The 71,582-nt window shown below is 37.9% G+C and overlaps 6 protein-coding genes across 8 annotated transcripts; 3 read left to right on the forward strand and 3 right to left on the reverse strand.

Annotated features, from left to right (window-relative positions):
- Positions 1–13,534: 13,534 nt before the first annotated feature.
- On the forward strand, positions 13,535–15,093 carry LOC110865341. Its single transcript, XM_035974553.1, has one exon. It carries the CDS (start codon positions 13,738–13,740, stop codon positions 14,944–14,946), a length of 1,209 nt encoding a protein of 402 aa, XP_035830446.1. The 5' UTR covers positions 13,535–13,737; the 3' UTR covers positions 14,947–15,093.
- Positions 15,094–17,365: 2,272 nt separating this feature from the next.
- LOC110865340 lies at positions 17,366–18,952 on the forward strand. The gene is made up of 2 exons (XM_022114581.2): positions 17,366–17,513; positions 17,867–18,952. Exons 1-2 carry the CDS (start codon positions 17,480–17,482, stop codon positions 18,691–18,693), a joined length of 861 nt encoding a protein of 286 aa, XP_021970273.1. The 5' UTR covers positions 17,366–17,479; the 3' UTR covers positions 18,694–18,952.
- Positions 18,953–20,173: 1,221 nt separating this feature from the next.
- Positions 20,174–23,559, reverse strand: LOC110865339 (peptide chain release factor PrfB3, chloroplastic). The gene is made up of 6 exons (XM_022114580.2): positions 23,320–23,559; positions 22,421–22,638; positions 21,465–21,665; positions 21,163–21,375; positions 20,681–20,858; positions 20,174–20,593 (listed from the first exon to the last, which is right to left on the reverse strand). The coding sequence occupies exons 1-6, from the start codon at positions 23,471–23,473 to the stop codon at positions 20,304–20,306; spliced, it is 1,254 nt and encodes a 417-aa protein (XP_021970272.1). The 5' UTR covers positions 23,474–23,559; the 3' UTR covers positions 20,174–20,303.
- A 3,886-nt stretch (positions 23,560–27,445) lies between these two features.
- Positions 27,446–28,220, forward strand: LOC110944675 (probable CCR4-associated factor 1 homolog 10). Its single transcript, XM_035974119.1, has 3 exons — positions 27,446–27,582; positions 27,739–27,844; positions 27,918–28,220. The coding sequence occupies exons 1-3, from the start codon at positions 27,446–27,448 to the stop codon at positions 28,218–28,220; spliced, it is 546 nt and encodes a 181-aa protein (XP_035830012.1).
- Positions 28,221–33,240: 5,020 nt separating this feature from the next.
- LOC110865337 lies at positions 33,241–40,485 on the reverse strand. 2 transcript variants are annotated; one of them, XM_022114578.2, is made up of 14 exons: positions 40,339–40,485; positions 40,166–40,267; positions 39,016–39,078; positions 38,067–38,128; positions 37,403–37,500; positions 37,284–37,335; positions 36,468–36,560; positions 36,207–36,317; positions 34,775–34,994; positions 34,348–34,697; positions 34,157–34,266; positions 34,009–34,067; positions 33,742–33,929; positions 33,241–33,638 (listed from the first exon to the last, which is right to left on the reverse strand). In XM_022114578.2, exons 1-14 carry the CDS (start codon positions 40,388–40,390, stop codon positions 33,450–33,452), a joined length of 1,749 nt encoding a protein of 582 aa, XP_021970270.1. In that variant the 5' UTR covers positions 40,391–40,485; the 3' UTR covers positions 33,241–33,449. The 2 variants fall into 2 exon arrangements, with proteins under 2 accessions (XP_021970270.1, XP_021970271.1); XM_022114579.2 differs by lacking the exon at positions 40,166–40,267 and having other exon boundaries at positions 40,339–40,439.
- A 1,228-nt stretch (positions 40,486–41,713) lies between these two features.
- Positions 41,714–46,183, reverse strand: LOC110865336 (triacylglycerol lipase SDP1). Of its 2 annotated transcripts, XM_022114577.2 has the most exons (4): positions 45,887–46,140; positions 44,193–45,800; positions 43,620–43,763; positions 41,714–42,821 (listed from the first exon to the last, which is right to left on the reverse strand). In XM_022114577.2, exons 2-4 carry the CDS (start codon positions 45,621–45,623, stop codon positions 41,922–41,924), a joined length of 2,475 nt encoding a protein of 824 aa, XP_021970269.1. In that variant the 5' UTR covers positions 45,624–45,800; positions 45,887–46,140; the 3' UTR covers positions 41,714–41,921. The 2 variants fall into 2 exon arrangements, with proteins under 2 accessions (XP_021970269.1, XP_021970268.1); XM_022114576.2 differs by having other exon boundaries at positions 44,193–46,183.
- Positions 46,184–71,582: the final 25,399 nt, after the last annotated feature.

A 71,582-nucleotide genomic window follows, 5' to 3' on the forward strand; every position in this document is an offset into this window, starting at 1 on the left:
GTTAAAATCATGCTTAATTCTAGTAAAATCCATGGACACCATTGTAGGTGATTAGTGGGTTATGTAGAACTTGATAAACACTAGGAAAATTGGGGTTGTTCTAGTGTAATTTGACGTGTGAGGTTATTTCAGAATTATAGAGGCTAATATTGATGTTAAATAGTTTAATTGATGAAACCTTGGGCTATATGACAAGTTATGAACTTGTTAATAAATCATGTAAAATTATGCCCTTAAAGTGTTTGTATAAATGCCTCAAAGAAGTCTTAAAACTGAAATTTAAAGTTAAAACGCATAATTACAACGTTTCGGCAAATTATGCGACATATGATTTAAAAAGAGTTCTAAACATGTTATGATTGAACTCTATAGGAAAGGACACCGGAGCGTCGAGTGGATAAGCTGGTGGCGACTTGCTTTGAAGGGCGTACTTTGAAAGATTGAGCTGGGTATGTGCAGCAACAGTTTAAGCAACTTGCTGTCAAAAAAGGGGCTAGGTGTAGCGTCTAGCCCCCTGATTCCGAAAATTGTTTAATTTTTGTTGTTTTGACCCATGGGACTTGTTTATACCCATTCTAACATTATCAAAACTAACATTTGATGTGGTTTTGACCTTAGGTGATATTGGGGACATTTCGGATGGTGATCAAGCATGTTTGAAGAACCGAACATGAACTTTTGAAGCTTCCGCGATTACTTAAATATGTTTAAAACAATGTCTATGTAGTTAACACTTAAATACTTGTGTTGGGGTTGTTAAACTAGTAGTACTTATCTAGAATGTTAACTTGGTCAAAATTTCCTTATGTTTGATATAAAAATCAAGGTTTTGGTTTACTAAGGCTTTGTTTATAATAAAATATTATGAAAATGAGTAGATTGTTACATATATCACCCCAACAAACAGCCCTTACCCTCTGCATGTCATCCTTGATAATCCTAATTTGCCTCCTAGTTTCAACTACATGTGTCTTGATCAGTTTTTTGGCTTCTTCTTTGGTTCCAAACACTTGCCCAAAATACAAAGTGTTTTTTCCTTCACCATCCTTTCTCATGGCCTTTAAAGCCCTTTTCCTAAAGATTGTATCATTATCATCAGACTCTGAACCACTATGGAACTTTTCATTGTCTATAGCATCTTCTCCTAACTCATCACCATTAGTGTCAACCATATGATCAATAACACTATCATCAACATAGTCAGTAAAAAACTTGTAATTCCTCATATCAGTTTCAACATCATTTATGTTGTTTCCATCATCTGCTATGAAATCACTATCATCATCCTCACTGTTATTCAAATCCCCCTCATGCTCACTTTCATTCACATCCCCCTCATGCTCACTTTCATTCACATCCCCCTCATCCTCACTTTCATTCACATCCCCCTCATGCTCACTTTCATTTACATCCCCCTCATGCTCACTTTCATTCACAGACACATCATTCAACTTATGTTGCACACTTTCACTTTCATTCACAGCCACATCATTCAACTTATGTTGTACACTATCACTTTGATTCACAGGATTCTCACCAAAGAATGGGTCAAACTCAAGATCATCCATTGTAATATCAATTTCATATTGCACACTACTTTGTCATACTTCATGTTCAACACTAATATGCCCTGTTTCTAGTTGAACACTACTCTGTCCTACATCATTTTCAACACTACCATTCCATCCTAACAATAACCTATTCTTACTAGCATTGATGTTTTCCATCGTCATGATCTCCTCATCAGTTATTTCTTGCACCCTAAACTTGGTTGGGGAGCAGAAATAAGTATGCACAGTTGTTATAGCATACTCACAATACACATTCATCACCCTAGACTGAGGAATAACTTTGATAAAATCTTAAACATCTGCATCACTTCCTAAAGCCCTTAGCCCAAAATCAAGATTCTCACCAGGAACACAAAAGTGATAATACCTTTCAATATCGCTTGGAAGGCCAAACTTGTCCACGATACAATCCAGTTCATGCACAGAGAACTTATCTTCATCTAACAAGTCAATAAAATTGCACTCTCCTTCAACATAAGCCCTATCGGGAAATCGGGTGAATCTGCCACTGTGATGAAGCTTAATGGTGAACAGACTTGGGAACCCCACTGCATTATGCAATGATCGATTAGTATTATGCAATGATCGATTAGTATTATTCATAATTTCAATAAACGAAACTCAAAACCCTAAAAATTACTGTAGAAGGCATCGATATCAGATTGGGATAAGTGTTGTCGGATCATAAATTGTCTTCCATTGGTGTCTGAATTAGGGTTTATCGTCGAAGTTTGATTGCAGAAATTAGGAGGATGATTGAGATCAATGAGTGAAATTAAAAGGATAATTATGCGTTGTGAAGAATATAAAGGGACACAGCTACAATCAAACTTCAAATGACAATTATACCCTTGCATTAAATAAACCTAACTAAGTAAATTAACTCAGTTTGGTGGAAAGGACATAAAGTGATACAAAACATGTGTTTTTTGGACATAAATTGAAACTAAAAATTTTAAAAGGGCACGTTTCAAAATTCAATGCAAACATAAAGGACAAAAAGTGAAATTTTCTCTAAATTAAATGCCTTAAAGATATTATTACGTAATCTATTATTAACTTTATATTCAATAGGCACTTAGAATAATAATTGAAAGTATTAACTAATGAAGTATTAATATACCAAAACTCAAGTGTATTGATCTTACCTTTGAGCCTTTCTTCTAATCAATTTATAATAATCTAACTAAAACATACTAGTCGAACACAACATGATTGTATGAAATTAGTTCATCTTTATCAATTTCTCTTGTTTGTGTTCTTTTATGTAATGTTAATAAGGGTTTGGGTTTTTTGTTGAAAGAAGGCTTGCAGCATGATGGAAATTTACTTCAAACACCTTGGATTTGCTAAGTTGTTGATTTTCAAATATGAGAATTTGATTGAATTGATGTTATTTATACATTGTTATAGTATATTCATGTGCTCTTCAATACCACCATAAATTATCACTTCTAATGTAACGCTCCGCGTTTCCATAACTTTCCTAATTTAGAAATCGAGACTTAAAAATCTATATATAGGAGTTTGCCCCTTTCAAAAATTATAATCCGTTATATCGTTGGAAATCTTTATTCTTAAATCAAATTCGTTATATAATTTTTTTTATCTATGCATGGTTTAATTAATTAAACTAATTGATTTTACAATTTAAAAGTTTATTTTTTTATAATAATATAGTTAGTCTCGTTAAACTTTAAGGTTAGAAAAGATATAAACTAACCTAGTAGGTTAATTGTAAAGTTAGATCCTTTATATAAAAAAAAAACTCATGACATAAGTTGGTTTATTTAAAGTCAACGGACCATTGGGGTAAAAACCTAGTATTTAACTTGAGCTAACCCTAAGTTGATATGTTCAGCCGCTCCCCACATAATTCTCTCCTGTTGATTGTGTTGTCTGCAAATACACTTCACTCACACAAAAATGGAGATCAGAGCTCCATCAAATCCACACACCCTCAACCATTTAACCCATCTTTCTCTGTCATTTTGTCGGTCACCGGAGCCGACCCTCGGAGGCACTCAGCGGCGAGCAGCATGAAGAAGAGACAGAGAGAGATCAGAGCATGGAGAAAGAGAAAGACGGCGGAACTGTCGTTTTCCGGCGAACCGCATCTGCGGTGGTCTCTTGGCGACTCATCTCACGGCGGCTCGACTCACGACGGCGTCGCACAGCACGGGCGGCAGCAGCAGCGACGGTGACTGATGGTGACGGTGGTGTTTCTCCGACGAGATTCCCGGTAAACACTTCCCCTTTCTCTTCATTTCTTACAAAACTGAAGATTGGTAGTGATTTGGTTGTTGCTATCGATGACCAGTTCATGTTCGGGTCCGAGAATATATCGGGTCGGGTCCAGTCGTAGGTTTGGGCGGATAAGTTCGGTTTTGTTTCAGTTAGCTCGGGTTCACGCCAAACCTTAGCAGATTTGAATTTGGTTTGCTTCGGCTCGTGTTCAGTTCGGGTCAGGTTCAGTCAACAATAGTCAACAGTCCAGCGGGTTCGGGTTGGTCAACCACGGTCAACATCACCACTCGGTAGCGATTCTTTTTACTCATTTTCGTTTCGATCAATGTCTTTTGTTTGTTTCGTTTATCTTTGGTAAACTACGAAACACACATTAATTTTGCACAATAAAAGATATTGTTAATGCCAACATTTTCGTTTCAAATAATATATATATTTGTGATTATTCACGACAAAAATACGACACATATTACTTATATTGCTATTGAATGGATTGAGTTTTTGACAAACATAAAGACAACTTGGTTGTCAGGATCGTCCAAAAACAGAGGAAACTCTGCCCGTTTTTCGTAAAATTCCGTAAAACAATATGTGTTTATTTATAAAACAAAAGTTATCGAAGTTCAAGTATTTTATAAAATAATTGTAAATGTATTTTTATTTTGCCAATAATTCCCCAATATTTCCGGTAAACGTAATTTATAATCTTTGCATAAACTATATAAAGTATATGTATAGGTATATGTTTATATGCATATATATCTGCGAGTTATACTCTATATTCCCCTTCATGTCCGTCGTCATATTTCCGTTTACTCATACACCTTCGTTGCCCATCTAGGGTGACCTCGTTGTTCTATCCTCCTAATTTCATACCCTCGTCAACTTGGATAATCGGAAGACTTAGCAATTATGTGAGTATACTCGTATTTCCCCCTTTTTACTTTTACCACTTTTGGGGTGTAACATGTTTACTTATCAAAAACTTACACATGAACATTTTGCTTAAACACATGAACATTCCTATAACATGCTTGTATACGTGATGGCTTGATACTTTAAACTTGGGTGATTCTTATGTGTTGAACTTATCATTAACTTCGTACGAGCCTAACCGTGACATATGTAGCGCTATAGGATTGACGACCCGCCCGTAGACTTGAGGTTATGTCATGAGCATGTTGCGTCTCTTTTGGTTTGATATGTTAGACACATGCCATATTTAAATGTTTATCTTGAATCACATGCTTGCTATGAGGAATTGTTTAAAACTTATCTTTTGTTATGTACGTACCAAACTTGTATACTCGCCTTTGCTTTTGCATTGAATTGTATTTTAAACATGTTACTGGTTGATGATGACGATGCTATGAAAAGAAGTAGCGTTGATGCCTAGATACACATATAGACGTTTAGGTTTAATATGTCGTATCAATTTTGCTTATGTTATCATGTATTTCTTTTGAAGTTGTTGTTACTTGAGTTTATGTAATGTTGACAATTGAAAGTTATGAAATGAAATGGGAATTATTTATTTATCGTCACAAATAGTGTTATGAGGTCTCGAGCAATCTTCACACTTCGTCTCATCCCGATGTTTCCGCCATTGGTTGGGGTGTAAAATCCAACAACCTTCAACCCCCTCAAAAACCACTAATGGTTGCCTACAAAAACCTTCAAGTCCAACACCATCAAATCATGGCACTTTTGGGTGCCTTTGTCATCCAACGATGTTAGCCTAAGAAAAAGCTTGCACCAATACCTACATAGGGATGGAAGGTATAGAGTAATCTTTGAATGCATTGATGTTTGAAACTTGAAAGTAGGAGTGGAGGAGACATGAAGAAGAACATGACCGAGGAAGTGTTTGGGTTGACGATTATGGTCACAAGAACAAGTGACAATCGGATGAGAAGGTCGAATATGTAGTCTGCTAGATGTAGGAGGGGAGACTGTAACGCTCCGCGTTTCCATAACTTTCCTAATTTAGAAATCGAGACTTAAAAATCTATATATAGGAGTTTGCCCCTTTCAAAAATTATAATCCGTTATATCGTTGGAAATCTTTATTCTTAAATCTAATTCGTTATATAATTTTTTTTATCTATGCATGGTTTAATTAATTAAACTAATTGATTTTACAATTTAAAAGTTTATTTTTTTTATAATAATATAGTTAGTCTCGTTAAACTTTAAAGTTAGAAAAGATATAAACTAACCTAGTAGGTTAGTTGTAAAGTTAGATCCTTTATATAAAAAAAAACTCATGACATAAGTTGGTTTATTTAAAGTCAAGGGACCATTAGGGTAAAAACCTAGTATTTAACTTGAGCTAACCCTAAGTTGATATGTTCAGCCACTCCCCACATAATTCTCTCCTGTTGATTGTGTTGTCTGCAAATACACTTCACTCACACAAAAATGGAGATCAGAGTTCCATCAAATCCACACACCCTCAACCATTTAACCCATCTTTCTCTGTCATTTTGTCGGTCACCGGAGCCGACCCTCGGAGGCACTCAGCGGCGAGCAGCGTGAAGAAGAGACAGAGAGAGATCAGAGCATGGAGAAAGAGAAAGACGGCGGAACTGTCGTTTTCCGGCGAACCGCATCTGCGGTGGTCTCTCGGCGACTCATCTCACGGCGGCTCGACTCACGACGGCGTCGCACAGCACGGGCGGCAGCAGCAGCGACGGTGACTGATGGTGACGGTGGTGTTTCTCCGACGAGATTCCCGGTAAACACTTCCCCTTTCTCTTCATTTCTTACAAAACTGAAGATTGGTAGTGATTTGGTTGTTGCTATCGATGACCAGTTCATGTTCGGGTCCGAGAATATATCGGGTCGGGTCCAGTCGTAGGTTTGGGCGGATAAGTTCGGTTTTGTTTCAGTTAGCTCGGGTTCACGCCAAACCTTAGCAGATTTGAATTTGGTTTGCTTCGGTTCGTGTTCAGTTCGGGTCAGGTTCAGTCAACAATAGTCAACAGTCCAGCGGGTTCGGGTTGGTCAACCACGGTCAACATCACCACTCGGTAGCGATTCTTTTTACTCATTTTCGTTTCGATCAATGTCTTTTGTTTGTTTCGTTTATCTTTGGTAAACTATGAAACACACATTAATTTTGCACAATAAAAGATATTGTTAATGCCAACATTTTCGTTTCAAATAATATATATATTTGTGATTATTCACGACAAAAATACGACACATATTACTTATATTGCTATTGAATGGATTGAGTTTTTGACAAACATAAAGACAACTTGGTTGTCAGGATCGTCCAAAAACAGAGGAAACTCTGCCCGTTTTTCGTAAAATTCCGTAAAACAATATGTGTTTATTTATAAAACAAAAGTTATCGAAGTTCAAGTATTTTATAAAATAATTGTAAATGTATTTTTATTTTGCCAATAATTCCCCAATATTTCCGGTAAACGTAATTTATAATCTTTGCATAAACTATATAAAGTATATGTATAGGTATATGTTTATATGCATATATATCTGCGAGTTATACTCTATATTCCCCTTCATATCCGCCGTCATATTTCCGTTTACTCATACACCTTCGTTGCCCATCTAGGGTGACCTCGTTGTTCTATCCTCCTAATTTCATACCCTCGTCAACTTGGATAATCGGAAGACTTAGCAATTATGTGAGTATACTCGTATTTCCCCCTTTTTACTTTTACCACTTTTGGGGTGTAACATGTTTACTTATCAAAAACTTACACATGAACATTTTGCTTAAACACATGAACATTCCTATAACATGCTTGTATACGTGATGGCTTGATACTTTAAACTTGGGTGATTCTTATGTGTTGAACTTATCATTAACTTCGTACGAGCCTAACCGTGACATATGTAGCGCTATAGGATTGACGACCCGCCCGTAGACTTGAGGTTATGTCATGAGCATGTTGCGTCTCTTTTGGTTTGATATGTTAGACACATGCCATATTTAAATGTTTATCTTGAATCACATGCTTGCTATGAGGAATTGTTTAAAACTTATCTTTTGTTATGTACGTACCAAACTTGTATACTCGCCTTTGCTTTTGCATTGAATTGTATTTTAAACATGTTACAGGTTGATGATGACGATGCTATGAAAAGAAGTAGCGTTGATGCCTAGATACACATATAGACGTTTAGGTTTAATATGTCGTATCAATTTTGCTTATGTTATCATGTATTTCTTTTGAAGTTGTTGTTACTTGAGTTTATGTAATGTTGACAATTGAAAGTTATGAAATGAAATGGGAATTATTTAATTATCGTCACAAATAGTGTTATGAGGTCTCGAGCAATCTTCACACTTCGTCTCATCCCGATGTTTCCGCCATTGGTTGGGGTGTGAAATCCAACAACCTTCAACCCCCTCAAAAACCACTAATGGTTGCCTACAAAAACCTTCAAGTCCAACACCATCAAACCATGGCACTTTTGGGTGCCTTTGTCATCCAACGATGTTAGCCTAAGAAAAAGCTTGCACCAATACCTACATAGGGATGGAAGGTATAGAGTAATCTTTGAATGCATTGATGTTTGAAACTTGAAAGTAGGAGTGGAGGAGACATGAAGAAGAACATGACCGAGGAAGTGTTTGGGTTGACGATTATGGTCACAAGAACAAGTGACAATCGGATGAGAAGGTCGAATATGTAGTCTGCTAGATGTAGGAGGTGAGGTTGGGGTTAGTGGTGGTGAAGTGTGTGGCCCTGGAAGTGTTTGGGTTGACGATTATGGTCAACATGACCGAGGAAGTGTTTGGGTTGACGATTATGGTCAACACGTGTCTATCCCTTTTGCCTTTGACACATTTGGTTCCCTGGCCTGAAGGCGGTGGAATTCCTGAACAAGGTCCAGCAGGTCATGCATTGTAATTTCTCGACCCCTAAATCTCATAGTTTTGTCTTTAATAGGATGGGTTTTGTTATCCAAAAGGGGGTTGCAGCTTAATTTGGTGTCGTTTACCCGCCACTTTATTGTAATTGGTGGTTTTGGTTGGACTTTTAACCACTATTTTAAGTTGCTAGTTTAATAAAGAGTTAAATTCTTGGTTGGTCCCTGTGGTTTGTAAATATTGTAGACTTAGTTCCAGTGGTTTAATAATTACACACTTGGTCCCCGTGGTTGTAATTTTTGCACTCATGTGGTCCTTATCACTAACCTCTGTTAAGTTATCCAGTTAAGTTTGTATTGAATTACTAAAGCACCCTTACTTATTAAGAAAAACAATAAATAGAAAATAGTTTAATTAAAACAAATATGTCTGTGGGTCCCACCCCCACTTCTTCTTCCCTAAATCACCAACATCACTACTACCCACCTATCTCTCTCTCTCTCTCTCTCTCTCTCTCTCTCTCTCTCTACCCAAGTTTCTTTTTCTTTTCTCAAACAAACACCACCACAACTGAACACCCACCACCACCACCACCACACTTCCACCATCGAACACCCACTACCACCACTACAAGCACCACACTTTCTCTCTCCCTGCCCAGGCCTCTCTCTCTCTCTCTCTCTCTCTCTCTCTTCGTAATACAATCCGATTTAGGTTTTAGTTTAAGTTGTGGTTTAGGTTTTAGTTTAAGTTCCAGCTAGCCGGAAGGAATGCGTGGTAGATCGGCGGGGGGATGTTTCAGGTCGGAGGGAGAGGTTAGGGGTGTGCAGTAGAAGTTGGAGGGAGGTGGTTTGTGGTGGTTAGGGGTGTACGGTGGTTGGATGATTCGATGATGATGGGGGTTAGGGATGTACATTGGTTGGTTGCAGATCGGAGGGAAGTGGTTGGTGGTGGTTTAGGGGTGTAAGGTGGTTGGTTGCATGTCAGATGGAGAGATTAGGGGTGTACGATGGTTGGTTGCGGTGGAGATTGATGGTGGTTCATGGTGGTGTGTCGGTATTTGAACAACAGTGGTAATGGTGGTGGTTGTCGCTGTTGGTGGTGGGTAGGTGATGGTGGTGGAAGAAGATGAATTTTTTTAGTAAAGTTAGGTTGCAAGTTTTAAAAAAGGGATAGAGTTAAATGTCATTTTAATCCCTGTGGTTTGGGCCATTTTGCCAGTTTAGTCCAAAGGTTTCATTTTTCTCCTGTGGGTCCAAAAAAGTTTCACCGATGCCATTTTAGTCCACTAGGTTAAATTCATCCATTTTTCTGTTAACGAGAAGGGCAATTCGGTCATTTTATATGTAATTCTGTTAACTAGAAGGACAATTCGGCCATACAAAATGGTTAAATTGCCCTTCTCGTTAACAGAAAAAATGGATGAACTTAACCCAGTGGACTAAAATGGCAGCGTTGAAACCTTTTTAGACCCACAGGAGAAAAATGAAACCTTTGGACTAAACTAACAAAATGACACAAAACACAGGGACTAAAATGGCATTTAACTCAAAGGGATAAGATGGGTGGTGGTGGTATGGTTTTCTTAGAGAGAGAGAGATGTGAAGAAGATGGACCATGTGTGTTATATTTTTATTTTTTTAATGTTCAAGGGTAAAATAGGCATTTTACATATACTTAACTGAGAAATCTAACCTAGGTTAATGATAACTGATAAGGACCATACGAGTGTAAAAATTACAATCACTAGGACCAAGTGTGTAGTTATTAAACCACTTAGATAAAGTCTGCAATATTTACAAACCATAGGAACCAACCAAGCATTTAACTCTTTAATAAATAACCATAGATTACTAGTAAAAAAATTGTAAGGAAATGAAAGTAAAAACAATTGGAAGTGAATAAAAAAATATAAAAGATTTTACCATTTACCATTTAACCACTAAAATTACCTATATATTAAAAACACAATGGAATGAATAGTAATAAAAATAGAATTGAATGAATGGTATCAGGTACCGGTATCAAATTTACCAAACCGGGTGTATTTTCGGTACCGGTTCGGTACCGGTATTCATCGGTTTTTACCCTCAAATACTATACTGGTGTCGTACCAGTACCGTACCAGGTATATTCGGTACCGGTACCCACTTTTTCATGACATTTTTATGAGTAAAATGTCCGGTTAGTCCCTGTGGTTTGGTAAAATTTCACCCTTAGTCCCCAACTTTTGGAAATTACACCCGTGCTCCCTGTGGTTTGACAGCTTGTTACTCGGATAGTCCCTAGAGTGGATGTCCGTTAGTTTTATCGTTAAGTCCACTTGAAATGACTAAAATGCCCTTACTTAAGAAAAAAATAATCTTTTTGTTTATTTGTGGGGCCCACATACCACCAGCTCATCCTTAACCTCCACCCATCAGCTTCTACCACCATTAACAACGGTGCTCCCATCAGATAAAAATAGAGAGAGAGAAATCACGAGAGAGAGAGAGAGAAATTACGAGAGAGAGGAGCCGGTGAACTTCAGATCAACGACCCCACTCCGGCATGTGCATCGCCTTGACGCGTTCAACTGCTAAAGTGAGGAAAGGGATTCCATCGGAGATGTCAGACTCATATCTGGTCGGGTCAGGGTTTCGTTGTTTGGTTGTGATTAGAGATAACAATTATGGTTAATGTTCCAGCGATGGGGAGATATTGGTGATATTGTAGGTTGACAACTACGGCAGTGACCATCTGAAATTAGGTTTTTGTGGTAGGGGTCGACACCACCTTCCACCACCACCGTTACAACCACCTCCTATCACAACTACCATCGTTTACCACATCCCATTATCACCGTCATCCACCTCTCCTTCCCTACCTTCACACATACCTCCACTACCGTACAGAAGAGATAAGTGGGGTGGAACCTAAACAATGCGGATTCATTGTCTTATCTTGATGTGTGTCATCGTTAACCACCAGGTACCACCACCGCTTTGTTTATAGCCCCAAATCGATTTGATTTTTAAAATTAGGGTTTCATTGGTTTGATTTTATGGAAGGAAACAAGGATTCTTTGTCGGTTTGATGGTGGTTGGTATTGTGGCGTTGGGGATGGTGACAGCTGGTGGTTGCATTGGTTATGGGGGTGGAGGCAGGTGGTGATGGCAGTGTGTGATGGAGGTGGTGGTGATGTGGGATAAGGGATGCACAACTATTGGGTTTTATGTACAGACAAGAAATTTTTCAAAGGCTTTATTCGTTATGTGTGTATAGGGGTAATTTTGTCATTTAACATAGATTTAACGGAGAAAACTAACGGACATCTATTTCAGGGACTATCCGAGTAACAAACTGTCAAACCACAGGGAGCACGGGTGTAATTTCCAAAACTTGGGGACTAATGGTGAAATTTTACCAAACCACAGGGACTATCCGTGCATTTTACTCCATTTTTATTTATGTTTTGATATTCGATATTCGATATCTGCTTGTCGTTACTGACACGCGTTTTGCAGTCATTGGGTCCCCGCCGCAACGCGCGGATGGAAAATCTACTAGTTAATTTAAAAAAAACCCAACAATTGTAAAATTACACATTTTTTTCTCTTCATTTCAACTCGACATATAATTTTTTTTGTAAACTTCCGTTTTGCTCCCTGTGGTTTAGTCACTTTAACGGTTTTGCCCCAAACCTTTAAAAATAGTCATTTTCTTCCAATAGTTTGCTATGGTTTTTCCATTTTGCTCCCCGCCTCTAACTCCATCCAAATTTTCTGTTATCTGAAAGGGCATTTTGGTAACTTCAAGTATATAACTAAGGGTATTTTAGTAACACTACAAATAAAAGATTATATTATATATAATATATACAACAAAACTTCTTCTCTCTCTTTGCCCTCTCTCTTCTCTCTACACTTTCTCTGCATATAACAAAACCCTGCTCGCCTCACCTCTAATTTCCAACAAATCTTTCACACCCTCAACCTCTTTCAATCACCACCTCACCCGACATCACTACCACCATTCACCACCACCCCAATCACCATCAACCACCACCTACCTTACAAACCACCAATACCTTGAACCATACTGGAACAATGACCCAGACCCTTCCCTGTCTGAACCCTAATTTCATGTATAGCGGCAACAGATCTGTACAACCCATTCATCCTTCTCTAATTGCAGATATGAACAAAAAACCTTCACCAAAAATCCCTCACAAAAAACGAGATTGGTGGTACTGAGGTGAAGGGCATCATAGTCAAATACCTGATTTGCAGCGGCGACCTGATTTGCAGCGGCGTCAAACACCTGATTTGCAGCGGTGGCCAGATCTGAACGACGGTGTTAGATGTAAAGAGACAGAGACGTTGATGGTGGCGGCGGCAGATTATATTGGGGGCGACGGATTATGGTGGTGGTAAGTGTGTGTGCGTGTATGTGTGTGTGTGAGAGAGAGACAGAGAGAGAGAGAGAGAGAGAGAGAGAGTTGTGGTGGTGGTGGATTATGGTGGCGGTAATGGTGGTGCTAATGGTTGTTGTGGGTGATGTTTGAAGGTGAGAGCTGATGATGATAAATTGGGTGATATTTAATATGTGTCTGTACATATATGAATAAATAGCAATGATTTTATCTTTTTATTTTTATTAGTTAACTCTTTTAGGAATTAGTAATAGGTAATTAAATACTCATATATAAAGTTACTGAATTACCTTTACTTTCAACCAAATTTTTTAACTTAGTTAGAGCCTTAGAGCAAACGAAGACAAAATCAAAATATCATGGAGTAAAATGACTATTTTTAAAGATTTAGAACAAAAACATTAAAGTGACCAAATCACAAAATGCAAAACGAAAGTTAAAATTTTTTTTTTCCGTATCGAAGAAAGAAATGACTTTCATCTGGTTTGTTGGTTCTCAAAAACACTCGAAAGCATTTTAGGGTTTTCTTTGCAAGATCAAGGGTTTTTGGATTCAAATTTCATATCTGAAATCCCTATGTATGAACTGCTGCTACGTCACAAATCAATCATCATCCCAGGTATATTTCCATATCCCTCATCCTCAATTCCCTACCAATGTTGTTTAATTTCATCTTTAGAACAATTTCAACCCCTGCAAGACCTAATATCCATCAACAGCTCTGTTGTCATGGCTTCCTATCATCATCATCTTCCCACCAATCGTCCCCTTTTACCACCAAATCTTCAAATCAACACTCATTCACAGTCATGTACCTCATAACTTCATGTGGGGTTTCTCCAGAATCCGCAATTTCAGCCTCCAAACATCTTAATTTATCAAAATCCCCAAATTTTGCAGACTCTGTTCTTGCCTTTTTAAAGAAGCATGGTTTCACCAAATCCCAAGTTTCAAAGGTAATCTGTAGGCACCCCAGAATCTTATTATGTGATCCTGAAAAGACCCTTTTGCCCAAATTTCAAATTTTGAAATCTATAGGTCTTTCAAGAACTGATCTTAATGCAATTGTGACTGCTACACCACAAGCTATTATGCGCTCAAAGTTTAAAGATACAGCCCCGCCTTGTGTTGATTACTTGAGAACTGTTTTAGGGTCACGTGATTTAGTTATTAGTGCCATTAAGCGTTTCCCGCTAGCGTTAACGTATGATTTACAAGTGTATGCTGCGGAAAATATTCAAATGCTGTTAGAAGTAGGGGTTTCTTATTCAACAATACAAGCTGTGTTGGCACGACAGCCCCGAACTTTCTTTACATCCGCGGATACGTTTAGAAAAGTTGTTAAGGATGTGATGGAGATGGGGTGTAACCCTAAGAAAGTTAGGTTTCTTATGGCGATTCATGCTCTCCGGTCTATGAGCAAATCGACGTGGGGTAAGAAACTGGCGATTTATAAGAAGTGGGGTTGGTCTAAAGATGAGATTTTTATCGCTTTTGAGCGATATCCGGGGTTAATGATGTCTTCAGAGGATAAAATTGTGCGAATGTTGGATTTTCTTGTGAATACGATGGGTTGGGAAATGAGTTATATTGTTCAGCGGCCAATAGTCATTTGTTTTAGTTTAGAGAAGAGGGTTATTCCTAGGTGTTTGGTTTATCAGTATGTAGCGGAGAAAGGGTTGATCAAGGAAAATGAGGATTTTTGCTTTACCAAGTGGTTGATGTACTCGGAAACGAAGTTTCTCAATTGGGCTATGAAGAGGTATGAAGACGAAGCCCCTGAAATATTGAAACTGTATCGGAAGCATTTGAATGAGGCAAATGGTTCGAGTACTTCCATTCTTCGAAAAAGAGATGTAATTTGAGTTTTGAAATGAATTAACAAAAGTTTCTGTAATCCACATTGTCATTGGCTTTTGTAACACTGTCTTTATGAAGTTACTGGTTTATTTCAAGTGATTCATAGATTCAACAAAGCCCTTTTGGGAATTTTTTATCTTCTTAGTTTCATAGATCTTTTAAGCACTCAATTTGCTGCTGGTATTTGATTTTATAGGGCTTCTAAGATCTCAGGATTGCTGCTGCATACATTAGTACATTATTATTTTCAAGGCAATCTTGTGTTAGCATAATACAGTTAACTATTTCTGTAGTGGGTTCATCTTTTAGTCCTTCAGCTAGATTACTTAATTAGCTTGTATATTTATTTGCATTTCTTTGTTTTCATTGTATCCATTTTTCAGTATAATAGAACCCTATTGTTTTTCCTATCTACATGTTTATGGATTAACATCTAGTACATATTGGATAGTTATTGAACTCCAGATGTTTTTGATAAACAATTCTATAATATATATCATTTTTAGTAGGGTGCTAAAAGTGTCATGTTTGCGGGTTGACATGTTGAACCTGAAAATTTTGCATGAGACCGAACACTATACATTTATGCACAAGTTTATACAAATGACTTATTTAAACAATATTTTACTTTCTTTTATTTTTCGTTTATTCATATTTTAGAATTACAAATTTAAAACAAAAAATACTAATGTATATCAAACCAGTTAACTTGATTTCTCTTTTTAAGTAATAAATTTTGACATAAAGTATCTTGGTATTCAGAATTAATGTCACAAAATACGTTAGTTAAGTGTTATGGCTAATACCATACGTAGTGGGCAGTTTTGTGGGCGTTTTTGCCCTCTTCCACGCCCCAAAACGCCGGCAAGGCCGCCCCCATGGGCGTGTTTTGTGGTTTTTGGTTCCAAGGCGTTTTAAAAGCACGCCCAAGCCCCATTTGATGGGTCAATCACATCTAACCCTTTTCTTTTTTAGCCAATCAGTTTTTTTTCATGGTTTTTTTTTTTATTTTTTTTAATTCTTTACACCCCTTTTAACATAATGCCCATATCCCCACTGTACCCATTTTAGAAAAACACCCAATTGCTGATTGGGCTGCCACATGACGCAAAACGCCCACGGGTGGGGCATTATTCACCCCAACGACTACGCATGGTCTAATGCCCTTGTCCAACTCAGCCCAAAAGAGCGTGAAAGACAACCCCCATGGCCCATGGGGTGTGAATAGCGTGAGTGCGGCCTCGAGTGTTGGTCTGGGAGTGTTGAAGTGTATAAAACAACCTTTGAACGCATAGTAGTCTCTCATATCGACCACTATTGAGGTTTGAAAGTAGGGGTGGATGAGACATGACCGGGGAAATGTTTGGGTTGACAAGTATGGTCACAAGAACGAGTGACAATCAGATGAGAAGGTCGGATACGGGATATGTAGTCTGTTAGATGTAGGAGGTGAGGTTGGGGTTGGTGGTGATGAAGAGTGTGGGCGTGGAGATGGTGTCATATAAAAAGAAGAAGGTGGAAGAGGGAGGGGATGTGGTGGTAGAACTAGTAGTGAGAGGGAGTAGCAAAAGTAATCTCAGTAGTAGCTACTATAGAAATAGCAAGAAGAGAGAAATAACATAAAGGATGATCAATAGTAGTAGTAACAGTAGTAGAGGATTTAAGAGCATTAGTGGGACGCGGAATGTAGAAGATAGTCTCATGACGAAAAATGTAGGTGCGGAGTGTATGAGGATCTAAAGGATACATTTGTGATGATTAGGGTCATATCCAAGAAATATAAAGATATAGAATTGGGTGGGAATCTATCTCGTCGGATATTCCTAAGAAATGAATAACAAAGGCACTGAAAGCCGAAAGGGTGCGTAGTTTGGTAGAAGAAAATAGGTTTTCAACTGAGTTCTTAAACTGACGAAACAACTTAAGGGCTTTGGACAAGTGAGTCAACATATACATTTGTTAATAAATGTGACAATTTAATGATAATTGAAATATTGAGTTAAATGCTTGGTTGGTCCTTGTGGTTTGCGAAAATTGCAGACTTGATCCTAATGGTTCACTAATTACAGAGTTGGTCCTAATAGTTGTAATTTTTGCACTTAGGTGGTCCTTATCACTAACCTATATTAAGTTTTTCAGTTAAGTTTATGTAAAATGACCAGATTACCCATAAACAATAAAAAATTAAAAGAGATGGCCCACAAAGATTTAAATATTGTTCTTATATAACTATTTTTTTAATAAATAAGAGTATTTTGGTCATTCAATATAGACTTAACTGAGAAATCTAACTCAGGTTAGTGACAGGGACCACCCGACTCGAATACAAAAATTACAATTATTAGGACCAACTCTTTGATTAGTGAACCATTACGACCAAGTCTGCAATTTTCGCAAAGTGTACCAACCAGGCATTTAACTCTGAAATATTCTACCCGTGAGGTCACATACGTCATTGAAGATAGTCTTGGAATCGCTCGAAAGCATTAGGGTTTTCTTTGCAAGATCAAGGGTTTTAGGATTCAAAGTTCATATCTCATGCTGCTACATCACAAATCAATCATCATCCCTGGTAAATTTCCATCTCCCCCATCCTACAAATGTTGTTTAATTTCATCTTTAGAACAACTGCAAAATCTTCCTACAAATTGCCCCAATTTACAACCAAAACTTCAAATCCACACTCATTTACAGTCACATACCTCATAACTTCATGTGGGGTCTCCCCAGAATCCGCAATTTCAGCCTCCAAACGTCTTGATTTATCAAAATCCCCAAATTTTGCAGACTCTGTTCTTGCCTTTTTAAACAACCAAGGTTTCACCATTTCTCAAGTTTCAAAGGTAATCTGTAGGTACCCCAGAATCTTATTATGTGATCCTGAAAAGACCCTTTTGCCCAATTTTCAAATTTTGGAAAATATAGGTCTTTCAAGAACTGATCTCAATGCCATTGTGACTGCTAGACCAAAAGCTATATTGCACACAAAGGTTCAAGATACAGCCTTACCTAGTGTTGATTACTTGAGAACTGTTTTAGGGTCAGATGATCTAGTTATTACTGCTATTAAGCGGTTCCCACTAGCGTTAACGTATGATTTACAAGTCTATGCTGCGGAAAATGTTCGAATGTTGTTGGAAGTAGGGGCTCCTGATGCAACTATACGAGCTTTTCTGGCACGACAGCCCCGAACTTTCTTTACATCTGCGGATAGGTTTAGAAAAGTTGTTAGGGATGTGATGGAGATGGGGTTTGACCCTTCGAAATATAGGTTTCTTTGGGCGATTCATGCTATTCGGGCTATGAGCAAGTTGACATGGGATAAGAAACTGGAGATTTATAAGAAGTGGGGTTGGTCAAAAGATGAGATTTTTATCGCGTTTGAGCGGTGTCCGGGGTGTATGATGGCTTCGACGGATAAAATTGCACGAATGTTGGATTTTCTTGTGAATACGATGGGTTGGGAAAGCAGTTTTATTGTTCAATGGCCGATAGTCATTAGTTTTAGCTTAGAGAAGAGGGTTATTCCTAGGTGTTTGGTTTATCAGTATGTAGCGGAGAAAGGGTTGGTTGAGGAACAAGAGGATTTTTGCTTTACAAAGTGGTTGATGTACTCGGAAAAGAAGTTTCTTAAATGGGTTGTGAAGAGGTATGAAGACGAAGCCCCTGAAATATTGAAACTGTATCGAAAGCATTTGAATGAGGCAAATGGGTCGACCACTTCCATTCTTCGAAAAAGAGATGTAATTTGACTCTTGGGATGATCGTTTTTTGACCAGTTTTGATAAGAGTTAACAGATTCTTATTTGGTTTTATTAAGCCATGTCTTTCATGTTTATTCATAGATTCAACAAAACCCTTTTGAGGATTTATAATTTCTGTTAGGAGTGCTAAACCAGTCGTGTCATGTCAAACATGAAATTTTTGCATGAAACCGAACATCACCCATGTACTTGTCGGTCGACACATACAGCTTGTCTAACGAATTCATACAGTTCGATTTATTTTTTATTTTGAATAGCTTCATTTGAAACAATGCATAACTTCAAATAACCAAGGGGCTATATCGAACTTTTATCACATTTCAGGGGTGTTTGGGATTGCTTTCAACTTTTCTTCTTTTTGAAAAAAGTCGCAAACTTTAACCTTTCTTTTTCTTCTTTTCAAACCATAAAAACTCCTTCTCAAGTGCATATCCAAACACTACAAAAATTACTTATTTACTTTTAAGAAGTTAATAAGTTAAAAGGAGCTCAAAATAAGCAATCCCAAACACCCACTCAACCATCAGAAGTTGACTGAAGTCCACTTGTGCCGAAGCTACACATGACCGGAGTTGACGCATCAGAATCAATCCACCCTTTCGTTCCTAGAGATCTTATTCTACCGGATTACGTACCAATTATACTCTCAATCTACCATTCTTGGTGTTTACGGCTGCGCTTCACTTCTAGTCGTCTCCTTCGTTTGGATCCTCGCCGGGCGGTAATCAATTCAATTACGATAGTTTTGCTCTAAATCTCTAGTGTAATTGTTATTACACTGCTTAATTTGTCCAAAGAAAATCATACACGTGGACCAAGGGGGCGTAATTTTAGTCTGATAAGAGAACTAATAAAGTCATGACACGTGGACCCAAAAATCAAATTTATGTTGGATTTGCCCAAAACCGACCCGGTTAATGTACTGTTCACCAGAAGAGGATTTAACATCAACATTCTTGGAGTTAAAATATTATTATTATACTTGACAAGTTAACATAATAATAATTTTAATATCATGCTTTATATATATAGCAATTTAACACTAACAGTTATGTATACTTTCCTACCATTAACAAAATAACCTTTTGCAACTTGCAAGACACTTAACAATTGTAGCCAGTAGGAACTCATTAAGACTTAAAACACTAACATTTAACAATTAAGACTTAAAACACTAATAGCAGCAATAAGAAGAAAGACGAATGGTAGAACTAAGATGAAAGGTACTGATATTGGCAAAATCGATGATATATCGATCCAATATCGCCGATAATATCAGTATTGATATTCTGACCGATATTATGCACCCATATCTCACCAGGAGACCGATAACCGATATATCAGCCATATATCGGCGATATTAACTGCACATAAAAGAAGAAATCTTATAGCCATTAACAATTTTATCTCACAATTTATGTAAGGTACCGTGAACTGTGTAATTCATGGTTATCGAATGCCACATCGATTCAAAGAAACATACTAGTTGAAGATATCATGGGTCGATCAAAATTTCACAAATGAAAACCCTCACAAAGTACATATCAATATCTTCAAAAATCAGAGGGTCATCATATATGCATGCACACACACAACTTTTATCCCAACTCGGACACATGTCTATTGTTTATATGAGCGCTAATAAACGGGTCAAGATTCCCACTTAAAACGAAATTCGGGTCAGCCAGCTGAATCCCAGTTTTTACATCTTGAACAAGCTTGTATGGACGAAACACATACCTTCTCGTTTCTTGGTGCCAATGGTCAATAACACAGTCCTTTTTTATATCGGTAATACTGGAGACTCCTTGATCATTTAATATTACTAGCAGCTTCGCCTTCAACCGATTAAGCGCTTTCATTTTGTTTGAAAATTGGTTCCTCTCCCCTACACCATTTTTAACACAAGACATGTTGGTTAATGGCTACATGTTAAACATAAACGAACAAAACAGGTTCCGAAGATATGAACTACCTGATGAGTGAACCGTCAAGCCGGTTGGAGAGTGTTGGATTTGAACTATTGACCCTCTTCGACCTCGACCATTTTCACATAACGGGACGTAGTTGATCTTCAAGTCTTTCTCATCAACGTTTAACTCCGAAGTTTCTTCAAGAAACAAAGGTACAACATCAACAGCAGCTGAGCTAACCTAAAGAGCAAAAAAAAAAAAAAAAAAAAAAAAAAAAAAAAAAAAAAAAAAAAAACAATGAGAACACCAGTTAAATTTTGGTGCTAGCATGCAAAATAGGGATGGGTTTTTTTTCCCAAATACGCATACCGTACCCGTGCCCATACCTGTACCCATACCAATTTTAGGTATTCAGTACATGTATCGGTACCTAGTTTTATGGATTTCGGTACCGGTACTGTACCAATCCCATCCCTACTGCAAAATACTAAAGTGAAAAGACGTATATGAGTACAGGGATGAGTAATATATGTACAAGCCATGCCTCAGATAAGGATTCGGGATGAGAGGTTATCATTCGGTGAGTACCCTTTTCCCCTAAAAAGTAACCGTAAGCATACTTTTGTTCAAACTCGATAATAACCGACTTGATGCCCCCTTCTGCTTTGGACCGACATCGTTTCTCAACTATTCTTCCCTTTAGACCTTGCTTCTTAGCCCATTTCATGTACATTCCAACAAGTTGTTCTGCCCATATCTGGTTAATAGTCTCATTGTGTTATTAAGCAACAAGAGTTTAGAGTATTTTGGAATAGAGAAAGTAATGAGAAAATATGATTTATGAACCTCGGATCGAATGCCTTCGGATCCCGCTTCTATTATGATGCAAGCTCCCTCAAATTCATATTTTCCTTTAAGAAGTTTGGACATTTCGTACTTGTTTAAAAACTTGCTCACATCTACGGATGTGGTATATGCTTGCTTAAGAAGCGCGTAATTTATGATGTCCATCTCAGCTAACTCTGTGATTAGTTTAGCTTCTTCAACCTACGTAAAATCAGAGTAGGGTTCAATAAAAGCATAGTTGTCAAAAGCGCTAAAGGCGTGAACCTAGGCGCTCGGGCGCAGCGAGGCGATGCTATAGCTGAATGAACACGGGCTGCAAAGGAACTGAATGAACACGAACAAGACCTTGTTCATGTCCGTTTGTTAAGAAATATATGTGTTCACGAACACTAACCGAACGAGATTTTATGTCCGCGTTTGTTTGTTAAGGAAATGAACTTGTTCGTGTTGTTTGTGTTTGTTTGTTAACTTTAAGCAACGAACGAAAACCGAATGTTCATGAACACAAATGGAAAGTAGCGAACGCAAACAAGCGTTCACGAACAAAATATTTAATACACTGACACTTATTAAATATTTTATTTTTCGGAATTTCGAAGTATTTAAATAAAATATAAAAATGAAAAACACTAATGAACTATCGAACACGTTACCGAACATTCACGAACATAAATGAACGAACGTGGCCTTTGTTCTTGTTCGTTCATTTAACTAAATGAACAGAATTTCTTTTTCGTGTTTGTTTGTTTAATACTTTAATAAACAGACGAACGAACACAAACGAACTTCCCGCCGAACATATGGTTCGTTTGCAGCCCTATGCAGAAAATAATGGTGAGATTCATCGAACACATGCACATCCAAACACACCTTGAATTCGGCTTCTTAATCTATTAAGTTAAAACGCATACTCGCTTGCTAGTAAGATATTAAAGGTAACATGTAAATAACTTCACCTTATATGTAAGGTCTTTAAGAGCATCAACCACCTTAGCACTATCAGCCAACTTGATCAGGACATCACTAGACTTGGCTAAATCATCCCACAAATCATATTCCCGAATCATCTCTTCCTGTTTGATCCGTCGCGCTTCTTCAAACTCCAACGCGGTTAGACTCACCATCTCCGCACGATTAACAGAATCTTCTATCTTCTTTCTCAGTGAAAACATACCTACACAACGCCACAACACCACCAAAAACAGTTAACAAACATTACATCTTTTCACAATCTTGATATATGCAACAAAGGTGCAAAACTATATAGGGAAAATTACCAAAGTAGTCAAAGTTGACTAAAAAAATTTCAAAAATGGATATGGCATTTTAGCCTTCACCAAAGTAAACACCCCTCATTGCGTCCAATCAGAAGCCGCCACATCAGCTTCGTCGGCTATGATTTAGCTTACGCTTTTTGGTAAAAGAAACGCCGGCTAAGCCCGCAATTACTTTGGTAAACGCTAAATTACATGTCTATTTTTGAATTTTTTCGGTCTAACTTTGAATATTTTAGTAATTTTCCCCATGCTTTAACACCAACACTATCCCATTTTGTAACTTTTAATTTTAAGCATTTTATATCATTGACAAAAACAACCAATTACAACAAAAGTGGCAGGTAAATGGGCAACAAGCTGCGCCGTAAACACAGAGCTATGAGTTTAAACGGTCGAGAAATTACTATGCACATAGGACTAGGAAACTAAATGTATCAAAAGCAAAAGAAAAAAAGACAGGTGTTGATTCTTTTTGTACCGCATATTATTAATTAAAGTTAACTAAAGAAGTTCAAAACCCACATCAATTTTCATACAATATAACTATTAATTAGTAGGTTTGAATAATAAAAACAGACCGAGTTGTTTGTAGGAATTGCTGGTGTGTATATCCATCGGTTGAGAAGAAGCTGCAGCTAGAAGTAGCAGGCGGCGGTGGTTTCTTATTCCGGCGACGTATCTCCGGCGACTACAACCGTTGTAACGGTGGAAGTGTGCAGTTTCAGCCGCCATTTCTGGGTGAAATTAGAGGGTTTTGATTTTCGGATAATTGACCGTGATTTTTAATTTTATTTTCTGACAAATTGTGACATGCTTACTTTCAGGATTTTTTGTGCTCACGGATGTATTAGGTTTTTAACAATTAATTTTTTATTCTCTCGTTATTTTTGTTTCGAGATTAAACAAATTTTAACTTTAGATTTAATTTATTAAAAAAGTTTAGGTAAAATGTATTTTTATAGTTTATTGCTAACGGAGTTAACCATGTGTGCAGTATATCAGTTTACTAGTATTAATCCTTTGCGTTGTAGCGTTTGTTGTAAAACTGTGTCAAGTAGTACCAATGCTATACTACTGTCAGTGATCACCAACACCGGAAAAGCTCGTAAAAACAAAATAAATAAAAAAAGGAAAAAAAATTACGTCGCGCAAAAAGCAGACGTAAAATCTTTGAATCACGCATGCTCGTTGCAAAGAAATTTAAACTGAAACGTGAAACATAGAAAAAAATAACTAAGTCAATCCAGGACTTGCGCGTTGCGACGAACTTGTCAAACGGAGAAAAATAGATGTATTGCGACGGGCCAGTCAAAAAGGAAAAAATATACGAAAAAAATGTTGAACCCCACACACAAGTTGCGGTGCGTTAACTTACAAAATTTTGAACGAAACGAAAAACTTGGGAAAGCTGAAATATATGGTCGACCAAAATTGAAAATAAAAAGAGTTGTGGTTAAATTGTAAAAGATGAAAAGCTCTGAGTTAAAAGTAAATATACAAAGGGTCTAAATTGCAAAAGAAGAAAAGTTTTGGTTTAGAAATTAAAAAAGAAAAAAAAACTATACATGAGATGAGACATGGGGTATGGGGCTTGGGTTGGGGCGTGGGTTGGGGTAAAACGCTCAAGCCACCACCCCGGGTGGGCTTGGGTTGGGGCGTGGCCTTGGGGCTTGGGTTTCAAGCCGGGCGTGGGGCGGTCTGGCCAAGCTGACATGGCGGGCTCTCACTGGACAAACCAAACTAGCCGTTGGGCTAGCCGTTGGCCAACGGCTATCTTTAAAAAAACATATATATATTTTTTCACTATAAAACTTACATTTTTCTTCCATTTTTTACCACATTCAACCACATCTTCTATAATCATCTTCAATTCTCCTTCTACAAAACGAAAAAATGCATCCTCATAACCGTGCTTATGACCCGAGCAACCCGTTTGCATTCCAAGAAAATAATCCTAGCCCACCACCCAATCGTCCAATGCTTCGTCCATTTTTCATACACTCTTCTATGCTTGTTGAAGCGAATTATGCATCGTATATCGGGAATCGTGTGTTTACTAACTTCCCACACACCAACGATTCGATACTTACCCCGTTTACACAATCGCCCATCAACCTTTCACCAACCTCCATCGACCTTTCACAAAACGAAACCGTCCCCGAAACTCATCCACCCAACGATGGTCCTTCCGCATCAAAACCCATCAAAAAGAGAAGCCATAAGAAAAAACCGAGGCGGATCAGCCATAATAAAATTATTAAAAAAATTAAATTTGTTGTTTTAAAACAAACAGCCCAGCAGCCCAGTGGGTCAGCCCAGCGAAGCCCACCAAACCCACTCCCCAAACCCCCGCCCCACCATACCGTGTTGAATGTGGGTCGCCCCATGTCTGCCCCCAAAGCCACGTGTCAACTAATACCCCAACCCAAGCCCAACCCAAGCCCCACCATACCCCACGGTCTGAGGTACAACACCATAAATTACAAAAAGGTTAAAAAATTTATTTTTGTAAAACTTGAATAAACTATTATATATTATATATTAATAGAGTAAACTCTAGTTAATGGTTAAGAGTAGGGTTCGCACGGAAAGTGTGTTTTTCCTAGAAAGTATAGGAAGCAATCTGGTCCATCCGATTGGTGTGTTTAAGGGTTGAGATTAAATCAATGGCAATCTTGTAATATTTGAGTTTAATTAATTGATTGTTTTAAATGAGTAGGGGCAATTTTGTCAATGGCCGTGTTTTAAATCAATTAGATAACCGCCCAGTTCCTAAATTCAAACGATTTTCCCTCTCTCTCTCTCTCTCTCTCCAAACCCATCTTGGAAACCCCAATCCCTACCAAAAATAACTACAATCATGGAAGATGATAACTCTAGAAACGATGAAGAGCACCGGATCAAATTAAAACACTTCTCCATCTCCACCATCTCTGAGTTCATCATCACCATTCAAATATTGTTCTTATCATCTCCGTTTTCTTGACGATGTGTTTTAACAGCAAGCAAATTAATACAGCTGTGTTTTAGCAGCAAGCAGATTCATACAGTTGTGGTTTAGCATCCAGATTCATACAGATGTGTTTTAACAGCAAGCAGATTCATACAGTTGTGTTTTAACAGCAAGCAGATTCATACAGATGTGTTTTAACAGCAAGCAGATTCATACAGTTGTGTTTTAGCATTCATATTCATACAGATGTGTTTTAACAGCAAGCAGATTCATACAGTTGTGTTTTAGCATTCAGATTCATACAGATGTGTTGTAATAGCAAACAGGTTCATACAGTTGTATTTTAACAGCAAACGGATTCATACAGATGTGTTTTAACAGCAAGCAAATTCATACAGTTGTGTTTTAGCATTCAGATTCATACAGTTGTGTTTTAGCATCCAGATTCATACAGATGTGTTTTAACAGCAAGCAGATTCATACAGATGTGTTTTAACAGCAAGCAGATTCATACAGTTGTGTTTAGCATTCAGATTCATACAGTTGTGTTTTAACAGCAAGCGGATTCATGCACTTGTGTTTTAGCATTCAGATTCATACAGTTGTGTTTTAACAGCAATCAGATTCATACAGTTGTGTTTTAGCATTCAGATTCATACAGTTGTGTTTTAACAGCAATCAGATTCATACCCTATGTTTTACCATCTTTATATTGTGGGATCTATAAAAAATTGGCTTTAGCCCTGTAAACTGTTAAAACACAGCACCAAGAACATGCTGATAAATTCCAGTAATCTTCTGAACAATGGAATAGCGATGTAATGTGACATGGAATTTTAGTTAATGAACACATTGACTTCCAGATTTGAATTCGAAAATAATAAAAATTCCGAAAATCATGGAATTTTAGTTAATGAAGATACATTCCAAAAATAAAATTAAAATGTGAAATTACATGATAGCCCTTCTACTTAAAATCCCTCAATGACACATGTCCAATTCTTATTCCTTCCTAAACTTTCTAGGAAAAATAGACTTTCCACCCAACTCCTACTCTAATGGTTAAATACTTATTTATTATCTGCATAATTACGGTTTCAGTTTATTTTTTATTCTTTGATTAGTTTAATATTTGTGAATTAATTCTTTTCATATCAGTTTAAGAGATATTAATAAGAGTAAACTTCCGTTTTGCTCCCTGTGGTTTGGTTACTTTAACGGTTTTGCCCCAAACCTTTAAAAATAGCCAGTTTACTCCCTGATCTATGAAGCCTTTCTCCATTTCACTCCCCGCCTCTAACTCTGTCTAAAATGTATGTTAAAGATAAGGGTATTATAGTAACTTAATAAATAATGATTTAATTATATATAAGTAATTTGTTAATATAAAATATCAAATATACCTTTATCTCTGCTGTAACAACAATCACAATCACCATCCACCCTTACCAAATTACCAATTACCAATCTCTTGCTCTCTCTAATATGCATACATATATTAGTACAGTTGCCAACAATCACCATCCCTAATTTTCTCCATCTTCTAATCGGACACAACCACCATCCTGCCGCCGCCACCTGCCATCATCACCAGTCCACCACCATCCTCCATCACTGAACTTCCCAACCCATCTCTCCTCCATCAACGATTTAAACCTGCAATTTAATTACTAATCACGATGTCACTACCTCTCAGTTGATTTAAGGAGCCTCTACTCCCCACCCATCTTCCCTATAATCTAGACCCCTCTATGTTCAAATCCGTTGACCCAAATCAAACCCTAAAAATCTCAAATCTTCAAACAAACAAACAATTTCACATCGATTTTGATTCAGAGCTTCAAGATCTGTTTGATTACACCCTCAGATCTCACCCTGTTCCAAAAAGGTAAGATTTTTATTATTCTTTTAAAGATTTTTAATCACCTATGTTCTTGATCTTCAAGATTTGTTCAATATGATGATAAAGATCGAATCTTTTTGTGTTTTCCTTTGTGGGTTTTGTTAAAGATTGATTTTTTTTTTGTGGGTTTGTTCTGAAAAGTGAGTCTGTTCATATCAGAGAAATATGGAATGATAATCTTGAAGAAGAGTTTGCTTTGATTCGAGAAATTGTTGATGATTACCCTTATATTGCAATGGATACTAGAGTTTTCTGGTGTTGTTCTTCGTCCATTGGCACAGTTTAAGAATATTAATGATTATAATTATGTGACTTTGAAGGATAATGTTGATATGTTGAAATCGATTCAACTGGGTCTTACTTTTTCTGATGAAGATGGGAATTTACCCACTTATGGGGCTGATAAGCCTTGCATTTGGCAGTTTAATTTTCGCAGGTTTAATGTCAATGAAGATATCTTTGCAAATGATTCGATCGAGATGTTAAGGCAGCGTGGGATTGATTTCAAGAATAATAGTGTGATTGGTATATATAGAGAGAAGATAGGTGGTTGTTCTGATTTCAAGGTGGTGGTTGATGGTGGTGGGCGGTCGCCGACGGTGTTGATGATGGTGGCTGGGTAGGGTTGAGACTTGAGAGAGAAGAGAGTGCAGAGAGGGTAGAAGAGAATGAAGAGATGATGGGTTTGTTATATTTTATTATTATATATAATATAATCTTTTATTTGTAGTTTACTAAAATACCCTTAGTTTTATATTTGAAGTTACCAAAATACCCTTTCAGTTAACAAATAATTTGGATGGAGTTAGAGGCGGGGAGTGAAATGGAGAAAGGCTTCATAGATCAGGGAGTAAACTGGCCATTTTTAAAGGTTTGGGGCAAAACCGTTAAAGTGACCAAACCACAGGGAGCAAAACGGAAGTTTACTCTATTAATAATTTATTAGATATTAGATTTAGATATTAATAATATTATTAAAATATTGAGGGAGAAAATGTAATATGGCATTAACTAAAGTTATTATTAATCTTAGATAAAGACAAGTGATATCTATATATTAGTTATTAATATTAAAAAATAGGGGAGCGCTAAAATGAAAACCACCTCCAGTTGTAAGAACCGCGAGAACCAGTTCCTAACCACTAGATCAACAAGATGAATTGATAAGATTAAAAGTAACTAAAATTAATATTAAATACATTTTTTCTTATTATGTTTTTAATATTTTAATACAAAAGGGTAGTTTAGTAAAATTATTTTTTTTGCCCTTTTGTCTTTATTATTTTTTATTACTTTTTTGTTTTATTATATTATTTTTTATTTTTTAAAAAGAATTTTTTTATTGAAAGCATTTTTAAATTCAATATTTTTTAACAAGACAATTTTTTTTGCGCGCCGGTTTTTGCACGCCGTTTTTACGCCCGGCTTTTTCGCGCATCGTTTTTAACGGGACGTTTTTGCACGCCGTCTTTTACGCTCGGCTTTTTCAAGCGTCGTTTTTTTAACGCGCCTTTTTTACGTCCCGTTTTAACGCGACGTTTTTTACGTCTCGTTTTTTTTCGCGGCGTTTTTATGCGCCGCATTCACGCCCCTTGTTTAGACGCCGTTTTATCACACGGTTTTTTATGTTTTACATAAAACTTTTTACGTTTTATGATTTACGTAAAACTTTTTACGTTTTACTTTAAAATTTTTACGTTTTACGTTAAACTTTTTATGTTAAACTTTTTACGTTTTACGTTAAACTTTTTACGTTTTACGTTTTACGTTTTACTTTAAAATTTTTACGTTTTACGTTAAACTTTTTACGTTTTACGGTTTACGTAAAAAGTTTTACGTTTTACGTTTAACTTTTTACGTTTTACGTTAAACTTTTACGTTTACGTTAAACTTTTTACGTTTACGTTAAACTTTTTAAACTTTTTATGTTTTACGTTAAACATTTTTCATTTTACGTAAAACTTTTTACGTTTTACGATTTTCGTTTTACGTTAACCTATTTACGTTTTACGTTTTTACGTTTTACGTTAAAAAGTTTACGTTTTACGTTAAAAAGTTTACGGTGTGGCTCAGATTTTCCGTAAATCAAAAGGCTGCAAAGTGGGGTTGCAGGTTCAAGAACCTACCCTCCACCATCGTTGCTGCGCCATCGTCATCAAAATCTAGGGTTTTTTTCATCATCACCACCCAAATCCAACCGATCAAAACCCACATAGTTCACTTATCAAAAAATCACCAGAACATCAAAAAATCAGCCGTAAACATCAATATAACCAGCATCATCAAAAAATCAGCCATAAACATCAAAATATCCAGCATCATCAAAAAATCACCAGAACATCAAAAAATCAGCCGTAAACATCAAAAAATCACCATAACATCAAAAAATCAGCCGTAAACATCAAAAAATCAGCCGTAAACAGGGACACAAGATCAGAACCAAAAACATCAAAATCACCAGATCAAACCCCCACCATCAGATAAAACCCCCAAAACATACCGGAGGTCTGCCGGAGCTGAATCGTTCACCCACACCCACACAATCAGAATCAAAGAAACACAAATCATAATTTGTTTTCAAAAGAGCTTACACAATCAGAATCAAGGAACACCATCATCACCGTAAAAAAAAAACCACCACCGTCGCCATTAATCCTCACCGGCAAACCTTCACCACCGTCGCCGGAGAAAGGTGGGGGCCGCCGTCACAGGTGTGGGTGACCCACCACCACCGCCTTCATCCACCGTCACCGACACACAGCCACTAAAAAACAACCACCGAAAGATGAAGATGGATCTGAGATATTTGAGGGTGGTTGTGGGTGGCGGAGAACGGTGGGCATGAAGGGACGTTTGGCATCACCGTCGCCGGAGAAACGAGGGGGCGCCGCCGTCACAAGTGATAGGGGTGTGGGTAACCGGCCGGAGGTCCGCCGTCACCGGTGATCAGGAACCCAAGGGTTTTCGTAACCTCTTTCTCGATCTTTGTAACCACACTGGTGAAGGGATTTTAAGAGAGAATATCTTGGTTTCAATTCTTGATTTTAAGAGTGAGGTGAGAGCTTTTCTTTATTGCTGGTAAAAAAAAAGAGAGAGGTGAGAGATGATGGTGGTTATGATTTGATATTAGGAGAGAGGTGAGAGATGATGGTATAAAAGAAAGACAGAGAAAATAAATGGATTTAACATTTGGGGTAAAAGACCAAAATACCCTTTTAATTGGCAAAGTTTGATTGGTGGAGAGTGGTTCTCACGGTTCTTACAACTGGGGGTGGTTTTTATTTTAGCGGCTCCCTTAAAAAATATATAAATAAATATACATAATATTTATGAGGTTAAAGGAGAAAATGACATGTGACATTATTTGAAGTAATTTCATTATAAGTTAAATTAGATATAAATATATTTATTTTTATAGTTTTATGTGATAAATTGTCTAATAACTTATTATGTAAAACACATATACACATTTATAGTTATAAAAGTTTTATGATTGACCCTTCTTTAGATTAGGGGTGTACACGATTCGGTTTGGTTCAGTTTTTAGGTAAACCCAAAATCGTAAGCGAAAGTTTGGTTTTCAGTTTTTTAAAACCATTCGGTTTCGATTATTTCGGTTTTAGCAACGGTTCGTTTCGGTTTTTGAAACAAATTACATAAGATTCAAAAATAAAAAAGTATGATTTAAAGTTTAAGAATCTTTTTTAATGTTTACATTTAAGTAAATATATTTAGTCTTTTTAATTAATATTGTTCACATAAACCTAACCTTCTAATCTTTTTTAATGTTTATCAAAAGTCTTTTTATGACGTTTTCTTTTATAATATTTTGAAAATCATTTAATTCTTATGTTAAATTTTGTTATTTTTTGTAAACAATGGGATAAATCATTTTAATGATAAATAAACATGTTAATGTTCTTATTATAAATATTTAACAATGTAGAATAAAATTAATAATTCTTAGTAGCATGGGTTAAACACTTAAATATAAAAATATTTGGATTTGACCTACTATTATAACTTATCGGTTAGGTTCGGTTATTGAAAATGGTTATCCGAAAACAAAACCAAATTTTTCGGTTATTAAAATCCGAAAACCGAACCGTCAGTTTTTGTTTTGGATCAGTTTTTCCGGTTTGGATTTTTCAATTAAGGTTCAATTATTTCGGTTTTCTGCTCTATGTAATGTGTGGTGCTCATGGCAACTCACTCATATGGGGCACTAAACAACGGGCCACAACCACTGAAATCACCTATACCTATCTATAGCTAAGTGTGGTTTCACTCTTAGACCATGCGTAGTGGGCAATATTCACCTTTGTGCGTTTTGCGCCATGTGGCAACCTAGTCAGCAATGAGGCATTATGGGGCGTTTTCTAAATGGTTGTAGTGGGGATGTGGGGATTGTGGGGCATTATGTTTGTAATAAAATAAAATAAAAAAAAACATTTAAAAATCTCATTGGCCAAATAATGGAAGCTCAAATGTGATTGGACAAGATTTCCCCCACCCTGCGTGATTTATAAAACGCCCAAACCAAAAAAAAAAAGCCAATCACGCCCATACATAGTGGCAAAGGGGCTATATTGGGCGTGATCTTGGACAAAAAATGCCCCTTTGAGCAACCACTACGGGTGGTCTTAGATTTATCACAATTATACAATACCTAATATATTATTTCTTCAGCTTACTAGAAAATATAAATTTGTCAAGCTTTTGTATTTTAAAAAAGTGAATTCTTACAATTGTTAAACATTTTTATGGCTGTAAATGTATATTTATATTTCTAGACGGAAAAACAGAAGATACATAAAAAATGAAAGAAAGTTATCCGAGTAAACTGCCATTTTGGTCCATGTGGTTTGGTCACTTTTGCCACTTTAATCCAAAACTCAAACTTTTTGCATCTGGGTCCCTGTGGTTTCAGTTTTATTGCCATTTTGGTCCAAAAATGAAATCAGGTCATATTTGTCTTATAAAATCCTGCTATTTTGTCATTTTCTGCAGGGGCAAAATGATCATTTCTCTTTTATAAATAAATACCATATTTTATAAGACAAATATGACCTGATTTGCCCCTGAGGAAAATGACAAAATTGCAGAATTTTATAAGACAAATATGATCTGATTTCATTTTTGGACCAAAACGACAATAAAACTGAAACCACAGGGACCCAGATGCAAAAAAGTTTGAGTTTTAGACTTAAGTGACAAAAGTGACCAAACCATAGGGACCAAAATGGCAGTTTACTCAAGTTATCCAATGCTAAGATTTTTAGAGAATCTATGGCTCTTATATTCTATTTATTTAATAAAAAATAACAAATTTTATTCTAAACTTTATAACTCCAATTTTTGTAAAGAACTAATCTCATTCACAAACCAAATGTCATATATAATTGATTTTAAAAAATTCGAAGTTTTCAACCCCATTTGCTAATTACTACAGGTGAAGATTGTTTAAACATATGGTACGTAAATTGGTTTTTCTCTGTTTTTTTTTAAAGTTGTTAGTTAACATAAATGTAATTGTTAGGCACACAATTAGGGTGCAAAATCCATGCTACGTAATAAAAATTACTTACTTTACAGATTTCTATGTTTTTAATTAATTTTTTGCATTTGAATAACAACCAAACAAACACAAAAATAACTAATATCTTTTATCCTTCAAAATATAAAGTAAGAACCAAGTCAAGAACATAGAAATTCAGTGACACTGAATCTTGACTCCAATATGCACAATAGTAAGAAGGTAAGCTGCTTTTTACATAGTACCGTTGGTTAGCAAGTTATTTGTAGGGCCTGTGAGTTTTTCGGTGACAACTTCTCACCAGTCATAAAAAAGGCTAGAGGGATTCAGCAAATTGAGGAGCATCCAAGTCTAGATGCTGTTTCATGACACAGTTCATGAACCATTCATTACTGAATGTTGCTATCCCTTTCTTTATTGCTAGCAATGCTTCTTCCATGTTGTCCTCACTTGCCACATATATGCTTCTTGTTGGATCCTTCACTTTCTCTATTTTCCGAATCACCTGAAATTATACGAAAATTAAACCATTTAAGATATCTCATATTAACAAGATCATAAATCTACCGGGTTGACCTAAATAAATTATTAATCAGAAGAGAACTTACGTTGCCACCCGCAGACTTCACAATGGCTGAAAGAGTATTGACGGGAGGCTGCACATGAGCCGCAAGGCATACTTGAAAACCTTTAAGAAAACCTCCAGTGTTGCCTCTTGCTCTAAGTACGGTACCTTTTAAGTCAGTCCTGTACTTTGACTCATACTCGTCGTCTTTTAAAATGTAAGGCATTTCATCTGTATATTAATAGGCCATAAGATGCTGTAAACTATTTATATAAAAACGCCAAAAATGCCACATGAGTACATGACTCACCCACAAATCGACCTTCTCTGAAGCTTTCTTTTAGCCACGCAGATGATATAACCCAAGCTCTACAGTTAACCGCGTTATCCATGTAAGTGTTTCTTGATAATTTAGGATCGTAAATATATGTTTAAAATTTTAGTTACTTATAACTCACCCTGAACAGAGCGCTGTACAAAAGTTTAACGTCTTTCTGACTTTTCCCGTTATTACATGTGTGCTAACTCTTCCATCAGACGTAACAGAGCCACCAAGATCCTCGATTATCTGTCATCAACATTAACATTGAGTCATTAACCTTAAAGAAATCAATTAAGGGAGAATAAAATTATTATTAAACCATATTACCTTTGTCAGATTTGATATTTTAGCATCATCCACAATGTTCATCAACATGATATTATAGCAACTTGTTTTTTGAGTATTGTCGTTGCTCAAAGGACCTCCAAGTGTAGGTGTAATATCTGCCAAACCTTTGTTCATCGAAATGGTTATGGGGCTTACATCCATACAACGTTCATTACTTTTTGAAACACAACCACTGTCTGATTGACAAACGATCAGATGACCGCCTTTGACTTTCTTTGACTTCAGTGAAGTATGAGAGGCTTCCCATGTCCGCTTTTTCGCACCCGATGAAGAACACGAACAACGTTTTTCACCTTCTTGACTGTACAAACAAACTAGATCCTCGGAACCTATTTACAAGAATAAAACCGTGTAAATTCAAGTGCGTACACAAAAATCAGTTTATTCCATATATAAAATTACGCACTTTCTATTAATGAGTTATTTTTCAACGTCTTTTCATCTCCGGGCTTTAAGAGAGAAGACGGCTGTAAAGTGTTTGTGGAGTTATCTGAATTTTCATTCGTTAAATGAGCAATCATGAGGGTTGAACCACCGGGAAAGCATAAAGATTTCCTTATATCTGCTTTAATCGGTAACTTTCTAGCTCTACCCTTATCGTCTACTTTCCCAACGGATACAAACCCCTGTCATTTTCGAGAAAGTATTAGAACCACCTTAAAATAACAAAAGCAAGCTACACATATAGGATATGTTTGGCATGGAGCTTTTAGGAGCTTCAAGCTTTAAGCTTTTAAGAAAAAAGCTCCTACTCAATAAAAAGCTTTGTTTGGTTGAAGAAGCTTGAAGCTTTTAGGTTAGGAGCTTGAAGCTTTTGGTTGAACGCTCCTACTAGTAGCGTTTAGAAGGAGCTACAAGCTTTTAGGAAAAAAATGACTATTTTAACCTCTAAATATAATGAACTTTTTAATGCACAAACTTGTAAATTTTTTAGTTATGTCCATTTTAGTCATTTTATACATTTTATTAAAAGCTCTAGCTACTCTGCCTAGGGATGGCAATCAAACCCGAACCCGATGGGTAAACCCGAAACCCGACATATGTGGGACGGGTTTGGGGTCGGTTAATCGGGTTTGGGACGGGTTTGGGAATAGTTTTTATTTTTTTCGCGGGTTTGGGAATAGTTTTTATTTTTTTCGCGGGTTTGGGACGGGTTTGGGATTTAGTGATATACCCGTTTACCCGACCCAATTACCCGATAAAGTGCACCCGTTTACCCGATTGTATACCCGATATAATTTCTTTTATATTATTAATATGTATATATATGATATATCCATTTTTTACACATATAGGTTTTCTATTCCGTATACATTGTAGTTATTTGATATATATTTTATAAAAACAATACAAAATGTAACCGGTTAGTAGTTATCCGATAGATACCCAATGGGTTTTGAGATGAGTATACCCAACGAGTAATCTTTTTAAATTAACGGGTTTACCCGAAACCCGTGGGTATACGCGATACCCGATGGGTATTTACCCGCTAGAAACCCGACGGGTTTTGGGACGGATTTGGGACAAGCTTATCTAATCGGGTTTTGGTTTGGGATTACCTAAACCCGTCCCAAACCCGACCCATTGCCATCCCTAACTCTGCCAAACATCAAATATATCTAAAAAGCTACAACTACTAGCTACCAGATACAGCTAACAGCTACCAGCTTCCAGCCACCAGCCACCAGCTACTTTTGCCAAACATACCCATAGTCATATAGAGGCATGATTTATTAACAGAGATGTTAAATCATCTAAGGATATAGACGCTTTGTTAATCAACTAAAGATAACTGTTTATTTGAAAAGAAACCAGGTACAACAGTAGTTGTGTGTTACCTGTCTGACCCAAAATGCTTCGGATTCCACATCAGCCCAGCAAAATATAGAGTGTACACCGACACTCTCCAGTCTTTTCCGCATTTCCGAATATGTTAGTTGGCCAATTCCCTGTTATCTCTAAACATGTTAGTCCGATAGAATGATTATTACAGTCAAGATACTAAAATGACAATTAGCATACTGCAAAATGCATCTAATTTGACCTGGTATCGTATGTATATACAAAAGTAAGTTTATATGATGCAATAAAACGAAGACCTTTTGTTGGTGTACAGAACTGACAGCAGCAAGTGGAACCTCAGCAAACCGAGTATCAGTCGGGATTATCTGGAAACTAATTGCAGCAACAACCTGCCAAGTGCCAAAGGGAGTAAAAGAAAAGCAAAAAAAATATATATAAATTACACCGAGCAAGCAGAAACATTGTATCAGTTCATTCAGTCTGACCATTATATCAAAATCAGTTGATTTCAAGATCTGACATCAGACATTTATGGTGGTATTTTTTTAGAGTAAACTGCCATTTTGGTCCCTGAGGTTTGGTTACTTTTGCCACTTTAGTCCAAACCTCAAACCTTTTGCATCTGGGTCCCTGTGGTTTCAGTTTTATTGCCATTTTAGTCCAAAAATGAAATCAGGTCATACTTGTCTTATAAAATCCTGCAATTTTGTCATTTTCCTCAGGGGCAAATCAGGTCATATTTGTCTTATAAAATATGGTATTTATTTATAAAAAAGAAATGATCATTTTGCCCCTGCGGAAAATGACAAATAACAAGATTTTATAAGACAAATATGACCTGATTTCATTTTTGGACCAAAATGGCAATAAAACTGAAATCACAGGGACCCAGATGCAAAAAGTTTGAGTTTTGGACTAAAGTGGCAAAATTGACCAAACCACAGGGACCAAAATGGCAGTTTACTCTATTTTTTATTATCTAGACTCATTTCCACTATCTTTTTTGAATAAATTCTCTCTTTCAGATTGTCCATCTTGTAAAACATTTTTATACCATCAAGACAGATAAGAAACACAGAAGAAGCAGGCAGACATTAGAAAAGCATATTCACCTCTCCAGAACCTTCCTCGGACTTAGATTTTAAAACTAGCGTGCAATATTTCCTGCGCAAATAAAACAATTTAATAATAGAAAAAAAATACTTGGTATCATGCAAGCAAATAACTTTACCCATTGGATACACATCTTTCAAGGAACATCGACTTCTTTCCAGTATTTGCAGCATAGTTCATTGAAGGTAGTTCTTTCACATATAAGGTTACTACTTCCTGCAAACCATGAGTGATGATACATGAGCACCTAAAGAAGATAACAAAAGTGCAGATGCTAAACACATCAGTCACACGCCTCTAGACCTTGTATTTGCTATCTAAATCCGTTTTCTGAGTGTTGGTTTGACAAAGTTTAAGAAGGTGTCGCTCTCTGATCTTTGTGTTAGGACTTTTTTATGTGTTTTACCTTGACAATGGTGTTCTTTTTTTTTTTTTTTGCTTGAGGCCTGCTGATTAACTAGTTTTGTTAAGATGGATTGTAAAGAAGAAAAGTGAGCTGGTATCGTTACTAATTTCCATAAGAGGGGCTACGAGGGTAAAGTGATGACTTTCACACCAGTTATAGATAAAGTGAGCACAATCAGCATGCCTTCAACAAGAATTGACATCATGTAGGGGCCATTTCATTAGTATCTACTATTTTTTCTATCATCAAAATTAATTTGTCGAATTGTCGTCTTCCAATATTTTACATTATTTTATGAACTACACGTTACAAAGGATACACAGGAGAGACTATTATACATGTATGTGAATGTGTGTGATAGAGAGAAATGAGTTACTTGAAGTAGAGACTTTGATTGAGCATCAGAATCCTTAGGGTTAACAAGTACGAAGTAATAACCTGCAGAAGTAGAACAGTTTGAAATGAGTAATACAACCGACATAGTTGTCAATAGTGGCTATAGCGCGCTATGTAGCAAAGCGACCAAGTGTCGCTATTGGAGTCATAGCGAACAATAGCGTGAATAGCGACAGTTAGTTTTTTTTTTTATGTAAATAGCAATTAGATATAGCTATAAAATAGCTGATTTATAGGTTTTTGTTAAATATACATGTAAAATAGCATATATACCAAGGTATTTTGATGTAATATACATATAAAAATTTTCAAAATTCTTTTTCTAGTGTATCGCTATTTATAAAATAGCGGTCGCTATTTGTCGCTATTCGCTACATAGCATATAGGTCCCTTGTCGCTATTAACAACTAAAGCCGAAAATCAATATGCATATGTGCAATATTTTCCTCACTTCCCTGAAAGTGGCAACATTTCCATTTGGGATGTCTTCTCTATTAACCACAACAATTCCCTTCTTTTGAAAAAAAATTCGGTTACTTTTCATCAATTATTGTGATTACAAATTATTGATATTGGTCATTTGGTCCACATAATGCCTACTACTTTTCGTTGGGGATAACGGCACGTAAGCATAAAATAATTTCACAAGTGTACTGATAAATGCCAACAGTTAGACTTGAGTTTTCACAAGTGTTTCATTTTATACTACATATTTGTAAAAGTGTTTCCACCCTGGTAATCCTCAAGTCACGATTTTCAAAGGTGAAGAACGTTTAACAGTTACATTTACTTAAGCTCTACAAAAAAGTATGTTGCGTGGATCGGTACACTTGTGAAATGTACTTCAGTAAACTATATTTCTAGCCAATTACAGCAACTTCGACTTAAGGACTAAGTTATTATTAACCCAGTTAATAATGAAATATTACCATTTTCCCCCAGACTCGAATGTTGGAGACCGTTACGTTCTTTACCAAGTGCATCCTCCACAACTGCCACAAACAATAAATATGAATAAAAAAATATAGAGAAAATAAGCCATAGCTGACTTGGAACCTATGTTCTATATAACTCTGTTACTTGTGTAACAAGTCTACTACTATGACTCAAACTAGGAATCCTAACTGACTTGGAATTCAAAACAATTAAAAGTAGTTACGGGATAAACTAAAATAAAACAACATAATCTATTTACTACCTGACCCGCAAGTCATGCAAACTGCATGATCTATCCAGCGACGCAATCGGGATTATTCGGCATTCGCATCACAAACAACCCAAAAAGGTAGTGTATGATAACAAAGAGAAACACTAAATTTATCCAGAAAATAGCCGACACGAGTGAAAATTATTCACCATTTCAGTCAACTAAAATGTTCCCCCTTTTTAGTGTATATGGAGCTAATTATTAAACCTGGATGTTTAGACTAGATGTTGTGGTTTAACCTGGAAGGGGGCGTTAAAGCGTTGTGTCACGTCACTGCCACGTAGACAACGTGACTTTAACTATAACTATGAGGAGGTTGTGGTTTAACTAAAAATTAAAAACAAAAGAAGGTGATTGGTTGCTTTTAGGTGGCCCCACACAAAACAAGCCTTAACGCCCGTGTCTTGTGATATATGGTCTAACCGTCTAAGACTACACCCTCTTGTGATATAAGACTGCGGGGAGTGGTGGCGTTGGTTGGGCAGGGGAAGCCAGGCAGCGCTGGCTAACCCACTCCGTGCCAGCGTTGCTTTTGGTGCTGCCCAGCCAGCGTCACTATGAAGCCTGACGTGGGGCAGGGGCGGGGTGAGCTGGCCAGGATTGGACCTTCATTTTTGACCGTTAGCCATAAAGACAGCCAACATGGCAGCCCAACGCCGCTAACCCATGTTGCTTCCACACCCCACTTTTTTGGGTGGTCCGGTGGAGCCCACAATCGGCACGTGTCGAGCAAAGCCCCAACCCAAGCCCCCGCCACTTGTCGCATAACGCCCCACAAAGGCTTTATGACTACACATGGTCTAAGACAGCAAAAGTAAGTATTCTGGTGAAGTGATATGTATTAAAAATGGAAAGACGAAAAGGATAGCGACCGGAGATTATAATGTTGGAGTTTGTGGAGAGAGATATTTGAAGGCTGTTGTGATCGGAATGAGTGTTGAAGTTGTTTGCTTGGACAACTACCTCACAGTTTCCTGACAACAAGAAATAGATTTACATACAAGCTGATTTAGGGTTTTTTTAATCAAGGAAATGAGATGTTTACCTATTGAGATTGGGGAAGCAGATGATGATGATGAGGGCTTCTTTCCACCCATTGCTTGAAAATTCAAAATGAAACTGGTTTGGGGGGCGCTAAAATCATTTATATAGGCGGCAAAATTACCGAATTTTAAGGGATTATAATTTTTATTCTCTTGCTATTTTGAGTGAAACTAAAAGAGGCGATAACTTTGGGCTTCAATGTTCATTTTCGATAACTTTGGGGGTGTTTGGCCTAGTTTTTATTTTTTGGCTTATGCTTATATTTTAAACTAGCTTATAGCTTATTTTCTATCATTTGATAAGCTCTTTTTAATATGTTTGGATTAACTTATAGCTTATTTATATCATTTGCCCTTACACAAAGAAGATTTCTTCAAATAAGCTAAAAAACCATCATCAAATAAGCTTATTCAAATTAGCTTATATAAGCTAATAAGCATAAGCTTAAAAAGCTAAACCAAACATCAAATTAAACTTATTTTGTAAAAAAAGCTAAAAAAAAGCTATAAGCTTTGTTAAAAAAGCTAGGCCAAACACCCCCTTTAACCTTTTTTTTTTGTTTGAGTAAAATCACAAAATAGAGTTTTTAGGTTACTTTACGTTAGTTCGAAAATAGATTTTTTTATTTGTGTCTCTGAGATTTTATTTTTGTTGTTATTCTAAATCTATATTTACCTGTTAAAATTTATAATGATCTGAAATACAAACACAATCAGCAAAATCTCATTTATTTTGAAAATTGAGATGACTTTTGTACAATGCTTTAAATTTCATACCGGCGAAGGGGAGGAGGTGGTGATGGGGTGGTCGGCAGGTGGTGGTGGTGGTTGGTGAGGTGGTGGTGGTGACTGGTTGTAGAGAAAGTATAGAGAGAGGGGGGAGGGGTGAACGAGGGAGAGATGAGTTTTTTTATTTTATATATATAAATAAATATATCTTTATTTTAATACCCTTAGTTTTATACTTAAAGTTACCAAAATACCCTTTCAGTGAACAATCAATTTGAATAGAGTTAGAGACGAGGAGCAAATGAGAAAAACATAGTAAACTATTTGAGTAAAATGACTATTTTTAAAGAATTAGGGCAAAACCGTTAAAACGATCAAAGGGAGCAAAACGAAAGTTTCCTCTATTTTTTATTTATAGCTTGTGCTAGACTTTTGATGATTTATTCAGTACTTTGTTGCCATATAATTATTACTTTGTCCATTGATACATAACAGACCAAACCATTTTTGGCCCAACAAAATTTATAAAAAAAGACTGTTTCGCTTGGTTTTTTTTCTTGTTTGGATGGAGGCATGAGAGTTTCTCTTACTCAGTTCACTCAATAGCAACAGACTTGCAGGTAAAGTTTATCTGCGACCCGGTAAAAGTATCGTAAAAATATCCAACGTATTAGTCTCCAATTTTTCGGACTAGTAGAATTTTCGAGGACAAATCCTCGTCTACTGGTAGATGTCAGTTTTCTAGATACGTTTTTAACATCGAATGATAGGTTTTGTATGTACAGTATCAGGCGATCAGCTAACAATGCAAGATCTCGAAAACCTGAATAACATAAGCGCGACCAAATTACAACAGTTAGTGATCACTGTCACCTCGGGGACTAACATCACCATCATCATCATCATCATGGATTGTATGATCCTTCATGTCGCTAGTGGATTCGCGTCTGCTGACATGGTTATCATTGCGGATATCAGCATCACCATATTCAGAACCCGAGCTAGCATCTGTCTCCTTCTCGGGACACTCAAGTTGCACACACTCAGCAACCGCAGAAGGCGAGTTGATATTGTCCGAATCAAGGCTCCTGTTCGATGGCGTCAAGTCTCCCCTCTTCACAACATTAAACACAATACCATTATGAATCATCTCAGGCTGCAGAAGATCACCTTCAGTAACCGTAATGCTCGTATGAACTCTATTGTTTGTATCCCTTTGATCGGGTTCTATATCAAAGCTTGAGTTCTGATGATGTGGCATTGCCTTGTTTGTCGTTTTGGGATCGAAATCCAAGTTTTGAACAAAATCGACAAATTGATCAGCTGAAGCGGTTCTCATCAAAGGTCCACCGGATCTCGTCCACGAATTTAACTCTGCAGTTTCAGATTCACTATCACTTCCGTCATGCGCGTTGTGGTTGAACCTCCAGTTCCGCTGGTGGAGAGAGGATGACACGTCAGCAAGGTCTTCTAACGACCCGGTTGAGTTCTCTCGAGCCATGCAGTTCCAAGAAGGGATTCGTTTGGATGCGTTAAACCGGGTCGTGTTGGCTAACCCATGAGTAGCGGAAGTCGCGCGTTCTGCACTCCTTTTTAGCCTACGCATGTGGTTGAGAATTGCGACACACTCATCGAGAACAAGCTCGATCCCGCAATTGGCTTTTATGGCTGAAAGCTTTTCCCATGTACGTTTCCTTCCTTGGTTTGCGGCTTTTTGAATCTCTAAATGTGACGGGTTCCGTATGATTTTTGAGTACTGGATCACATAAGTAAAATGAATTTAGCAAATCAAAGATAGCAATGTTTTGTTGGCTACTATTTTATGGACACATGAGATAAGTGTAAAAATAACCTTTAATGTCCGCATAATATTAGAAGTCAAACCAAATGCAACTTTCTTGAGATGATTTACGGCTGTAACCGAGCCAGGTTGAGCTCGAATTCAAACTTGAACAATTGAACGAGCCATCTCGGCTCGGCTTGTTTATTTTATCGAGCTGAAAAATCGAGCTCGAACTCGGCTCGTAAAATGTTCGAGGCGGCTTGTTAATATTTTTTCATTTTTTTTATTTTTCAAGTCCTTTTTTACAAATACGATGACTTCAAAAAAACTTATGCATATATTTATTATTTATATTTTTCTAATATTTTAAAGACTGAAAGTCATATTAAAAGAATTACAAATATAATTTTTGTTTATTTTCCCATATATTTATATTAGTGATTAATTAAACTTAAAATGTTAACACTTTAACCCCCTCCCACATATTTTTTATTTTAGTACATTTAAAATTACCATTAATCTATATAAAATAAAATAATCCGAGCTGGCTCGCGAGCTCAAGAGCCGAGCCAGGCCTAGCTCGGGCTCAGGCTCAGGCTCGTTTACAAATCGAGCCAAACCGAGCCAGCTCATTTACAACCAAGCTTTTGTCAAGCCGAAATTTTATCAAGCTTTTCCCGAGCGAGCCACGAGCTGCAAGCTTTATAAACACCCCTAAGACGATAACTTCTTAAAATGAAAAATTTTCATTTAAAAAATATAAAGACACACCTGAGCTAAGGTAGCAGGCATCACAATGGTGACATCACCCTCCCAATCTTGAGCAAATAGCTTTGCAAGTCCACCTAACGGGAAACCAAGTTCCAAGACCTGGTTGCATCGGTATTTCACCTCCATCTCAACTAGATGCGCAAGCTGAGAAGGAACAACGTTAAATCGCACAAAATACAGAAATCTATTTAAAATGAATTGAATCATATGCTCATAGCTGTCAATAGCGAACAACGGACAATAGCGACAAGCCACCTATATACTACGTAGCGATAAAGAATTCATGTTTAGAGATACACTAGAAGAAAAATTACGAAAATATTTATGTGTATATTTTATCAAAAATATAAATTAAATTAAAAAAATCATGAAATTTCGCTATTTGTTGCTAAATCCTATACAGCGCCATCAATCCGCTTCGCTACGTAGCGGCGCACGCTATAGCGCTCGCTACGACCGCTATTGACATCTATGCATATGCTGGTTTCCTATGTCACTAGACTAATGATTAATTTTCATTATTTCATATGATAACCAAAATGACTCGAATTAAAAGAAAATAAAAGCACGCACCTTTGCCGCAAACCTTCCGCCATAAGCTCTCACAACTTCTTTGATCCTGAGTAGGGGGGAAATATGAGGATTTGCTTGACTTACGATAAAATGATTAACATTAAAGAGCTCTTTCAGTTGCATCATCGGTAGATCTATCTCCAAGCTACCGTCCCTCCAACGACGTGTAGAACTCCCATTGGCTTCTTCCGGGCCCCAGTGGAACGGTGGGTGATATGGAACAAGTTCTCCACTTCTATCCTTTGCCATAAGCTCCTGAGCTTCAAAAAGGCCTGGGAAAGCACAAGAAGCGGTAACCGCACTCCATATAACAACATGCGGTGACGTTAAGTAGTTAAGACATCTTGGAGGTTCGTGTTTTCTTGGTGAGCATACGGTTATGCCAAGAACACGACCCGTCATGTCGTAAGCTTCTTGAAATGTAAGATTATTTGTCAGGTTTCTTAATAGCACCTGCAAACATCTAATGTCGTGTAGCGCTCCGAGAGTCGTAACCCTCTTGAAAATACTGAAAATTCCACCCAATTGACCGAAAAACTGAAAAGAATCAAACGATTCCTCAAAAAAACTTTGAACCTCAGGCCATGACTTGGTGGCGATAACAGCACAGATAATGGATCCAACGCTAGACCCCGCGATTATTCGGGGCAAAAGCTTATGTTCTACTAATGTTTTCACTACACCTACGTGAAAAGCCCCGAGAGAAGCACCACCGCTTAGAAGCAAAGCTGTTCTTCCAAAAGCATGTCTTGTCTCGTGCATAAACGCAAGCCGTTCTTCCAAAAGAAGTTCTTCACAGTCGGAATCACAAACCATCCTTAACTGCGTTGAAACCTCATCGATATACTCTTTTATAAGCTTCGGTACTTGATGTCTACCCTTATGAAGCTCAGGGTTGCACATATTACCAAGATTTCTAACCAAATCGGCCCGCATATAAAATATAACATCTCGTAAACAACCTTCTTGACGACGGTGCCTAAGCTCTTGAAGTTTGTTCCTCACAAGCTCTTCATCGTAAAGATTAAACTCGTTCATTCTCGGTGTTTCCTTATCCAACATCTTAGCCGCATGAGCCCATTCCTCATACGTCACCGCAGCCCGCATCATATTCCTCCAAAACTTCCTCTTGTAAGCCATCTCAGCTCTCGTTTTCACATTCGTGCACCGTTTAAGCAAAAACGCCATTACCGTCACCAACACTAGTATCCCTTGCGGGTTGCGCGGATGCAACCACGAGATCACCGGCACAACCGTACCCGACACATAACCCCTAATGGTTCTAAAGTAATAAGCCAACAGATTACTTATATGCAGCCTCAAGTGTGACATTGACTTCAAGAACAGAACTTTAAAAGCTATAGTCCTGCCAAAAACCGATGACGGTCCGATCGAAAACGCTTCAACAGTCGCCTCGCTACTTAAATCCATTTTCTAAGCCCAAGATTCTAACTTTCTAACCCTAATATGTATTCTATTAACACCCAATTCACCAGAACTTCTAGTCTTTACAAAAATCAAATCTTTTTACAACTACACATGAATAATCAATGATCAAGAATAACTGACCTTAACGGCTAAACCCACATCAATTTCCTATAATTTCAGCTGAATGATAACAGAAATCAAACAATTATGATCAAAGATTAGAGTAACGTAACGGCAACGATGAAGTATGATCAAGAATAGAGTACCGTAACTGCAACGAAGAGATGCAACGTGTCTTCCGTTAGTTCAATATCGTATGCGTGTTAGGCAAGTCTGTATTGACAAGATGAGTGATTGATAGATGGGTAGAGAGAGAGCGAGAGAGAGAGAGAGAGAAAGAGAATGAAGTTTGAAGTTGTGGTTGTGTGGATGATAGGGTTGTTGTAGTGAGAGTTCAGTGAAGGATGGAAGGATTTGGGGAAGAAAGAACCGAAGAACAAATTGTTTGATCGGTTGCCTTATCCGTTTCGAGATAAAGACACTATTGATTGACCCACTCGGCCCACCCTATATGATACAACCTTGAATCAAACAAAATCACTTTTAGAGTTGATTATGTATTTATGTATATACCCCTTGTCATTTGATACACTAACAAAACTTCTATTTTATTCTTCCTCCTCCTTAATCAATTGTTGACAAATGAGAATATCGATTATTTTATCAAAAACTTTTCTTTCTAAATCCGTCACTGACTTTACTACCCGTTCACAATTGTAAGTTAGTATTGGTAAACATTTGTGGTTCTTACTTTAGTTGTTCTATAGTTATATACATTGGGCACTTCACTTTCAAGTTCTAGTCATAGTCTTCCATATGTATTTGTGCACGATTGAAACCCTAATGGAAACTATATCCATATAATAATACAAGCCAACAATTGAAATCCTAGTTTTAAATTAGTGTACAATTTCTGGTTTGTGCAAACGACTATGGGGAAAATAGATTAATGATCTTATACGTTGTGTGGTGTTTTTAAGTGGCTTTGCTGAAAAAACGCAGTGGAGACAGACACATAGTGGACAAGTAAAAGGTGCGGCGACTACTATGTTTGGTTGTTGAGACGAGAGATTGATTGGATGGTGGTTATGAGGGTGAGAGATTGGTGGGTGTGAGTGAGAAATTGGTGGCATTGTGGTGGCATTCACGCGCGCGTGGGGGAGGGGGGGGGTTAAATAAAAAACAATATAACTTTGAGTAAATCACAAAGTCCATTTGGTTTAATTTCTAGTTTTCATGACTAAAAGGGTATTTTATTTATTTTACACAAATCTACCAATATACCATATAGAAGATAGTGTTAGATGCTAAAATTGTTATAAGATAAATTAAAACATATAACTTAAACAAGCAAAATTTCAAACTTAGACCCCAAATATGTGACTAGGGTCAATCCACATAGAAGACTATTAGTGTAATTACCTCTTAGTTTTAGTCTAAGCCCTTATGTTTGGTGTCCTCTATAATCTCCCTAGTAGTAATGACTTCAATGCTTACACCATCTAATCTCCAAAGTCAAAAGCCTTTAACATCTTTAGGATATCATAGAAAAAAATACACTCTTGTGCCCTGGGTTAACTTATCCTTGATTCATGTGAGCATAAGCCAATGCCTCAAACAGCTCTATAAGTTTCCATAGTCTACAACCTTCTCATACCACATCTCTATTGCCATATGAAACCATTATTCGATTTAATCTATCAAATCACAAACACTTTATTTGAAATTGAGCCATCACAAGGCCACATGGAATTTTTGTTCACTAACAAACGATGAAATTAAATTGATGAAAAAGTGGACTATGACTTTCAAAATAAAGTCTAGAAACCACGAGGACCAAAACGGATGGAGGATAATTGCAAGGAATTATTTTGGTACAAAGTTCTAGAAAACATATTTGGGACCACTTTGTAGACCACTTTCTAGTCATCTATTTTGTTGGTATTTAACATTTACTGTATCTTGACTTAAAATTTATATTCATTATTATAGACGGAGGATGATTGTAGGGAATTATTTTATTTATAAAAACAATATGAGAAGTTATGCATCCAGTTTTGAAAAGTTGAAAAGCTTATTAAAATTTTAAGGAAAGTGAATATGGGGTTTAGTTAGACAGTTAGATGTAAAATTCATCAAAACAACGTTGTTATGATTAAACTAAGAAGTGTCATATCACCAAAAACTAATAAGATTAGGGTTCAGTTATTTTGAGAGTGTTAGAAAAAAATAAGTTAAAAGTTGAGAGTAACGTGGTACAATTCGTAAATTGAGAGTGCTATCGGCAAAATAATGAAAGTTATGTTATTTAAATCCAATACCGGTAATAATAATAATAATAATAATAATAATAATAATAATAATAATAATAATAATAATAATAATAATAATAATAATAATAATAATAATAATAATAATAAAAACAACAATAATAGATGTGTTTTTTTCATGTTAAACTACATTTAGGGGCTACCCCCACTACCCTAAGGTACACTAACCTCTTCTTTTCAAATTGTCACACCCTGATTTTCCAGTGAGCCTGATTTCCCGGTGAGTCTGAACTTGAGGTTTATTTGTGACGATTGATATAGATATTCACATATACCACAACGAAAGTCTTGGGATTATAAAATAATAGAGTAAAATGCACGGATAGTCCATGTGGTTTTGCAAAATAACACCTATAGTCCCCAACTTTTGGAAATTACACCAGTGCTCCCTGTGGTTTGACAGTTTGTTACTTGGATAGTCCCTGGAGTGGATATCCGTTAGTTTTCTTCGTTAAGTGGATGTGAAATGACAAAATTACCCTTCATCTTCTCCACTTTATAAAAACAAAACAACCCCACCCCAAACCCACCCACCCCCCACCTTTCTCTCTGTTTCCCCCACCATTAACCACCAACCACCACCCACAGCCAACTCAAGAGAAAAGCGTAACATGTGTACGTTTGTTCGTTAAATTCAACAAACAAAAACCTTTGGTATTGTTCCTTTGTTTATTAAACGCGAACAAACTTTAAAAAACCCTCATCGTTACCTCTAAATTTCTAGCAAAATCCCGATTAACAGAACGAGTATTGACAATTAATGTGGACGAACAGAGAAACCAAACCAACTTATTGAATTTCTACATTAAGAAATTAATCATTTCGAATTAAGAATTTGATTTCAACTATTGATTTTATTTATCACATGGCAGTGGAATTGTTTTCGAATCAGAGACTGTTTTTCGAATTTCTACATTAAGGAATTAATAATTTTGAATTGTTTTGAGTTGGCTGTGGGTGATGGTTGGTGGTGGTTAATGGTGAGGGAAACAGAGAGAAAGGTGGGGGTGGTTGGCGTGGGGTTGTTTTGTTTTTATAGAGTGGAGAAGATGAAGGGTAATTTTGTCATTTTACATCCACCGAATACAAATAAGTAAATAAATGTTTACCTCGTTCAGGTCTGACAACAACGATTCCTTGTGATGGGAACGAAAGCCGGACATGACCTCCTCCGCGTGATCACATCTACCCTCCCATCATAAGAATCAGAGACAATAGACCTCTCCTAAAATAACGGTGTGGTAACTATTTCATAAACATTACAAACAAAACAAGTTAAAAAAAATACTATACCACATTGCTTTCCGAAATAAACGTGCTCGTGTTATTGCAAGACGACTCGCCAAAATAGTAATTGAGATTGAAATAAGACGTGGTGGAATGAATGCTTTGTCGAAAGAAAGAAAGAATGAAGAGAAGAAAATGAAATTAATCCTTCTTCTTCCTCTTCCTCATTTATAAAGGTAAAACATAATTCAATTTCACATGTCAGTACGGGTCGTATAGGCTTATACGACCCATATAGGGCTGGCGTCACATCATTTTATGTCTTTTTCTGTCACTGTTGAATGACAGAAAGCTAACTTCGTACTTGATACGGGTCGTATAGGTCTATTCGACTTGTATAGGGTTTGCACGTGATGACTTTCTGTCAGAGAGTGGCAACCTCGTATTGATACGGGTCGAATAAACCTATACGACCCGTGTAGGTTTAACATGTGAAGACATTATCAACCTTTGACTGACATTGCGAATTGATTTTTGCATAACACGGGTCGTATAGTCCTATACTACCCGTATTGATGCTGTCGATTTAAGATTCACAATTGTGCCAATAATATGACCGATAATAAAACTTAAGTGACATGTACTTATGTATCTACAAAAGTAATGTTATAAATATTTGAAGTAAAAGTGACGATGTATAAACTTGTATATTATCTAGGAAGAGTCCCCGCGCGTTGCAGCGGGAATTCAGTCGACATCAGTTTAATTCCTTACGATATTGATACGGTACCCACTCGGTATAGCAATAGAAAGAGTCATTATATACCCAAAAGGATGACGATACGTGTTTTACATTGATGAAAATTGTAAAAACGAATATTACTAACAACTCACATCGTATTGATACCAATACTGATGTTGTTCGGATGGAATCGCCGTGATACCGATATTGTTGAGACAATATTAGTTTGGTTGGTCACGGTTTCTGTACCATACCCACACTTGCTATAGCTTACGATCCAAAAAACACTTTGTTGTGAATAAAACTTCATTATCAGTGAGACATATATTTAAATTAATAAAAATAAGCACGTCGCAATTTGTTTATCAGTAGTGGTTCTAATAGTACGGACAAGAACATCTATATTGTTTAGTCGAAATCCACGTGGTATCGATATTCTTGGTAAGGAATCAGTTTCGTTCACACGGTACTGGTACAATGCTAACATTCGCAATAGCTTACGATATAAAAAAGATACTCTATTGCGTATACTACTTCTTTTTCAATGAAAGTTGTGCAAAAAACCATAAAAACAAATAAATATATTGTAAAAAAAATATTTGTAATTACAACTAAAAATATAAGTACAAATAGATTAAATGGAGTATAAGGAAAAATAAAAGAAATTTAGTGTAGGATCGTTGTTAGGACCCGAACGAGTCGTTCAGAAGAGCTTTATATCCAATTCAAAGGCGGAATCAGTGAAATGGATGTGGAAACAGCTTGATACTCTTTAATTTGTCTCTATTATTGATTATAACAACTATTACAACCTGGACAAATTTTGGCAGCACATCGTTACAAATTCTGAAGTCGTGCTCAATGAAAATGACAAGTGCCCTATATATAGTGTTTGTATTCCGCTTGAAATGGACAAAGGTGATTTCAAGCGGAATCAGATAGTTCTGATTTCGCTTGAAATGTCTCCTTGCACTTTCAAGCGGAATCATCTCTATATCCACTAAAACTTGATTCTCGAACCTCGGGCACTGATTATCCTATTCTATCCTATTACATGATACAAGACGAAGTCAACAGGCATAGTGCACTAACAGACTCCCCCTTGGATGTTGACGAAGTCTTCAGTGTCTAGTCTTCAGCATGACACATCTTCAGTCTTGATCATTCTGCCTTCTCATCCAAATTGTAACATTGTAAGCATCCTTCAATCTTTATCTTCTTCTATCAGCTTCAGACTCCCCCTTTCGTCATGCTTCCAAGCTTTGGGATCGACACCTAGCTTTCCATCTACAAGCTCCCCCTTGCTTCAAGCTTGTCTTCAGACTCCCCCTTAGACTCTGCTCTCGGGATCGTAGTCTGGACTATCTGCAATCACTCAAACATCTATAAATATAATGTTTTCCAAATCAAACCTTCTAAACTACTCCCCCTATCAACAAACTTCATTAATTTGGCAGTTTCAGCGGACAGAATCAGAAACTGGCTTTTTTAACAGTATAAGCATCCAAATCCCTCATAGTTAATCATCCAAGTCCAAACTAATGACCTTGGAGATATCACAAACTGTTTTTGAAATTTTTGTTTTTTTTAATTCAAGTTTCAAATTAATGAACTTGTTTTATTTTCAGAAACACAATCAGCTTACTTAGATTGTGAAACCCAACATCTCAGACATCGGTTGTCGAAAATAAAGCAGAATTCAAAATCTTTTTGTATTTTTCTGAAAATATAAAGCAATAAAGAAATATGTACAAACATATTTACAGACAATATTTTTGTTTGAGTATGCGTCAGAGGATCATATCAGTTTTTGACAAGTCACAAGTACCGTTGAGCTTAGTTACACATTAAGAATTAAACAATTCACTTAGATTGTCGATATACTGATCCACTTAAATTTTCACACAAATTTCAACTTATTCAGGATACGAATTAGGTGTTTTAAGAACTTAAACTCATTCATGTGTCCCACCTCTTGAATATACTCCCGTATCCAGATCCCAATATTCAGTCTTACAGGTGAGTATACCTAGATGATATATGTAAAGGGTTAAATGCGAGACCGTGAGAGCTCAGGTCAGAACTTCCGTTCAGCAGAGAGATGACGGTTCGACTTTAGGTATGTTCCCTTTAGAGAATCTTTTCTTCAACAACACATGATTAGCATTTTTCAATGTTTCATCATTTTTTATGCTGAGGGCGATGCTATATTTCAAGCAATGCAGAAAGTATTATTCGGAGACTAGGTCAGAACTTCCATTCAGCAGAAGTCTCGGAATAATACCCCAGATATCACTAAGCATAAAGACCTAGTATCTCAGAAAGAGGGACCTTTCAAACGAGATTTCAGGGGTTACCTATATATCCAGGTAGGGTTCCCCACGAAATAAGCAAGTTTGAATTTAGATTTATATCCCGGAAAAGTTTACTAAATGTATAAAAACATATCGGCATAACATCAGTGAGACTGTTTAACACTATTTAATCATTACATTTCTTTAGCATATTGTAACTGTCTACTGATGTACTATCATTTCCTCTTTTTACACAAAACTCAGTTTTTTGAATTTTATCATGTTTTTGGCTTTTTCAAATTTTCTAATGTTTTTGGATTTTCTGACAATTTTTCTCCCCCTAAAATGCAAAACCATTAAAAAATTTGACAACCCGATACTGATAGCTTTGTCTCGCCATCCATTTCCTGCTAACTGTGCTCTGTTTTACAGAAAATCTAATATAAAGTAACAATTACCCCCATGATTTACAACCCATTGATTTTTGACAGTTTGAAAACTGTTTTTCAATCTTGTGAAAGTAATCATGTTTGTTCAGACGTGAGGGTTTCGGCATATTCAATCAACACATATTTTTTTTATAATATTCTATATTTGACAAAAATTAAAAACAAACATATTTTTGGTTTTTCAAATTTTTAACAAACTAAAAACATATTTTTGGTTTTTAATTTTTCAAATTTTTAGGGTTTTTGAAATATTGTTTATTTAAGAACAGAAAAACAAACATGTCACACCCCAACCGATGGCGGAATCATCGGGGCATGGCACTGAGCGAAACAGATTGTCCAGAAGTTTCCATAACAACTATCATTACCATTCAATTTATGTAACACGTCCCATACCGTGCCTCAAATGGCAAAACAAATTATTACAAATAACATCTAGTCAAATATTCTGTTCCGTCAACTCAGATTCAAATATAAATAATATAATTGTTCAAATGCCTCTAGAGACTCGATCTGCAAGATCTACAGACAACTATGCTCTAGACGCTTATTATAAGCTCGCCTTCCTAGCAGATAAGCATCCTAATTGCCTGTCACATACGTTAAAATAAAGTCAATACATATAATGTAAAGGTGAGCATACAAGTTTGATAATAGCATATAGAGTTCGAAATAGTTTACGCATAACCAGCACGTACATAGAGGAAAACAAAGCATGTTAATTATCGACATGGATCTATCGATACCAATGACTGCGGGTTGACTGCCCGAGGCAGTTCGCAATACATGATTACCACCGTAATCCATGCAATTAATTGTCCTTAAGAACCCCCGTGTGAACGGGTGCTGAGTCCAAACTATAGTACTACGTCATTAAGGCAGGTAGACAGCATTCCACGTGTAAACATAACAACAAGCATTCATTTAGTCACGTAATACATGCAGAACGGTTAGCGTTTAAATAGTTGAGTAGTGTGATCGATTGTGATTTTAGATAAGTAACGTATGTAACACCCAAAAGTGCTAAAGCAAAAAGGGTTCGAGTATACTCACAGCGATTGATTGATGGATTGAAGGGAGCGCTTGAGAGTAGGGTTAGCCTGAATAGTTCGATAGCATAATGATGAGTAACGCGTTAAAGGAAAACAAGTGATGATGGGTCGAACAGCCTGGTCGATCGAACTGTAGGTTCGATCGAACGGGTTGTTTGTTCGGTTGGACAGTCCGTTCGGACAGCCCGTTCGATCGGCCGGTAGGCTCGATCGGTTGGACTGTTCGAGTGGATTGTATCTTCCTTTGAGTAGGATGTGTTTGTGTATGATGGCTTGACCTTTTGAAGTTTTCCTTGTAGTATTTGAGAACATTGAAGTGTTCTTTCCTTTCAGGTCGATCGATCGAACAGCCTATTCGATCGGCCGGCTTAACCGATCGCTTAGACACTTCAGTAGTAAGTCCTCAGCAGGATGTCACCTGATCGAACAGCATGTTCGATCGGGTGGCACTCCAATACATCGAACGAGTTGAAAATCGATTAAGTGTTGAAGCATAGTATTTCATGATCCGAAGAGTAATTCAACCCAAACCGTAGTTCGATCGAACAACACTTCGTTCAATACTAGACTTCATGAAATTGTCAAAGTGTGGGGCCATGTGCTAGCCGATAGGCTGGCCTGGTCGATCGGCTGACATGTCCGATCGGTTGGGCTGTTCGTTCGAACAGCCTGTTCGATCGGTCAACATTCTGACCTGGTCGGCCTATTCGTCTAACACTTGGCTGTTCTGATTGTTTGACGTTATGTCGAGGTATTCTGACAACGAGTTAAACAATGGCACCTTCGTTCTTACTTGTTCCCTATGCTCGGACAGGAATCACCCAAATCCGGCCGGTGAACGGTTCAGAACGGTAGTTTAATGTTTAACCCGAAATCGGTGAACCTCGTAGATAGAATCCGAATCTTGAACCACACAACCATTAGAATGTTTAGTGAGTTGGCTCAAGCTCCGTTTCTATCGGTTTGATGGCATTGAGTGTAAAAGAGTTGAAAGAAAGTTGGAAATCCTTCTTTCAATCCTTCATACCATGTAAATGTTCAGATCTGTGATAGATCTTAGTTTGTTTATGTGGAAATCGGCTAGATCCAAGTGATTCTTGGTGGATTGAGGCCAAAACATGATGTTCTTGAAGAACACCATGATGACATCATCCTAGAATGCTTAGATCTTGATGATTTCACGGTTAGAAACCAAGATTTGAAAGATAGAAAGGTGTAGGAGCATGTACTGATCAAGAAAGTACAAGATTTAGGATGAAATCTTACCGGGATTGAGAGAAATCTGAGAAAAGAAGGGGAGCACGAGCTGGTCGGTCAGAGGGTTTCCAAAAGTGGAAAGAATGACAATGACAGGCCTATTTATAGGCTTCCAAAAGGGGAAAGAGCTGGCCGATTGGCCAGGCATCCCGATCGGACAACCTACTCGATCGGCTAGGAGCCTGATCGATCCACAGCTTGCTTTGAGTGTTTGGTGCGACGATTTCTGATATTTCGATTTCGATTGAAGACGATATGAGTACGATAGAGTTTCCTATTCAAATTACTTTTAATCCCAACCACTATATCTACATACAAGCATCTATATTTCACACTATCCTTTCGCTACCATTCATCATAATTCGATTTCGATTGAGTTCGATTGAGTTTCGAGTTTTGATTCGATTGATCACCACACATAACATAAAGTAAGCACTCACAGGTAACACGTAAGGCACACACACACGTAATATAACACCAAATTCGCATAATTCGAGTTTCGAGTTCGATTGATGATTCGATTAGCTTGATTATTGATTGATTGACTTTATCGCATTGTTACTTCCTACTATTCACAGTCGTAAAGCGTTTCGCGTAGATTAAATATTCGATTACTTCGATTCCTTTAATTAACAACACTTACTCCACATAGTACAGATAATAAAACATACAATAGACTAATTACAGTCAAGGAAGTCAAACTTGACTTGGACTTTGACTTTGACTTAGACATTCAAAAACACGGGGTGTTACAGCCTCCCCTTGTTTAGGGAATTTCGTCCCGAAATTAGGCTGAAAGCTGTACAACACCGTGATTCACGTTTGAGAGCTTGGAGCTTGGTGCTTGCTTGCACTTGTCGTATATTCAATAGAATCACGTTAAATTGCATGTTCTTGCGTTTGGTCCTAACAAAACTTTCATTTGAACAACTTCGGGTACTTCACCTTCATGTCGCTTTCGAGTTTCCAAGTAAACTCCGCGCCTCGTTTGCCTTCCCATTGGACTTTCACGATAGGGATGCACGAGCATCTGAGTTGCTTGGTTTGGCGATCCATGATTTCGACAGGCTTTTCTACGAAATGCAGTGTTTCATTGACTTGAAGGTCGTCGAGAGGTACAATCAGATCATGATCAGCTAGGCATTTTCGGAGGTCTGACACATGGAAAGTTGGGTGGACGTTACTAAGTTCCTCCGGTAGTTCGAGTCTGTAGGTGACTTTTCCGATTCTCTCCAGAATCTTAAAAGGTCCAACATATCGAGGCGCTAGTTTCCCTTTCTTGCCGAATCTGACCACACCCTTCCAAGGTGATACCTTTAGAAGTACGTAGTCGCCAACGTCAAATTCAAGGGGCTTGCGTCTTCTATCGGCGTAACTTTTCTGTCTATCCCTGGCTTTCGACAAGTTGTCTCGAATCTGGAGGATTTTGTCAGTCGTCTCTTGTAGTAGCTCGGGACCGGTTAGTTGCGAATGACCGATCTCGTGCCACACAATAGGTGAACGACATCTTCTTCCATATAAGGCCTCGAATGGTGCCATTTGTATGCTGGCATGATAGCTGTTGTTATACGAGAATTCGACTAACGGTAGGTATTTGTTCCAACTACCACCGAAGTCTATGACACACGCACGGAGCATGTCTTCAAGAGTACGGATCATTCTTTCAGTCTGTCCGTCGGTTTGAGGATGAAATGCGGTACTCAGGTTAAGCGTCGTACCAAGAGCTGCTTGAAACATTTCCCACAATCGCGAAGTAAACCGAGTGTCACGGTCTGAAATGATGTCACGAGGCGTACCATGATTACAAATGATCTCGTCGGTGTAGATCCGGGCTAGTCGTTCTACCTTGTAGTCTTCCCGTATTGGCAAGAAGTGGGCTGATTTGGTCAGACGATCAACTATAACCCAAATGCTGTCGTGACCTGATGGCGTGGGCGGAAGTTTGGTTATGAAATCCATAGCTATACTCTCCCACTTCCATATAGGGATTGGTGGTTGTTCGAGTAAGCCAGAAGGTCGTTGATGTTCAGCCTTAACTCTCGCACAAGTCAGGCAACTTCCAACATAAAGAGCGATATCCCGCTTCATACCCGGCCACCAGTACTTGTAACGAAGGTCTTGGTAGATTTTATCAGCACCAGGATGAATAGAGTATCAGGATTTGTGGGCTTCGTCCATTAAAATCTTTCGCAAATCGGTTCGCTTAGGGATCCGAATTCGGTCCAGATAATAGAAGATTCCATTTGGTTTGCTTACAAGCTGAGCTCCATCGTGATGAATCCTCTCTTTCTTCAAGGTGCGTTCATTAAAACAAGCATGCTGGGCTTCGCGGATGAGGGTTTCGAGATCATGTTGGGCTTGAGTATTGCGAATACTGAGCAAATAACTCCGTCTGCTGAGCGCGTCGGCAACAACATTTGCTTTGCCTGGGTGATAACGAATCTCACAGTCGTAATCATCGAGAAGTTCTACCCATCGGCGTTGACGCATGTTAAGTTCTTTCTGGTTGAAGATGTGTTGTAAACTCCTGTGATCGGTGAAGATCGTACACTTGGTACCATACAGGTAGTGTCGCCAAATCTTCAATGCAAAAACAACTGCGCCTAGCTCGAGATCATGGGTTGTATAGTTCTTCTCGTGGATTTTGAGCTGGCGAGATCCGTAAGCTATAACCTTGTCCCGTTGCATGAGAACACAACCAAGACCAAGGTTGGAAGCATCACAATAGACAATGAAATAGTTGTTTCCGTCTGGCAACGTGAGAACAGGAGCGTTGCAGAGCATATGCTTAAGGGCTTGAAAGCCAGATTCTTGTTCAGTTCCTCAAACAAAAGGCTTGTCTTTATGGGTAAGGGCGGTAAGCGGCACAGCGATCTTAGAGAATCCTTCGATAAATCGTCGATAATAGCCCGCTAGTCCGAGAAAAGAACTAACTTCGGACGGGTTCTTAGGCGTAATCCAACTCTTAACTGCTTCAATCTTCGTGGGATCGACATGAATACCTTGACTATTAACGATGTCACCCAGAAACTGAACCTTCTCTAGCCAGAATTCACACTTGGAGAACTTGGCATAGAGTTGATTCCCCTGGAGTAGCTCGAGAACCAAACGTAGATGTTGCGCGTGTTCGGCTTTCGATTTGGAATAAATCAAGACATCGTCGATGAACACTCTGACGAAACGGTCTAGAAATGGCTTACACACGCGATTCATCAGATCCATGAACACCGCGGGTGCGTTGGTTAAACCAAAAGGCATAACAACGAATTCATAATGGCCATAACGAGTTCGAAAAGCGGTTTTGGGGATGTCTTCCTCTTGAATGCACAATTGATGATAGCCTGAACGTAGATCGATCTTCGAGAAACACTTGGCACCTTGCAGCTGATCAAATAAGTCATCGATTCGAGGCAAAGGGTAACGGTTCTTGATGGTTAGCTTATTCAACTCCCGATAGTCGATGCACATCCTGAATGACCCATCCTTCTTTTTAACGAAGAGGACTGGCGCGCCCCAAGGAGAGGTGCTCGGGCGAATAAAGCCTTTTTCAAGTAACTCCTGGAGTTGGTTCGAGAGTTCCCGCATTTCGGATAGAGCGAGTCGATAAGGAGCTTTGGCCACGGGGTTAGCTCCAGTAATGAGGTCGATATGAAAGTTGATATCACGACTTGGCGGGAGTCCTGGGAGATCATCAGGAAACACGTGAGGGAATTCACAAACAACAGGTACCTGGTCTACTGCCATTTCTTTCTTTTCCTTCTCCGCTACTACAATGTTAGCCAAGAAGGCTCTGTATTCCTTGCGGAGATATTTGCTAGCTTGGACACACGACATGAGCTTGATACCTTTCGAAGCGATTTCACCGTACACACATAAAAGATCACCATTTGAGAGCGAGAATCGAATCATTTTATCGAAGCATACAACTTCAGCATGGTTTTCGCGAAGAAAGTCCATGCCTACTATGACGTCGAAACTTCCGAGCTGCATCGGAATGAGGTCGATTGGGAAGATATGATTGTTGAGCTCGAGAGTACAATCACGGAGAACAGAGTTAATTAACAGCGACAGTTCTTCCAGTAACGACTTCGACTTCGAATGACGAGGGGAGATAAGAGCGCTTACGACTAAGGAGCTTCTCGAATTCAAACGACACAAAGCAGTTATCGGCTCCAGTATCAAACAAACACGATGCATAAATACCATTCACAAGGAACGTACCATTAACCACGTTGTTGTCAGCCTGAGCCTGACGGGCGTTGATGTTGAAGGTTCTGGCACGGGCTGCTTGTTGCTTTCCAACTTTGATTTTGAACAACAACTTTTGGTTTCCAAAACTGTTGGGGTTTTGTCATATCAACTGATGTTTTCCAACTTTGTGTTGTTCTGAATCTGGGTGTGTGAGAATTCCAGGTCTGTCTTGAATCTAACCTGTTCGAGTTTGATTTCCAGTTTTTATTCGAAGCAAACTTGTTTATGTTGTACCTCCAAGTTTGTTTTGAATCAAATCTGGTTGACCTTTGTTTCACATTCTCAGATTTTTGTTTCTCAACATTTTCAGACTTCTTTTTGTCAACATCCACAGATTTTAGATTTGGACACTTGCGTGCAAGATGTCCTTTTTGATCACATTTGAAACATGTTCTCATGGACACATCTTTGACCTGTGGTTGTTGCTTTTTCTTTTGAGCATGAAGCTCATCATTATATTGTCGTCCAAATTTGAGTTTTTCCTCTTCATCCAAACTCTTTCCTTGAACAAAACTCATTTTTGCCTGATAATTTGGCATTTCATTTTTGTTCCAACGTTGTTTCCTTTTATAACCCAACCCAGCCTTCATATTTTTCTTTTTGAAATCAGGTTTGTTATACGAACCTTTATGACTCTTACCAACAAACTTTGAAATTTCAGATTTCTCAATCTCAACCAATTTGAAAACTTTATCAACCTTTTCTGAAATCACATTCTGAATTGGGAATACAATATCTAAGAACAATTTGTCCGATCCAATCATGGTATAAACCAATCCTTTTGAATCATCATTCAAATTTTTCTCTGATTTTGTCTTTTTCAGATATCCATCATGAAAATTACCTTCATTTTCATCCTGTGATTCAGACTTACCTGTATCAACCGACTCTTCTTTCAACACACTTTCAACGACTTTACCTACCACCTCTGAATCACTAGAATCATCAGATTTGGAATAGGTTATGTCAATATTGTCTGGCAATTGATCTACCATGTTGAAAGCTTTTTCGACCTTTTCTTCATCATAAAATGCAAACTTTTCCGGTGGTGGAACTTGATGAAACTCTGAGCCAATGCCTTTCTTGTTTTGCTCAGACTCACCATCTCCCGGTTTTATATTGAAAATTCTTTCAAGCACATATGACGACACGTGATAACTTTTTAACTTGTTGTTATCCTGTTCTAAATCAGCAATCTGTCGCTTTAGCTTAGCAACATCCTCAATATAAGAATTAACAACACCTTGTTTAATTTCATACATTCGTTTAAGCTCTTTAGTTGTTTCAGAAAGATAATTCATTCTTGATTGAGCATATTTCATTTCAACTTTCACTTTTTCATATGACTCTTTTGTAATGTGATATGCCAATTTCATAGAGTCATATTCTTTCTTCATTTCTTGACAAACAATTTCTTTTTGATCACATTCTTCTGTCTTTTTCAAAACATTTTCTCTCAAAACTTTATTTTCTTTTTCTATCTTTTTACATTTATCTGAAAGTTTTTCATCATTTTCTTTTAAAAATTTTTCTTTTTCTAGCATTTCTTTGCATTTTTCTTTGAAAATGTTTTCGATTTTTGTGAATTCACGATCTCTTGTTCTGAATTTCTCATCTTTTTCAATACAAGCTTTGCATGTTTCCATGCATTTCTTGCGTTGTTCAGTTGGTTTTAAGATTTTAGTATCAGAATTTACCTCAGTGATTGGCACTTCGGTGTTTTCAGCTGCCTCTGTCTGCTTCATCTCAGCAACCTTCTGCTTTCCTTCAACACCAACTTCATCACCAACATCACCAGCTTCCAAACTCTCATTCTTTTCTTTTGTCAAACTTTCCGTTTTCTGCTTATCTTCTCCAACTTGCTGTTTTTCAGTAACAGTTTTCTCAACTTCTTCATTCACAGCAACTTCTTCTTTCACTTCTTCAACATTTACAACTTTGACTTCTTTCACAACCTCAACTTCAACAACCTCAGCCTTAATCTCTTCAGCAGCTTTCTTTAGATTGTTCACCATTTCTTCAACATTCTTCTTCATTCTCTATTCATCCCTTTTTCTTAGGCACGATGTCATGGCATATCTGATTTCCTTATCATGCCTTTTTGCATATGTGTCATCTTTCAACACATTTCTATAGTATTCTGCTCTTAAAGGAATTATGAGAAGAACATCTTCAAAGATTATGTCTTTCTTTGGAACAACTGGTTCTCCTTCTCTGTTGAAGTAGCATTCTCTCTTCTTATCCCATCTTTTGCTGCTGACAGCATTCTCATACTCTTCCTACATCTCATCCATTCTGTTCAAAACAATGTTTCTTTCACGATAAGTTTTCTCACTCAATATCTCTTCTCGAGTCTTCTCTTTGATCTCAGCAACAACATTTTCTTCTTTGCTTTCAGCTGTGTCTTTGTCTTTGTTATCTTCTTTAATCTCAGCAACTAACACAAACTATCTTTTCTCTGTCATAGCTCTTCCATGAGCTGTTTTTCGAACATTCTCCAAATGATCTTCTTCTGGACAAATCTCGCTCCAGTCAAAACCTTCATCATCTTGAATTACAAAACAAGCTCTTGATTTCTCTCTGGGTTTATCTTCGATCATTTTCGGCTCTTCTCTGCTTCGGGGGTAGATCGCCTTTCGATAGTAATCATCATTGAACGGATGTTCATTTCCACCAACTGCAGAATTTGTGCATTCTCTCTTGAAATGACCTTTCTGCTTACATTTGAAGCAGGTCACTTTGAATTTATCAAATCCAAGCTTTGTTGATGCACCTCCAAGAGGTTGTTTCCTGGTAATCTCCATATACCTCTGCGCTCTTCGGATGCAACTTGCTAAGCACCACCGGATGTCAATGAGTTCCATCTCTTCCGGATCAATCTGGTCATAGTCTTCTTTGGTCAATTTGGAGTTTCCAATTTTGCCAGCTACAAGACCTTCATATGATTCCAGAACAGATGCAAGGAAGCTCATTTGCTGCTTTGCAGCATTGATGCTCATTGCAGGAGAATTGATATGCGAAAAATGCAACATATAAATTATATCAATTGTGGCATGAAACTAACCCTTTTTTTAGTACTAATGTTGGAAAAAGTGTGCTTTTGTCTTCCTTTTGTATTTTCAGGATTAAATGAGCTCAAATTAACAAAAGAAGCAAAAAGACAGCTAAATCTAACATAAATACAAGAAAAGGAACAAAAGTGGAATGCCTGACCCCTCAACAGCATCTTCCCAAGCAAAACTAAGAAAACAGAAGACTGAACACGCCCCGTGCTCAGCGAGCACGGGGCCGTGCCCAAGTAGCAGCAGAAAAGACAAACCTTTAGAAGCTTCTACTGCCCACCACGGGGCCGTGCCCAGTGGACACGGGGGCGTGGTCAACTTCCTGCAGGCGCATTTATTGTAATTGCGAATTACAATTATTGTAATTGCGCATTTTTGTCATAGTGTTCATCAACGACATCCTGATCTATTCTAAGAGTCAGGAGGAACACGAGCAACACCTGAGGCTTATTCTGGAACTTCTTCGAAAAGAGCAGTTGTATGCCAAGTTTTCGAAATGTGACTTCTGGCTTCGTGAAGTCCACTTTCTAAGGATGGGATTCATGTAGATCCATCCAAGGTTGACTCGATCAAGAACTGGCCTGCACCCCGCACACCAACAGAAATTCGCCAATTCTTGGGTTTGGCAGGATATTACAGAAGATTCATCAAAGATTTCTCAAAGATTGCGCAACCTCTCACTTCACTAACTCAGAAGGGTGTCACCTATCGTTGGGGTGATGCACAGGAATCTGCGTTTCAGCACTTAAAAGATAGACTTTGTAGCGCGCCTATCCTCTCATTGCCTGAAGGCACAGATGATTTTGTGGTTTACTGCGACGCTTCCATTCAAGGACTTGGTTGCGTGTTGATGCAATGTGACAAGGTCATTGCCTACGCATCACGCCAACTTAAAGTTCACGAAAGGAACTACACTACACACGACTTGGAATTGGGAGCAGTTGTTTTCGCGCTTAAGATATGGAGACATTACCTGTACGGTACCAAGTGCACCATTTACACCGATCACAGAAGTCTCGAGCATATCTTCAAGCAAAAGGAATTAAACATGCGACAACGCCGATGGGTCGAACTTTTGAACGACTATGAATGCGCTATCAAGTACCGTCCGGGCAAAGCCAATGTTGTGGCCGACGCCCTCAGCCGAAAGGATACTATACCTAAGCGTGTACGTGCGTTACAGCTTACCATTCAATCCAACCTTCCCGCTCAGATTCGAGATGCTCAGGTTGAAGCATTGAAAGCAGAGAACATCAGGGCTGAGTCCTTACGAGGATCGAGGCAACGGCTAGAACAAAAGGAAAACGGCGCCTACTATGTTAACGGACGCATCTGGGTTCCACTTTATGGAGACTTACGCGAGCTTGTGATGGATGAAGCACATAAGTCTCGTTATTCGGTACATCCTGGTTCGGATAAGATGTACCACGACCTAAAGACTACGTACTGGTGGCCTGGTATGAAAGCCAGCATAGCAACCTACGTCAGTAAATGCTTGACTTGTGCTAGGGTCAAGGTCGAATACCAGAAACCATCAGGCCCACTTCAACAACCAGAGATCCCAAAATGGAAATGGGAGCAAATTTCCATGGATTTCGTTACTGGCCTGCCCAGATCTCAATGCGGAAATGATACCATTTGGGTGATCGTGGATCGACTGACCAAGTCTGCACATTTTCTGCCTATCAAGGAAATGGATAAGTTTTCTACTCTAGCAGACATCTACCTAAAAGAAGTGGTATCAAGGCACGGAGTGCCAACCTCCATCATTTCTGATCGTGACGTTCGTTTTACCTCTGAACTGTGGTAAGCTATGCATAAGTCTTTTGGCTCTCGTTTAGATATGAGCACCGCTTATCATCCACGGACGGATGGGCAATCAGAGCGCACCATCCAAACTCTTGAAGACATGCTTAGGGCATGTGTAATTGATTTTGGTAACGGCTGGGAAAAGCATCTCCCGTTAGTGGAGTTTTCATATAACAACAGCTACCACACCAGCATCCAGGCCGCTCCGTTCGAGGCATTGTATGGACGCAAGTGCCGATCTCCTCTCTATTGGGCAGAACTTGGTAACAGCCAAATCACTGGCCCAGAACTCGTAGTAGATACAACCGAGAAAATTGCTCAGATACGACAACGAATGGCGGCAACTCGTGACCGTCAGAAAAGCTATGCTGATAAGCGAAGAAAGCCACTCGAGTTCCAGGTTGGGGATCAAGTGCTGCTCAAAGTCTCACCTTGGAAAGGTGTAGTCCGTTTTGGCAAACGAGGCAAGCTCAACCCGCGTTATGTCGGACCGTTCGAGATCATTGAGAAAATTGGCAAAGTCGCTTACAGGCTGAATCTACCAGCAGAACTCAGCGGAGTTCACAATGTTTTCCATGTGTCGAATCTGAAGAAGTGTCTGTCAGATGAGACCCTCATAGTTCCTTTAAAGGAGCTCACAATCGACAACCAGCTGTGATTCGTCAAGGAACCAGTAGAGATTACGGATCAAGATGTTAAGATTCTCAAGCACACCAGAATACCTCTCGTCCGAGTTCGTTGGAATTCCCGTCATGGCCCAGAGTATACCTGGGAACGAGAAGACCAAATGAAACTCAAGTATCCCCAACTGTTTAAGAAAAACACAACCACTACTGAGGCTGAAGCTACTGCAGAATTTCGGGACGAAATTCCAAATCAACGGGGGGATAATGTGGCACCCCAGGAAAACCAAGAAACCAACGCAACATAACTAGCTTCCTCAGTAACCACGAGCTAAATTTCGGGACGAAATTTTCTTAACAGGGGGAGAATGTGACAACCCTCAAAATTCCATGTATTCCATACAATTTATTATTGATAATTAAAGTGCTTGACGACTGTGTGGAATTACTTAACTGCTTTCTTATATCTGTGTTATGCTTACATGTGCTTGTTAACATACTAGTAGTATGCAGAAAAGTCACTAAATAGTCCGTTATAATTTCCTAAGTGTTAGAAATTAGAAGTGTTACAAAAATATACATAAAAGACACTTTACGGATTAATTAAACACTTTAACAAAACAGTATCAAACCGAACAACCGGACTTTACCCGGAACTTAAAAATATTGACAATGACACTGTTTTTCCTTTTCTAAGCCAGTTAGGGTCCCCGAATACCCTAACACCCGCTATGATACATAACACACTAGTAATTAGTTTAAACTCCTAACTAAACAAACTAAACACTAACTATATGGTTGAAAACAAACTAAATACCCCCCCCCTAACCGAACGGCTCCCCATGTGGGGACACCCTCCACCAATCTTGATTATTTTATTTGTTGATGTTTAATATCTTGTAGACACATTACACCATGGTTAATTAAGTTGGATGGTCTATAAGTATGTACAAGAGATCACACTTTCATTCACTAGCCACAACACAAAATTGCTTTCATCTTCTTCCTCTCCTTCTCCTTGCCTTCGGCAGCCACACCACACCACCATACCACCACCTTCAAGCTTCTTTCAAACATTCTACACTCATCCAAAGGTGCTAGAAACCAAACAACGAAGCTTGGTGCTCTCGGAAGTTAAAGGACCTTCTCCATTCGCTATTAACCACCACATTTCTTCACCCGAACTTCCCTAGCCTTGAGCTAGTGGTAAGAACTTAGATCCGTTCATTTTGCATGTTATTTAAGTGGTTAATAGTTATTGGATGATGAGAATCCATGAAACTCTAAAGAACTTTAAACAAGTCTTGAACATAAACTAGTCTAGTGATGAAATGATGTTAGAATGATGTTGTTATGATTCTTGCTGATTTCTTGCTGAGTTACTTGTTAATATTGATTTTTGATGTTGTTGTAATCGCTAAACATGTTAACGGAATCAATCGAACATGCACTAGAAAGCTAAAAGCTGAAACAGAATGCTGGTTGGTTTTTACAGCCAACTTCAGTTGGCTGTAACCAAACCATAACCTAACAAAAAATGTATTTTCTGAAGCCTAGCTTATGTATTATGAAATACGGTTCTAATGGCACCGGAATCGTAATTTTTGGACTTCGTTTACTATTTTTAAAGTGTCATTCCGTAACAGCAGCTAGAGCTGCATTTTTCTGCTGAAAATATACGTTCTGTTTTCTGTCGTAACTTGAGTTCTGTGTAGAGTTAGATCATGAAACTGGTACTGTAGATGGATACTAATGTCATAGTAATTGTCCCACTGGAATTTCGTCAATCCGACTTACAATGAATTTTTAGTGAATTATTCCGTGGGCTGCAGTCAGAAAATAATGAATCTGATTGCAGTCCGGAAAATGATCTTTAATAAAATATTGGTGATGAATTAGATGATCTAATTCATCACCAATATTTTATTAAAGATCATTTTCCGGACTGCAATCAGATTCATTATTTTCTGACTGCAGCCCACGGAATAATTCACTAAAAATTCATTGTAAGTCGGATTGACGAAATTCCAGTGGGACAATTACTATGACATCAGTATCACTAAAAATCTCCGGATCTAATTTAGATCCCGAGATTTTTACACAATAATATTTGGGTCGTTTAGCATCTTCTGTAAAAAGTTGGGAATTTTTGAAGTAAGATAAGTATCTTATTAAAATGCTCGAAAACAGCCCAGTTTCGGATAATTAAGTTGAAACGACATAAGTAGTGATTTGCGTGTCTAAATGTCAAATATGTTATCTGTGAATGATCTAACATGTTATGTGTCAATAAAAGTGTTACGTGCAATGTCGTATGTTTATTTGTGAATGGGAATAGATGGGGAGGTTACATGGGCATAAACCGTTAAAGTAATGCATGTTATGTGATAGATATGTGTAGGAACTTTGTGCTCTATTTGAAAACCACTAAATGACTAACTGGTAATCATATTAGGACGTGATTGACCGACCTTGACTGTTAGCTATATTTGAGAATCTAACCAAGCAAACCGAGGTGAGTTCACACACTTTCTAAGGCATGGGATTCCCGGTGGTTTGGGAATGGGTTAAAGAATTAAAACGGAATCTACATATCTTATTTAGGTAGGATATGTACGGCCATCCTCCTCGGGTAGGATGCCAGTATTAATCCTGCGTATTCTCTTTGGGAGAACTACGTACGTTCGTCCTCCTTGGGTAGGACAACAACCTTAAAACTTACTAGACAAAACTCTATCATAAGTCCCTCATTTTATATCGACTTAATCGCCGAGGCCAATGGCGAGCGGGTCATTAGTTAATAGTGCTATTAGGTTTAACAAACCTCACACCGTGCCAGTCGGACGGGCGTGTACTAATGGACTATGGCAAACCATCAGTGATGATAGACACTGATGTAGGGCACAACTTACTTGCGTAGTAGTCGATATCATACGGTCTAGTAGTTCACACGAGGAAGCCCCCACTAATCATGGACATGGTATGGGTAATAAAGAATGAACTGGTTAAATTTTCTTTCAACTACGGGGTAACCCCCACGGCAATTATGCCAACGAAAGACAAACCACGTTTTCAGAAACAACTTAAAACAAATCAACCAACCGTGAACTCACTCAACTTTGTTGTTGACTCGTTATTACATGCCTTACAGGTCGCTAAATGCTTGGAGCTTGCACGAGGAAGGAGTCGTTGTGGTGTGCGGACTGTTATGTTTCGTGCTTAATATTTAAATCCTTACGAACTTATTAAACTTGCGTTTTGAACTTTAACTTATAAACTATGGACTTATGTTTTGGACTTTACGTTTATGCTTCCGCTGTTTAAATTAAAACTTGGTTAACTAGCTTTTGGTCACCAATCGTATTGTGGTTGGCTTTATTTACTTAAATACGTTGTTCAGTATGATTGGTGGCTCGATCCTGGTCACGTCACGCCTCCAAGCGGTGGTACTCAGGCGGTGGATTTTGGGGGTGTGACAACATACTAGACAAACACTTGACTCTAGCTCCGGGGGACTTTTAGGTAACCGTCGCCCGCATGAAATATATAATCAAATTGAGGAAATTGCTCAAACCAATTTCCAGTGGCACACTCCCCGAGGCAATAAATCTATTGCCCCGGGCGCCCATAAGGTTGATAAAAGCACTTCTTTACAAGCCCAAATCGAGACCCTTTCTTCTAAAATTAAAAAGTTAGAAATGACAAAAACAGTCTCGGTTATGGCTTGTGAAGGGTGTGGTGGGCCACATGAAAATTAGAGTTGTATCAAAGAAACAGATGATCAACAAGATTCGGTAAACTACATTGATAATAGACCTAGGCCGTCGGGTCCTCCAATGGGCACCTACAACCAAGGATGGCGTAACCACCCTAACCTTGGTTGGAGAGAGCCCGACAATGGTAGTAACCAACAAAGCCTAAACCAACGAACAAACTTTCAACAACCAAGAAATGAGTCACAAAATTTCCCTCCACAACAAGGTGGACGAGAAAAGCTTGAAGATACTATATCTCGCCTCATCTCCGACGCTGAAAAGAAAAACTCGGATAGGTTTCTACAATTAGAATCAAATTTTAGAAATCAACAAGCTAGTATACAAAACATCGAAAAACAAATAAATCAACTAGCCTAAAATTTCTCCGAGAGACCGCAAGGCGCGTTACCAAGTAATACCGAAACAAACCCAAAAGCACAAGTTCATCTCATAACGTTACGGAACCGTACCGTGGGTCCCGCGGAAGGCCCATCGCCTACCGAGGAGATCGCAACACCGCCCCAACAAGAGAAGGTTTCTCCTCCATCACTAGAGCCCACCAGGCTCCTCGGGTTCCGTACCTCGGTAGGTTAATCCGTCAAAAGACCAATGAGCAATTCGCAAAATTCGAAAGTCTACTAAAACAAGTGCATGTCAACATTCCTTTCATTGACGTCCTAACCCAAATGCCTAAATACTCAAAATTCATGAGGGACTTCCTCACTCATAAATGGAAAATTGAATCATTGCAATTAGTTAACTTAGGTGAAGAATGCTCCGCCCTCGTACTCAACAGACTCCCCCAAAAGAAGATTGATCCCGGAAGCTTCACAATTCCTTGCTCGATTGGGGACTCCCCCATTCGTAATGCACTAGCCGACCTTGGGGCTAGCATTAACCTCATGCCCGCATCAATGTTCAAAAGACTCGGCTTAGGAAAAACGAGTCCTACAAAGATGAGTATACAACTGGCTGATCGATCCGTCAAATTCCCGCAAGGTGTCGCTGAAAATCTACTAGTCAAAGTCGACAATTTCGTCTACCCGGCCGACTTTGTCATACTTGATATGGAAGAAGACACCGAAGTCCCCCTCATACTAGGGAGGCCATTTCTAGCCACCGCACAAGCAGTGGTAGACATGAATGACGGAACACTCACTTTAAAATATGGGGATAAGGAAGTGAAGTTCGGGGTTGGGAAGAGAATAGAGGACGATGACCCGGTCAATTACATGAAGGTTATTGATTCGAGTTTGGATGATGTTCTCCGACGGTGCAACATGGGATGCAAAACATCCCGCTCGGAAAACATATAACCTTACCTTGGGTCTACCCAAGGACCCTTATAAACGTGGCGCACCACGGAGGCATTCCGCGGAACTATCCTTAGTTTAGTTTAATCTTTTAGTTTTAATTTGGAGAAATAAAACACACTCTGGATGGTGAAGGATAACAAGGGAAATGAGAAACATAGCTCCATGCAAGAAAACAGGGCCATCCGACAACAATTTCTTCATTACAGTGAGCTCAGCACGGGCCGTGTCCGCCCAACACGGCCCCGTGCTGCACATCCTGCAGAAAAGTGCCCAGTTCAGGTAACTGGACACGGGCCGTGTTCGCTGAACACGCCCCCGTGTCCAGGCTTCTGTTTCTTTTCTTTAATTTTTGTTACTGGCACCTGAACACGGGGCCGTGCCCGGTCCCCACGGGGCCGTGTCCAGATTGCCAGTAACATAAAATTTTGCTTTTAACACCATTTTACACATTCAATCAACCTAAAAACTTATTTTTGAGACACATTGAGGACAATGTGTAATTTAAGTGTGGGTGGATGCTAAAACCTTGAATTTTGCAAGTCCTAATAACAAGCCTTACACAAAACTCTATTGGAACCGCTAATCACCCCAAATTTTTTCCAAAAAAATTTGGGGTGATTTTTTTTTTACTTGTCTAAGTTTAAGTTGGGAATTCAAGTCTTAACAAGGTTATATTTTTACAAGTTTACAACCGATAGCGTTATGATAAAAAGAACCAATATAAGAAAATTATGAAAAGGCATGACAAACTTAGTTAAAATTTGATTATATATACTTGATCACATAAAAAACCTTTTCCCACAAAAGTGAGTTTTGAGCCTTTAACGAGCATACAAATATATATCTTTACACTAAATGCTCATTTTTCGTGTCTTGTGTGAATAGCCGCTTGGTTCGTACGACTCTAGAACTTGCCACAACAATACATTCCCGGTCCTTACCAACATAAACCCGAGTAAGTAAATGATAGAGCCATTAGGACTAACCCTTTTTCATTCTACACCATTATTTTTCATTTTTTTACCACCTACCCAAAATCCCCCTAGTTAACCCCTTTGAGCCTAAACCTTTTCATTTCTTAACCTAAAACAACCCTTTTTACCCATCTAAACCTTTTTATTTTAACCCTTTTTTTAGTAACAACGTTCGGTTCTCTTATGACTTCCTTATCGCAAAAAAAAATCTATATTTTTATATATTTTGATGAAACCAAATAAACAAACAAAGTTTATCAAAAATAACTTTGTTTGAACAATTCATCAAAATAAAATAAAAATATGAAAAAAATAAAAGTCTTTCAAACCGTTGTTTGTTATGCCTTTCGCCCTTTTTACTAACCACTAACCCAACCACCCACCTTTAGCCCAAGCCTAACCCTTCACCCATAAAGTCCTCTTGATATTTACAAAGGTATATAGTTAAAAAGGAGGAGGATTGATTGCTTGGAAAGCTTATGATAGGAGTAAGTTCCATGCCGCTCTCGAGTGATTCACTAAAAATACACCTTCGGCCGAGTGTTGAGTGATCCCCCGTGAGGTATGTGAACTTGTATATAAATGAGATTTTAAAAAAAGGTATGTTATGCCCTAATAAGTAATTTATCTTAAGAAACGTTCTTAATAAATCATGCCGAATAGGATTGTAAATAAATAAAAATAAAACCTCAATAAAGAATCTTAGAAATCGCGACACTCTATGACAAGCCCAAAAACCTTCTCTTCTACCCATTCCATTT

The sequence above is a fragment of the Helianthus annuus genome, chromosome 6, assembly GCF_002127325.2.
Source record: "Helianthus annuus cultivar XRQ/B chromosome 6, HanXRQr2.0-SUNRISE, whole genome shotgun sequence".
Taxonomy (NCBI): domain Eukaryota; kingdom Viridiplantae; phylum Streptophyta; class Magnoliopsida; order Asterales; family Asteraceae; genus Helianthus; species Helianthus annuus.

What these genes read in the sequence shown, in the direction of transcription:
- LOC110865341 (XM_035974553.1), top strand. Translation starts at nt 13,738, where the DNA reads ATGTTGTTTAATTTCATCTTTAGAACAATTTCAACCCCTGCAAGACCT.
- LOC110865340 (XM_022114581.2), top strand. Translation starts at nt 17,480, where the DNA reads ATGCTGCTACATCACAAATCAATCATCATCCCTG. An exon ending in CAAATCAATCATCATCCCTG is followed by an intron (nt 17,514 to 17,866) that starts GTAAATTTCCAT and finishes TGGAAAATATAG; the next exon opens with GTCTTTCAAGAACTGATCTC.
- LOC110865339 (XM_022114580.2), bottom strand. Translation starts at nt 23,473, where the DNA reads ATGGCGGCTGAAACTGCACACTTCCACCGTTACAACGGTTGTAGTCGC. An exon ending in TTAAAGACCTTACATATAAG is followed by an intron (nt 21,666 to 22,420) that starts GTGAAGTTATTT and finishes GATTTTACGTAG; the next exon opens with GTTGAAGAAGCTAAACTAAT. An exon ending in CTTGACGGTTCACTCATCAG is followed by an intron (nt 20,594 to 20,680) that starts GTAGTTCATATC and finishes AAAATGGTGTAG; the next exon opens with GGGAGAGGAACCAATTTTCA.
- LOC110944675 (XM_035974119.1), top strand. Translation starts at nt 27,446, where the DNA reads ATGTTCAAATCCGTTGACCCAAATCAAACCCTAAAAATCTCAAATCTT. An exon ending in TCTCACCCTGTTCCAAAAAG is followed by an intron (nt 27,583 to 27,738) that starts GTAAGATTTTTA and finishes TGTTCTGAAAAG; the next exon opens with TGAGTCTGTTCATATCAGAG. An exon ending in ATATTGCAATGGATACTAGA is followed by an intron (nt 27,845 to 27,917) that starts GTTTTCTGGTGT and finishes GTGACTTTGAAG; the next exon opens with GATAATGTTGATATGTTGAA.
- LOC110865337 (XM_022114578.2), bottom strand. Translation starts at nt 40,390, where the DNA reads ATGGGTGGAAAGAAGCCCTCATCATCATCATCTGCTTCCCCAATCTCA. An exon ending in CCGAGGAAGGTTCTGGAGAG is followed by an intron (nt 36,561 to 37,283) that starts GTGAATATGCTT and finishes GGCACTTGGCAG; the next exon opens with GTTGTTGCTGCAATTAGTTT. An exon ending in AAATATCAAATCTGACAAAG is followed by an intron (nt 34,267 to 34,347) that starts GTAATATGGTTT and finishes TGTTGATGACAG; the next exon opens with ATAATCGAGGATCTTGGTGG.
- LOC110865336 (XM_022114576.2), bottom strand. Translation starts at nt 45,623, where the DNA reads ATGGATTTAAGTAGCGAGGCGACTGTTGAAGCGTTTTCGATCGGACCG. An exon ending in GCGGAAGGTTTGCGGCAAAG is followed by an intron (nt 43,764 to 44,192) that starts GTGCGTGCTTTT and finishes GTTCCTTCTCAG; the next exon opens with CTTGCGCATCTAGTTGAGAT. An exon ending in TGCCTGCTACCTTAGCTCAG is followed by an intron (nt 42,822 to 43,619) that starts GTGTGTCTTTAT and finishes TATGTGATCCAG; the next exon opens with TACTCAAAAATCATACGGAA.